General features: G+C 42.2%; 1 protein-coding gene across 2 annotated transcripts; it reads right to left on the minus strand.

The window, feature by feature from the left end:
• Positions 1–263: 263 nt before the first annotated feature.
• On the minus strand, positions 264–53,331 carry Klhdc10 (kelch domain containing 10). 2 transcript variants are annotated; one of them, XM_057773739.1, is made up of 10 exons: positions 53,084–53,331; positions 27,148–27,234; positions 16,374–16,595; positions 14,481–14,635; positions 11,943–12,091; positions 9,401–9,485; positions 8,609–8,675; positions 7,981–8,028; positions 6,127–6,266; positions 264–5,088 (listed from the first exon to the last, which is right to left on the minus strand). In XM_057773739.1, exons 1-10 carry the CDS (start codon positions 53,229–53,231, stop codon positions 4,879–4,881), a joined length of 1,311 nt encoding a protein of 436 aa, XP_057629722.1. In that variant the 5' UTR covers positions 53,232–53,331; the 3' UTR covers positions 264–4,878. The 2 variants fall into 2 exon arrangements, with proteins under 2 accessions (XP_057629722.1, XP_057629732.1); XM_057773749.1 differs by lacking the exon at positions 27,148–27,234.
• Between the last annotated feature and the right edge of the window lie 11,750 nt (positions 53,332–65,081).

The following is a 65,081-nucleotide window of genomic DNA, read 5'->3' on the forward strand; positions in this document are numbered from 1 at the left end:
CTGTGGGGTCTAGGAAAGGCCAAGGGGAGGGGGCTTGCCCCACAGGTGCTCCCTTGCAGAGAGCGAGCTCTACTGAGAGGGTTCCCGTGGGTGCAGGAGTTCTGGAAAGGGAGCAGACAGAACCCACCACAGGTGGGGTGGCAGTGGAGGCGCACAGATGTGACAGAGCAATGCTGACTCTGGTGGGGACCGCTATGTATGTCAACAGGGGAGCTCACACATGCACAAATTACTACAGACAATCCATGGCGACTTGGACCACATATGTTTAGAGATTTATTGATCAGATTGTTTTAGAAAACCGACAGCAAACACTGACAAGGTACATAAGTACAGACTGGACATTTCAGGGGAGATTTACTTGCTTGTAGGAAACCAGGGGAGGTGGAAAAGCTGTCCTGATCACATGGCATGCACACCAGACTGCAAAAGGACATCCACACTATTTAACAGGACTGTGGCAAATAGCTTTAAAATAAGGCAAGCACTGTGTATGGCCTCGCAGCCTGCATCAAGAGCCAAGCCTGGCCCAGTCTCAGAGCAGCTGCAACGGAAGGCCGTCCTCTCTCCAGCCTGTCCCTCCAGTCTCTCCAGGGAGATGCCTGCACTCTCCCTGAGCCCTCTGCATGGTCAGCGTGCTTTCTGCTGCCTCTGTCTATTCCTGACGTGTAAATAGTACGACAGTGACTACTACTATGTAATGAAATTGGCCTTTTCTCTGAAAACTGCCTGACTCGGCCTGTGCAGACTAAGTGGGGCCTTTAAAAAACTTCTCAAAAGTTTAAACAAATTAACAACATGGGAAGTACACCAAGAAGATGGCACTACCTTTGAAGCACAGCTCAGACTTCTGCTTATGACACTAGACAGGGGGAGATTTTTCTTCCAAATCTCACCAAGTTTGAAGGGTGACTACACATGGAGATTCCAAAACCCCACCGAGCCTGCTTTGGGCCTTGCCAATGCTTCCAGAGTTCTAAGGGACCTGGGAACCAATGGAATTTACACCTATGGCAACCAGTTCTTGAAATGCAGGGCTATGACAATAAACCCTCATTCCCCCTGAAGTCAATACCAGAACACAAGAAAGAACAAGAAGGGAAAATGGATTTTTGTGCTACATCAGAGTGTTGGTGGGAGGGCCTCTGTAAGCATCACTAAGATCACAGAAAACCAGGCTGATTCTAGAAGAGACAAAACCCAACACAGTCCAAGAGGACAGTGCACCCTTCCTGCACACCAGGCTATCAGACTGGAGAAGGCGACTCCAAAGGAAGAAACGGAAAAGCAAACTTTGTCAAGTTAAAGAGATGTGTTCAAATGATGGGGTTTCCTGTTTCTGTGAGACGCAGCCTTTTCTTCCCACAGGATCGAAGAGTTCTCTGGTCAGGAGGCAGTAGAGAACTCAGCAGCAGACCTTGCTCAAGGGCACCATCTCACCTTGGGTGACCACTGAGACAACAACTCTAAAGCTAATGGGACCACTGGTGTGGTGGCTGGCTGCTAGCCCCTCTCTGAACTTCTTTTCCTTTCCTAACTACTAGTCCCTTGAAAAGGAGATGTCTGTGGGAGAGGAACAGGAAGGGGAAAGATATGTAAGGAAATCAATTGTTTAGCTGGGCAGTGGTGGCACACGCCTTTAATCCCAGCACTCAGGAGGCAGAGTTCAAGATCAGCCTGGTCTACAGAGCAAGTTCCAGGACAGGTTCCAAAGCTACAGAGAAACCCTGTCTCGAAAAAAAAAATTGTTAACAGGAAAGTTGAAACACTGATTATCCATGGGTTTCACTGTCTGTGCTTTCATCCTGCTACTGTGGGTAACCAAAGGTCACTGCCATACTTTTTAATCTAGAAATGTTAATATTTTCATTATATATATATAGTTTTTAAATCTAGCTCTGTGCTAGACATGAATGCTATAAAGCAAGCTTTTATATCAAGTCATTAGGCCCTGAAAGAGGACTTCTGCCAGTGGAAAGGGTTTGTCTGCCCCGAAAAGCAGGGAAAGTTTAATCTATTACATACTGGTTTGCAGCTTTTCTGTGAAGTGGAAAATACCTTACAGTGATGGAAGCATCATTTAATAAGGTATTACATTCTCAGATAAATTAGTGTATATGTAGGAGAAGTGGACTAGTGTTATGTTTTAATTCTTCACTTGGACAACCCTCTCAAGTTAACTTCCTTATTCCTGGGCAAGATGTGCAAATAGGAGAGAGTACAAACAGGAATGGAAAAAACTCAACTCTTACAAACCTAGGAACAGGAATTTTTTTTATGAACTAGAATAAGAAAGCATGGACTTGGAAAAAGTCCAGCTTTACCAAGAAGTTGGCTTATGATCACACTGAAAATCCTTGGTATAATTTTACTCTAAAGGAATAAACTGACGTGCCCAGGACAGGTACAGAAAGTAGTGTAGCTACTTCAGAGTCATCGCATCTGCACAATCCGTGCAGACCGTGTTTCTACATATTGCACTTCCGTTTCCGGGTCTGCAGGAAGATGGCGGGGCATACCTCAAAAGAGGCAGAGGAGCAGCAGGCATCGTTCCCTTTCCCACCCAGGTGTAAGTGCTGGTTACAGAGAAACTAAAATGCTGGTGACCGTCAGAGGACACCCAGTCCTTACCTACAGTTTGGCACCCAGAACATGTGCGCATGAGCAGCTGCTTCCAGCACTCGCGGCTGCGCCGCACTTTCACTAGTGTTCTATTCCCAGACACTCTAGACCAGACGTGTACCTAGAAGGTACACACGGTCACTCATGGGCCTCTAACATCTACCTCTAAGAAGACTGCCTACAAACGGCTTAAAAAGGATGCCAGCAAGTGTGGCTTGAATCGGACCCCTCTTTATAACTTTCTGGTGTAACAGAACCAGAGGCCTTCTTGTATTCCAAGGACCATGGGAGTCAAAGCACAGAGGCTGAACACTCAGTCTTTGGTCCCTATATAAACCAATGACAAAAACCCTTCTGTCACCCTAGAAAACAGGGTTTATTAGCTTGGGATGTAGTTCTGCCATGGTCCGGAGACCTGGCCTGGAGTCACACAGTTTCGAACTCACCAAATGGCTCAGGCTGACTTCCTCTGGAGAGGGCTCCTCTGGTGGTTAAGAAGCCAAAGCCACAACAACAGGGAATGGCGAGATTGGGGGATGGGAACCCTAGAAGAGCAGCTCCATTTCCTTACTCCTTAGAAATGACTCAAACTCACAGATAAGTGCTTCTTACAGATGGTGGGCAAAAGCTCCAATAACAACCCCCACGGATGGAGCGTAAGGCCTGTGGCAAGGAGAGGTCAAAAGACCCACCTAGAACTGCACACTGGGCAGAACTTTTTAATTGTAACTCAAAGGTGACTTTAAATTCACACAAACTACAGAGATCTCTTCTGGGCGAAAAGAAAAAGAATAATGTTAAAGCTAGGTGAAAAAGAGGCACTTAAAGGAAAAATGTGTTCAAAATCTCCTGCAGGTGTCTCCTCCTTAAGGGGCCTGCAGGAGGGTCTGGTTCGCCCTCCTGCAGGCCTCCAGCATTGCCTACACCTATGGTACCCACAGGCTCACACACAAGTGACTCCCTCAACTCTTCTAGCAGTCCGAGGATGAAATGAGTAAAACTTAAGTCTCCTTTCTTCTTAGATTTAAGAAAACAAAACAGACCAGAACTAAAACCTCTTAGACACACACAAAAGCAAATGACCCTGTCTCACTCCTTCCTCCTGATGGTTTTCAATGGCACTTGCTTCTCAAGGAAGGGTAAGCTGTGCCTCTTCCTTAAGACCTTTTATCCAGTTGCTAGGCAATTACGGCATCCTGTATACTGAAGCAGACAGCAAAAGAGGCATCCAAGCTCAGGAGGGAATCCAGAACCAACTGCCTGAGAAAATGCAGGAATAAGGTCCAGAGACTACAAAGAAACGAGTTCTGAAAAGGAAATAGCTGCTATGATAGTCAAAGCCCATCGCACCAAGCAGAAGCTAAGCTAAAAGTCTCAAGGGTGCGGGTGCTATGCTCTACTCTACTGTCCTTTGATATCTACACCACGCACTTAGAATCTACAATTCCCCATGAAGGGGCTAAAGACACACTTAAAGCCATTAATAAGTGCAGGGGAAGTTCAAAACTGCCTGGAAAGAACTTGAGGCCATACATTTAATTTGAAAGACAACAACAGAACACGACAATGACAGCGCTAAACCCCAGCAGGCCGCCGCTAACCACTGGGGCGTCACAAGGTTGAGGGGCTCACTAATCAATACTGCTGAACTGTCTCCTTTCGTCAAGGTTAGATATCTTTGTGCCAAGTCATCAACCACTGCTGCCTGAGTCCAGTCACTCAGACACATCTCAGAAACACTAATTCAACATCCAAATTTAAGAACAACCTGCAAGATGGTTCCAGGTCAGTCTTCTTGTTCTATCTCCCAGACCACTGTTGGTTGCTGGCTTTTTAAACTTGGTGTTTGTTGATGATAATGCTTTAATCTGTGGTATTAGCTGACACGGTCAATATGTTTAGAATTTCTTTAAAATAAAATAAAATTGAAAAAAAAACAGCAACAAAAAACAATTTCTCTCTCTTGATTCCTAACCTCGTTAAGGTACTTTAGATATTCCCTTGGCTCCATCAAGAAAGAGGGATGCATGTATGGGGTGCATACTGGGGCAGGAGGGAGGGGAGCAAAAAAGAAAGCACAGGAGAGTGAGATGTCCATTAACTTAAACCCATTCACAGAAAGGCATCTGATGTATTTTCTGAATAAGGCCTTGATCAGGGTAACCAATCCTCTTTGTAGCACACTCTACACTGCCCATAAATAAAGGAGTCTCTTTAAATTAACATTTCCAGTATCAATGAACAGGCCAGAAATCCTCATTTCAAGCGCTCGATGAGTTCCTGTGTTAGTCCAAGGTGCAGAAGCTGTGTTCGGGAGAGGTTTGCTAGGTTGGGGAAGGCCGCGAGCAGCTTCTCCCATGCCAGTTCCAGCAGGCTAGGTACCACCAGCCAGATCTTAAACAATGACCCAGTCCGCTTGTTTTCATGGATGTTCACGACTCCTCCGTGAATGTACATGCAACCAGCCTATGAACAAACGGCAGTTAGAAGAAGACAAATTCAAATGGAAGAGAAAGAGCTACCAAGGTGGAGATTTCAGCAAAGTGAGGGAGCAGCATACACTGAATTAAGGTAGGATGAAACAACACAATCCCTCGGGCTAGACGTGCAGTCAGGTACAGCACCTGTGTAACTGCCAGGCCCTGGGCTCAACAGCCAGCATCACAGACACAGAATCTCTCACTGATCTGACCCCAAGCAGAAGTGCTTCTGTAGTGAGTGGGTTGTTAAAGAAAACAGTTGGAATCAAACTCTTTAAGCTCAAATGATCTGCTTCCTGCATGGTGGGATTACCACATCCAGTTCTATGGTTTTTTGTTTTTTTTTTAATTCGTATATATTGTGTTTTGGTTTTCTTTTCCTTTCTTTTTTTTTTTTTTTTTTTGAGACAGGGTTTCTCTGTGCAGCCCTAACTGTCCTGAAACTCGTTTTGTAGATCAGGCTAGCCTCAAACTCACAGAGATTCGCCTGTCTCTGCCTACTGAGTGCTGGGATTAAAAGCATGCGCCATCACCCCCTGGCTTTGTGTGTGTGTGTGTGTGTGTTAATTTAAACTACAAACAACTTTTTATTAACAACTAAATTTAGACTACAAGAGCTAGTTCCAGGACAGGAACCAAAAGCTACGGAGAAACCCTGTCTCGAAAAATCAAAAAACAAAACAAAACAAAAACAAAAACAATTAAATTTAGAGTATTTGAGTATCCAGACTATCAAATTCTGGTAATACAAAGATGAAAATAAAGGTTCTTACAGTATCTTCAATAATATGGTACTAAATAATCACATTATTCTGCCTTCTTAGGAAACACCTAAGAATTGACAGTCAGGACCTCAAATACCACATACTAAATTTCCTTTACATTTTCAGTGCTCTTTTAAACTTGCTTGTGAGAGTATTTTTCTCTCCTTTTCTTAGCCTAAAGTTTGTAAGCATCAGCGTCTTTTCTCCTTGCTAGTACTCCTTACCATCTACCATGTACGATGACTGAGAACAAAACTCACGGGCGTGACGGCCGCACAGTGGAAGTAGACAGGCTCTGGCATGGTAGCAGGGAGCTTCACCCACTGAAAAGTCTGCAGATTCAGCTTCCAGATGTCTCCCAGGATCACTTCCCCGTTATAGCCCCCACAAATGAAAACATCTGTTGAGAAAGGAGAAAGCAATAGCACACAAAGGGAATGAACTACAGCTACGGCATGTCTTACGGGAGAACATATGCTTAGCTGACAGGTGGGCCATTCCTCAACAGAACTGGGACTAAGGATGCCAGCCTCTAAGGAGGCTCACGTCAGGGTTCTCAAATTTAAATATTTCTAGGTGCCAGGCACAGAAAGTGAATGAACAAGAGGCCGGAAATAAACTGAGTTCTAGAGAAAGTTCACACTCTGAAGGAGAGTGGCTATGCAGCCTCAGGAGGATGCGTCGGGAGGGCAGGCTAGCTGCTGCTCCCCATCTCCTAGAGAGGCAAACTCCCACTAGGCAAGACACACTAATCAAAAGTAAGACACAGCTACAACCCAGGTTTGCAAACTCTTCTTTTTAATGACATCTTGGAAAACGTGTGCTTTTTTAAAATTCGTAGCGACAAATATCCTCCCCACAGAAACCTCACCTAGGAAGAATGCTCACTGCAATATGCAGTCTGGGGCCACAGAAAAAGCTCATTTGATCTGCATAGCTCTGGGTGGGTTAGTTTTAACTATTGATCTACCTGTAGCGAGGGCCATGTTACCTTTTAAAGGCCCAGAAGTTCCAACTGCATGATGCATGGCTCCCAGGAAGCAAATGAATAAATGGCTAATTCAAGTCTGGGCCAAGTTTAGGCCAATACTTAATTAAACTATAAAATATGTCAGAAACTTTTTTGGCTAGGAGTCAAGAGAAACGTTAAAGCACAGCTTCATTCTCAGAGGCAAAACAGAACAGTGTCACTACCTATAAATCTTACCCAAAAAGCAGAAGCCTAATTTTTAACAAGTCCCTGCATATACATAAAATGGCAGGTAAGTGCTACTTAAATCTGACCTGGGACGCAAAAGGATACAGGCTATCAATTTCTGCATATCCCCTTCCCAGAGGTGGGGGAGAGTAAGGGTGCTCAAGGAGGTACATCAACTATAAAAACTATAAAGTGTCTTGTACATTAAAAGCCAGGAATATTTGCCAAAGAAGAGTTGTTACCATGTTTAAAGTAGCTGCTACTTTCTGAAATCATACAAGGACTTTGCTATAGGAGGACAAAGGAATGAACTCTGAGTTCACATTAGATAGAGAACAGAATAAACTTTATGCTATAATAGTCTGGAAAGTTATTACAGTCCTAGCCCAATGTGCACCGAGGTCTTACTCTGCAAGCATTCACAGTGCTAGAACCATAAATCACACTGAAAGAGCCAGTGCTACAACAAAAGCTTATTTACCATCTACTTCAGAGTTCTTTTTTTTTTAAATATTTATTTATTTATTTATTTATTATGTATGCAATATTCTGTCTGTGTGTATGTCTGCAGGCCAGAAGAGGGCGCCAGACATCATTACAGATGGCTGTGAGCCACCATGTGGTTGCCGGGAATTGAACTCAGGACCTTTGGAAGAGCAGGCAATGCTCTTACCCACTGAGCCATCTCTCCAGCCCTTCAGAGTTCTTTTAACAGAGAGAGCCCAGACACAGAACTAGTTTACATTTTGAAAACCGCCAAGAGACACAACTCTCTAGAGTTCCCTATAAGTTTAAATTACAAGAAATCAGTGTGGTCCAAAATTATGCATCCCTTTAGAGGAGCTAACCAGGAAATCAGTCATTCTCAGCAGGTAAGATTAAAGAAATGAATCAAAATTTTATTTAGACTCCGTACCATTTTTTATTTGAACACAACTGTGACATCTTCGGGCTGCAGGAAAACCTGTTGAACACATAAATACAGGAATTCCATTATTGAAGAGAACAACAACTAGCCCTCCAACCCTTCCTGATGAGAAGTCAGAGAAAGTCAGAAAGGAGAAGGGACGTGACAATGACTCAGACGGGCAGGTGTGAGGTTCCGATGATCTATTCTTTTTATCATTCTTGTATGAGTATGTGTATATACCACATATGTGTGCCTCAAAGACCCACAGAGAAACTCACAATGCGAGCTGGAGTTAAACGAGGTTGTGAATTCCTGATGTTGGAAACAGAACTCAGGTCTTCTGGAAGAGCAGTGTGAGCTCTAACCACTGAGCATCTCTCCAGCCCCTAAGCCCCATTTCTTATTTCTTGTGTGTGTTTTTCCACTTGTGCCACACAACTCAGTTATCCATGTTAAAAACTCTCTGCTCAGTTGCTAAGGGAGAATAACAACTGAGAGCTGAAGAATAATAACTTCTAAGACCATTTTTATAACTATTTTATGTGCTATATCACTTAAGAAAATTATCTTTACCTCCCCCCAAAGCAAGTATAAAATACATTAGCTAAAAACATGAATTGATACTTTTAATTACCTATTTTTTCATGAGGTTTTGTTGCGATCTCCTCCCATGCATTTGTTTCAAGGTTGTATGCGTGGATCTTGGAAAAAAAAAATATATATGTACAAGTAAATAACTGTAATCTTACTTACCATGACATCAGATTTTTAAAATAAACATTTTTTGAGCAGTTTTAGAAAGAGTGAAAAGAAGAAGCTGGAATGAGGAGAGAAGCATGCCTGCCTCTCAGTGCTGGGTGCTGTCTACCTCCTTTTGTATCTCTACAGTGTGCATGAAGCATTCTTGTGGCCAGAAAGAAAAGCAACACTGGTAAGAGAATAAGACAAAATCAACAAACCCCTTAAAGGTCCAAGGCAAGCCAAGAGCTCTGTCACCTGACCTAGATCGCCTCTGGGATTTCTAACTATGACATTTTCGAAATGCCATGGGGATGGACGACTAAAAGCCCTAAGGAGGAGCTGGGATCTCTGGAGTCAGTGGTGTCAGCCCTAAGCGTGCATCCTTTGTGGATGCCGTGCACTGACAAGGGGGATGTGACATTCTGAGAAGCCTGGCGAACTACACATTCTCTAGTCCTCGTCCTCCCCCCACATGCTCACAAAGACTTCCAGCAGTGATGAAGGTGACTATCAGCTGCAATGCGTATCAGGAGCACTGAGTTCAACCTTCTGTCACAGAACTACTGTTGATGAAGCTGCTTGAAAATTCAAATAACTAACAAAATCATCCTGATTAGTAAGATACAGGCTTCAGTCCATTGTCTCCCACTATTTTTTACTTCTTTAAGAAGAAAAAAAAAAGTACCTTGTTTAAGGAATAGGCTGTCCAGGAAGTCCCTCCTCCCAAGATGTAAATCCTCTGCCCATCATGAGCAATTTCATGTCTGTACCTGAAAATACCGAAAAATATAACTGGGTGAAAATGACCTCTGTAAGGTTTAGCTGTGAGGTTTCTCTTAACTAAATATTACCATCATTTATGATGATAAATTATTAGCAATGAGCTGAGTATTAACTAGTAGTGAACTAGGTAAATGAATTATCTACTACGCATAAAATACATTAGTATACAATCAATAAGAAATAAAGACAGTCAACCCATCCCAAAGTCCTATTCACACCACTAACTGGAAAGGAAATGAGCTCCACGTTAAACAGACTGCAGACAGGTTTAGAACTTTCAGTACACACACACACACACAAACACAAGGGTGTCCCCATCTCAGAGGGCAACCACAGCTACCTCCAAATTTACTTTTATCTTTCCTTTCTTCATTTTGCTGATTTGTATTCTTTTTTGCTAATTTGTTTTTGTTTTTTTTTATTTAATTTTTTAATTCATTTTATGTACCAAGCATGGTTCCCACTCCCTCCCTTCTTCATCCTCCTCTGCCCACAATCCCCCAACCTAGCCCCATCCACTCCTCAAAAAGGGTAAGACCTCCCATGGGGAGTTAACAAAGCCTGGCACATTCAGCTGGGACAGGACCAAGCTTCACCCCACCCCCAATTTGTATTTTCTAGATTATTTATAATCTTTCTGTGATAACTCTGTAAATGGAGAAACTATCACCCAATAAATGACCTACCTGTATTTAATTAGAAGCCCACACTATGAGTTCTTAAGTTAAGATACTTATTATTTTGCAGGAAATTGCATGTACACCCTCTAGAACTTCCATCTAGGCAATTGAGCTACAAGTGAAAACTTCTTCCCCTCCAAGAAAAATGCTCTGTGATGGCCATTCTTGTTAGTCACTTACTACATCTGGACTTAACTAAAACCAAGTGGCTTGGTAAACTGTTTTTTCCCTTTCGTTTTATTTCCCGAGATAGGGCTTCTCTGTGTAGCCCTGGCAGTCCTGGAACTGGCTTTATCGACCAGGCTGGTCTCAAACTCCCAGAGATCCACCTGCCTCTGCTTAGGTGCTGGGATTAAAGGTGTGTGCCACCACTGCCCAGCAGGGGATTTTCTTCTTCTTCTTCTTCTTCTTTTTTTTTTTTTTAAGATGTTTTTATTTATTAAGTATACAATGTTCTGCTGGCATGTACACACCAGAACCAGAAGAGGGCGCCAGATCTCATTACAGATGGTTGTGAGCCACCATGTGGGTGCTGGGAATTGAACTCAGGACCTTTGGAAGAGGCTGAGCCATCTCTCCAGCAGGGATTTTTTTTTTCTTAAATAAAGCATTTGAAGTGGGAAGACACAACTTTAATCCAGATCTTTTGAGATGGGAAGATAGATCTACCTTTAATCTGAGCCTCACCTTCTGCTGGCAGCCACATGACATGGAAGAAGGAAGCTTGCTCTCTTTGCCTGCTTGCTCTTACTGGAAAGCCCATTCTTTCACTGGCATGAGAATCTGCTTCTTCAGGATTCTGGTGTGTATTGACCAGCTAAGACATCCAGCCTTGTGGCCTGAACAACTACTGGATTCGTGGACTTGGCATTGGCAGAAAGCTATTGTTGGACTAGCTGGACCATAGCTTGTAAGCCATTCCAATAATCCTTTATTATTCTATTATTTCTGTTCCTCTAAAGAATTGTGAATAATACAGGCTCTCTTAGAATTGGAATTTTTAAAAAAAGGTTTATGTATTTTTGTATTTCATATATATGGGTGTTTTGTCTGCATGTACTCTGCACACCAGAAGAGAGAAATGAATCCTGTTGCAGAATATTAATTAAAGATGTGTTATATTTGTTTAATGATGCAAAGATATGTTGTATTCGGTTTTTTTTTTTTTTTTCAAGACAGGGTTTCTCTGTAGCTTTGGAGCCTGTCCTGGAACTCACTCTATAGATCAGGCTGGCCTTGAACTCTGGCCTGCCTCTCCCTCCCAAGTGCTGGGATTAAAGGCAGGCGCCACTACTGCCCAGCCATTAAGTTTAATTCTAAGAGGTAACTATTCCTATGGAAAGAACCATGAAAGATCTAGGGCCTTTGGTAGAAAACAGGAGAGCGATATGATGCTGCTGGGATGTTTCAGAGACAATGGAATGAACGACCATCCCACCCAGCCTCCATCTGTCCTTCCTTCTCATCAACAGTCACTGACCCTCACCGACTTTTATTGGTAACTGCTACCATTGGTTCCTTTCAACACATTATTAGCTTCTTACTACTGAAAGATTAAGAATTACAAGAGAAAAAAAAAATTTTAAATTCCACAACTAGAGGAAAACACTATATTCTCACCAATAGCCCCTTCTTTATCACTGATCTGGATCCATGTGCCAGTTAGCTACCTTATCAAGGGAGTTGTTTCTTCATGTTGTCAAGGTGCTGAAAGAGCTCAAATCTGAGCGGGAAAGACCAGAGCGCTCAGCCCCCGCACCTCACCTTTCCTCTGGCAGATCACAGGACAGGTTGTTTGGTTTGAGTTGTGTCCACACCATGGTATTGAGATCTAACTTGTGCAGGTCTGTGCTGTAGATGTAGCCAGTTGTTCCCCCAAAGACATAAAGGGAACCATTGATGAGGGCCATGGCCTGTAGAAAGATGGCGAATAAGAATGACTCCTTAACACTTCATTACACGACACAAACTTAGCAATGCCCCCATATCATGTTTATCAAATTCTCTCTCATTTTTTCTTCTGGTTTTGTTTGTTTGTACTGCTTTGTTTTTGTTTTTTTTTGTATAGTGCTGTTGTCCTGGAACTTGCTCTGAAGACGCGAGTGGCCACGAACCACAGAGATCCGCCTGCCTCTGCCTCCCGGGTACTGGATTAAAGGCATATACCACTATTGCCCAGTTTCTCTTCTTTTTAACCCTTTTTGTTCTCCTAAGAACTGGAGTCAGTTCCCTGCACCCTTGTTGGGCAGCTCCCAACCACCTGTAATGTCAGCTCTCCAGGCACCTGTGCACCACACCACATAAATAAAACTAAAATATCAGAGCTGGAGCAATGGCTCAGCAGTTAAGAGCACTTGAGTTCTGTTCCCAGTACCTACATGGTCGTTCAAACCATCCCGTAATTCCAGTTCCAGGAGATCCAACATCCTCTTCTGACCTTCATGGGCACTAAGCATAGACATAGCACACACACATGCAGGCAGAACATGCATACACACAAACTAAATCTAAAAATAAAATAAAGTATCAGACTTTGTCTCAGGTATGAAGGTACTTGCTTATATTCCTAGTACTCAGGAGCCTGAGGCAAGATCAGAAAAAAGTCTGAGGCTGAGCTACAAAATGAGACCTTAAAAACAAAACAAAAAAACTCAAAACCAAAAGACCCCACCAAAAAAATCTCAAAAATTAAAAGTTAAAGAGCTGGCAAGATGACCCAGTGGGTAAAAGTGCTAGCCATGCAAGCCTGACTCTAATTCATACCCAGAACCTAGTTCTCTGACCTGGAGCTGTGGCACGTCTGTATATGCACACTCTTACACATACACACACTACTACTAATAATAATAATAAATTTAAAGATAAAAAAATCATCCCTACAGCAGGTAATCTGACATTTGCCTGTAACCCCAGCTATGCATGAGGCCAAGGAAAGGCCATGCTGCACGTGAATGTGGAACCTTGTCTGTGAATGGATGACTATACCTTTTCCTAGAACCTAGGGGCTATTTTACTTTTGCCTTTACAAAGTAAAGCTTTGCTGGTTCTACCTAGAAAGGTATCTGTTAGGTGGTTATCTTAGAGTCAAGAATGTAGGGACAGTGGACAGGAGCATTTCCACTAAAAGCCATCTATCTTCCTAAGCAGTCTGAAGAAAAGCACTCCCAAGAAGCAACAACAATCGGAAACTGCCATAGAAGCCTGGCGCCTAGAGCTGGCATTTCCATCAGACCCCTCTCCGGTCACTGCCACAGTGACTTCGTGGGGCTTGAGTGACCCGCAGTTTGATAGAGTGGGCTGGAAAGAGTTCCTCCAAAGTTTGAGCTCAGAAGTGTTTAATCACGCCTGTGTGCAAGACAGTTGAGCCTGATATCAAATGGTGGTTATTCCAAGTTCAGCCAATGGTCTCAGAAGTCTGTTTGGGTGGGTAACCCACTATCTTTCTGGATATAACTTTACAAATCAAAGATTAAGCCAGGCGGTGGTGGCACACACCTTTTGTCCCAGCACTCGGAAGGCAGAGGGAGGTGAATCTCTGAGTTGAGGCCAGCTTCGTCTACAGATGAATTCCAGGCCAGCCACAGCTACACCGAGAAATCGGTCTCAAAAAACGAAACCAAGCAAACAATACAAACCAACAGCAAAGGTTAAACTGACTATGAAGTCTCTACATGTTTTAGTTCAGCTCTGTGTTGAGTCTCTTGATGAGCTACATACACTTCTTAGGAAATAAAATTCTTGGTAGAATCAGAGCAGACTCAGACCATGCTAAAGCTCAGTCTTGCACTAGGGGTTGGTGTAGTTAAAGGCGTTTCTACATAGATTTATCTCCTAACCTTAAGATTGAATTAGAAGCAAATAAGGGCACTGGGAAGATGGCTTGGTGGAAAATTCCCACACCATGTAAAACAACAAACAAAACTCATAAAAGCAGCGCTGGGAAGGCAAGGTCAGGCCAATCCCTGGAGCTCACTGGCCAGGCAGTCCAGCCTCATCAGCAAGTTCCAGATCCCAGAGACTGTCTCAAAAAAGAAAGGAGAGATAAAAGGTGAACACAGTTCCTAAGGAACAATACCTGGGGCTGTCCCCTAGCAAACACATAAAACATTTTCTCTCTCTCTCATCCTTCTCTCACCTCTCTCTCAGCACAGAATGGTGAAATCGAGAGAGGGGAATGGTAACATTTATGAATTGACTTTCAATCTCCATTAAAACAAATGTAGCGCTGCATTCTGACACCGCCGCTAGACTAGAAGATAGGAAAACAAGCACATTCACCATTAATCAGCCACAGATCAGTACCTGTCCATATATACGACTGGGTCTCTTCCCCCGACAGCTGAGTAAAGCCCATCTCTTGTACTTCACGTTACAGACATGGACGTCATTGCCGTTGCTCTCACCAAATGGGATGCCTGTACCTCCAAACACTAACAGGTTGTTTCCGTGCAGCACAACTGGGGAAGAAGACACACACATTCCACTTACGCAACTGCTTCCTACAGTGTGCTGCCCACGAACCCAGACCATCTGAAAAGCTCAAACATGTTTACTTTAATGATTTTAAGGATTCTTCAGAAAATGGCTTAATTCATACTGTACTGAAGGATTATCTCACATGGTCACTGGTAGATGTATGATGCATAGCCAAAATGCACTAGAGCATTTCATGAAATACAACAGTGTATAGCAATGTCAAGCCTATGAACTACAGAATACCATTGCTGTTCAAGACAAATACATAGCCAGCCAGAGGAAAACAATCTTTGCCCTGGAAAAGAACCTGTAAGACTCAGATGAAGGAATCAAAAGGTCATTTTCTGTCAGAGGAATAATCTTTATATTTTAAACTATGGTTTCTGTCAGTTTAATCCTCCACCAGATAAAAAGAAATACCAATATCCTGCAGACAAGTTAGGTATTCTATCTTTATCTATTTTGTTTGCCATAATTTACACAATCTTCCCTTTTTTCTTCCCTCCTTCCTTCAGTAGTTCCCCAACTTCACACACCATAGCAGTCAACAGTCTACACCGCAGTGGGTAACAGTCTGCACCTAGTGGTCAACAGTCTGCACCTAGCAGTCAACAGTCTACACCACAGTGGGTAACAGTCTGCACCTAGCAGTCAACAGTCTACACCACAGTGGGTAACAGTCTGCACCTAGTGGTCAACAGTCTGCACCTAGCGGTCAACAGTCTACACCACAGTGGGTAACAGTCTGCACCTAGAGATCAACAGTCTGCACCTAGTGGTTAACAGTCTGCACTGTAGTGCTGTTAAGAATTGGACTTAATTTTAGTGTGACTTCAGGAAATCTGGTTAACCTCCCTAACTTAATTTTCACAACAACCCTATTAGGTAGGAACTGTAAATGTTATTTTCTTCTCTCTTTCCTTTGTCTCCCTCTCTGTGCTGTTTGAATCCAGAGCTTGGTACACTCTACCACTAAGCAATGAGCCCAACCTCCACTTTTAGAGATGATAAACACAAACAGAAATAGCAAATATTTGTGTCTTAATTCCTCTGTTTATTTGTCTTCAGGAAATAAGGTCTTGCTACTTAACCCAGGCTAGCCTTGAACTCACTGTAATCCTTCTGTCTCAGTGTCTCAAGTGTTAGGATTATCGGCATGAACTAGCATCCCTGTAAGAACAGTTTAAATGACTTCCTGATGGTTTCCTAAAAAGAGCTGGGATTCAATCCCAGTCACTCTGGCTTCAGAGCATGCACTCTTAGCCATTATTCTCGGGGCCTCTATAAAACCTTGGGTTCTTCATTAGTACAGTGGAAATCACTGTAGAAACTTACCATAGTGATGCTGTAAGGAAGTGAAGTCCCTCACTTAACAGCTATTAACTATCATAGTTACAACTCCATTGTTTCATTTTGACTACATTTTTCCTAACATATATAATACTTTATACTGAACCCTCTGAGACATTGCTAATCTTACTTTATAGGCAAATAAAGTTAAAACTCATCTGGCAATCCAGTACTTACAGTTAGATTCAAACCCAGGAACTCAGGGATTCAAAGGCACCACACTATATTATCATCACAGTGAAATGCCTATTCGGTGACAACACTTACTCATGCTACAATAGTGTAAATTACTAACAGGGAACAAGTAACACTAAACCTGATATTTCAGTTGGTTCACAGAGTTAAAATATCACAACTGCTGGCACTTACGTGACATAGATGCCAGTTCCCGGGGCATGTAGCCATCTGTGCCCATCTGGTGCCACACGCCTGTGGCAAAATGATACCTCCAAAGCTCCCTGAAGAGAGGATAGTCTTCATTATCCGGCCCTCCCGACTCATCATAGTCTGGGTTATACCCTCCAAACACATAGAGATTGGTATTATCTGCCACACAACGATGTCCACTGCGTGCTGGGGGAGGTCTGTGGCCTATGGAAGAAGAGGATGGTGTTCCAAAAATGGCCCACAGATGAAGAGCATAAACAAAATTAGTAACAACCATTTGAACTTTAAAAGGGAGTCAGGAGGGATTCTTAACACAAAATGTCATTTACTTAAGTTATTTTATACACTCATACAGTCTACTTAGGATTTAAGGAGCTAGTCTCTGCTTTTATTTCATGATTTCTAAATTTCAAAGACTAAAAGAGATTTTTCCCCAAGAGAGGTGACACAGCATGGTAAACTCAAGGAAATGGCTGACAATGTGGAATTCAAGAAAAGGAAGGGGAGAGGCCTACTCCTTCAGAGGCTAAGAGGGCAGAGGACAGATTTCCTTACTATTTAGGGGAGAGCACAGGCAATCTGGATTAAACTGTAGCTACTGGAGAAAGCAACCACAAACATGAATGAGTCATGCCTAAATAAACACAAACATGTAAGCATACATTTAAAAAGAAAACTGGTCCTTATGTGATCAGAGCAAAATTAATTCTCTGAATACCATTCCAAAACTTTTCAAAGAAAACCTTGCATTTATCCCCAAAATCTTATATTTTGTTTAAAGTTATTACTAAGAAAAGCTATTTATGAAAAAAACGTTTAATTCAAAATGGTCAAAAATTTCAAAATGGAACTAAACCCTGACCTCTGAGACTCCAAGGCTTGGTAAAGATCCTGGATAGGACCCCAGGACCACAAAAAAAAGCAAAGCTTGGCAAACAGGAAAGAGGCAAGTTCTAGATTTAAAGATTTCTGTTCTTTATGATACCAGAAATGAAAGCTGCCTTGTTCACGACTGGCAAGCATTCCACCACTGAGATACAGCCACAGAATCTTTCTAAAGTTTCAATTGCATTAACTAGCCAGGCCTTGAGGCATAAGCCTGTTTTAATTGTGATCTAAGCTACTCAGGGGGCTGAATCAGGAAAACCATAATTTCAGTGTCTGCCTGGGCTCAGCACATAAGTTAAGGACCAGCCTAGGCAATTTAGAGATAACCTGGTCTGCTCAAAATTGAAAAAAAAAAAAAAAAAAAAAAAAGCCGGGCCATGGTGGCGCACGCCTTTAATCCCAGCACTCGAGAGGCAGAGACAGGCAGATCTCTGTGAGTTCAAGGCCAGCCTGGTCTACAAGAGCTAGTTCCAGGACAGGAACCAAAAAGCTATGGAGAAACCCTGTCTCGAAAAATCAAAAAAAAAAAAAAATTAAAAAAAAAAGAAGATAGAGAGAGAGGGAGGGAGAGAGGGAGGGAGGGGAGGGAGGGAGGGAGGGGAGGGAGGGAGGTAGGGGAGGGAGGGAGGGGAGGGAGGGAGGGAGGGGGGGGAGGGAGGGAGGGGAGGGAGGGAGGGAGGGAGGGAGGGAGGGAGGGAGGAAGGAAGGAAAGATTGGTGGTGCAGCTCAAGTGGGTAGAGTACTTGCCTAGCATAGTCAAGGCCCTTGAATTAATCCCCAGTATATAATAAATAAATGATTAAATTATATACACATATAGTGGTTCATTTAAAATTATTTTGAGATCATTTTAAAGGATGGAAAAAAAGCCCACTACTTTATATTTCTATTATCCTCATGACTTCTTATACCAGTCTACAGAAATCCTTGAATAGTTACAGAACCAAACAAGATAAAATATGATATGGACTAAGACGAAACTATATTTGCTATAACCCTAAAAACATCTCTATTCTCATGCGCTACTGACACTAGTTCATTATCCTTAGGACACTGCTAGACCCCAATAAATACGCTTTACTAATAAGTAGCTATTACCAACCTAATAAGGCCTTTCATGTTTTTTTAAGCAAAAATCCCACCTTCTAGGGTATACTTTAGAACAAGACTTGAAACAATATGCACAGAACTAGAGCAACCGAAAAACAAAGCAACACTGGATCTCTTAGTTACTCTGGCCCATGTCAGTCTGTGTGCAAGGCACTGCCACCTGGTTTCTTAAGGGCCTGGGTCAAGCACCTCAGAGCCCTCCACTTACTCTCTAGGCTGAGTCAGTCTCGCGGTCAGCAGGCCTAGAGTTCTTCCTTTGACCTTGGCCTAGTCCACCTACCCTTTAAGTGTCCAGCGGAAGAAACGCTTCTAAGTCTACTCCATGCAGCCTTTTTTAGGGCTCTTCGGGTTCAGCAGCCTCCTGCTCGAATGTTAGGGCAGACTGAACAGTTATCAGATGGAAGCAGTGTAATTTCATAAATATGATATAACATAAGGCACCTAGAATCAGCTAGCAAATTTACAAATGAGCTGTGATCTAACGTGAGTGAAGAACTGAGTTTCCTTCTGGCACACTGGAAACACAGGAGAGTGAGTGTACAAGAGTGAGCAAGGGCTCCCTTGACATCTAGGTTGAATCTAGGTTCTTTCAACCAGTACCTTGTGCAAGCCACTGACCTTCACTGAATCCTCACATCGAGCTGGGGATAGTATCACTGTACCCCACAGATTTGCTGTTTTTAAATGTTCACTGGTTTATGTGTGTATCTTTCCAGGTGGCGGTGAGCTATCTGAGGGAAGAGAAATGTATGTGCACTCACTTTTCTATAACCAAGCCTAAGTAAGGCTAACAGAAAACACTGACCAATGTTGAGAACGAACTAGTTAACTCTTCTCGGCTCATCTCATGTTTGTTTTTCTAATGCAAACAGGGTAAAAGTGCCTCAAAGGCAAACAGCGCACACTTATCCTGCATCACCCACAACACCTGACACCGCTGGGAAAACACACCCCGTCCTAAAGCTTCCCTGAGTTTAACTTTAGGCCAGAGTAAACAGTGGCAAGGACAATCAAAACCATGTGCAGCTCTGTGGACTCTGACACGGTTTTTCCAAGATACATGGCATGGAGCTCAATAAAAGAGCAGGCGCTTAGCATGTGCATGGCCCTGGCTTCAATTCCCAACAGCGAAGGAAGAAAGGGGAAGAGGGGGAGGGTGTGATCTAGGTGACAGGTGTTGGGCTGTGGAATGATCTTTGCAAGTTATAAATACATCTAGGAATTAGCAAGATAAACTTAAACAGTTGCTACACTCAATAGACGGGAACTAAGAATCTCTAGAATGCTATGATTTTTTCATTTCCAGAAGCCATTAGATAACTTTTAGGTTTTTACGTTTTAGGCAAATGTGAAAAGAATACAGTAACATTCTAGGACTCTCTCTCAGGGGACACGAAGCACAGAATGTGTTCCAAGTTTACCAAAAATATCATTGTGATAAACAACTCATTTGGAGTAAACACTGAGGCAAAATGAAAAGATGATTTGACATAAAATGTATCCATTCATCCACTCTAAGTCCAAATATTACTGGACAACAGCTGTGAAGTGTTCTCGTGACAGGTGCTGGGCCAGAGACACTGTCTCTGGGGCTTACAGTCCACTCTGCCCTGCACAGCACAATAGTTCCTGGCCACACCTGAAATGTGGCTGGGCCAAACTGGGATCCCTAAAAAGAATGTAAAATTACTAGTTCTATTAACATAGATGGTAATGTTAAGATGATATGGATTAAATAAAAATATTAACATCATGCCTTGTTTTTCATGTGGCTGCTATAAAACTTAAGTTCATAGCTCATATTTCTATCAGACAGTGCTGGGCTAATCTAACAGCTAACTTCTACGTACCTCATGATCTATTCAAATAAAATGACCGCATCAAGAGCATCTGATCAGAGCTTGATAAATGCTAGACATTCTGTCAAGGAGCCTTTGCAGCTGTACTGAGTAACTCACTCCTTCCCACAGATTTAACTCACATATCAGAAACCCGTTTCGTTTTTAATCACAGGAATTTGTCAGCGCAATGCCATAGGAACCAAGCATTAATTTTTATCAGATAGCATACAGCACAGGCTCCTCGACTTGGACAAAATGAGATTGGGTTTTAGTCTAAAGTCTCTGAATCTTCTCTCTCTCTCTTTTTTTTTTTTTTTTTTTTTTTTTTGGTTTTTCGAGACAGGGTTTCTCTGTGGCTTTGGAGCCTGTCCTGGAACTAGCTCTTGTAGACCAGGCTGGCCTCAAACTCACAGAGATCCGCCTGCCTCTGCCTCCCGAGTGCTGGGATTAAAGGCGTGCGCCACCACCGCCCGGCAAGTCTCTGAATCTTCAATGAAGTTTTCAGCTAATCACCCCTAAGTTTGGGTTACCCGGTTCCAGAATTCTCACTAGAAATCATGGGAGCAGGATTTCAGTGAGCTCAGCAGTAAAGGTGCTCGCCCCCAAGCCTGAAGACTCCTCGGATGGACATGGAGGAGAGAACTCACTCCTGAAAGCTGAACTCTCATCTCACACACGCATGCATGCATGCATACACTCACAAAATGTAAAAACTTTTAATACAAAGGCAAATGTAGAAGTAAAAAATGGAAAATGAACCTACATGCTAAGGTGATCTAACAACCAGAAGAGACACATGCCTGTAAGACCATGGACCTGGATTTCCCGGATCAACCATTTACTCTAACTCAGAGTCAACAGGAGCCATGGTGACTAGGGAAGTGTTTGAATTTGTAGCAGAAACCAAGTACCTGTCGGAGATTATACAACTGATGATTAGGTCATTCCCAATGCTCTGATTATAACAAAAAATATTGGAATAAAGTTTCTTCTACATGTTCATATGAAAATATATGAATATTTCTAGAAATAGAACTTTTGGGTCATGGGAACACATGTTTGAATGTTCATAGAGAAAACTACTGTAGAGCCATGTTGTTCCTCCAATACTCGGCAGTCACTGCTGTCGTTTGAACAATTCCTTTCAGTCCACAAACCCATCTCATGCTGTACTCACATTTCTCATTGCTTATCAAGCTGAGTGTCTTCCTTCCTTCCTTTTTTTTTTTTTTTTTTTTTTTTTTTTGAAGATAGGGTTTCTCTGTGTAGCTGTCCTGGATGTCCTGGAACTAGCTCTGTAGAAAAAGCATGTCTCGAACTCACAGAGATCTCTGCATCTGCCTCCCAAGTGCTGAAATTAAAGGCATGTGCCCCCATGCCCAAACAAGTTGAGTGTTCTTTATGTAAACTGGCCATTTGGAATTTTCTTTTCAGTAAATGCCTATTCCAGACTTTTACACATTCAGGGTCAGTCTTGAGTCTTGCTGAGCAAACAATTCGCTATCACTCTGTGAGGGTACTGCTCATGATGAGAGCTTCCTAACGCTCCACAGGGTTTCCTCAAGACCAGATATAATTGTACACATTTTTAATCTAGCAATCTCTGTGAGTTGATGCCATGAAGTCTCAGTCAAGCCAGGGCCACTTAGTAAGAACCCTGTCTTAAATATAAAAAATAAACACTAGTTAAAAAAAAAAGGCAAACCAGGCATAGTGGCTCATGCCTTTAATTACAGCACCCAGAAGGCAGAGACAGATGATCTATGAATTCAGAGCTAGCCTGGTCTGTAGAGTGACTTCCAGGCCAGCAAGGGATTAGATAGAAGGTAGGTAGGTAGGTAGGTAGATAGATAGATAGGTAAGTAGATAGATAGATAGATAGATAGATAGATAGATAGATAGATAGATAGATAGATAGATAGATTATAGACAGATAGATAGATTGTGTCTTTAAAAAAAACACTAAATGCTGAAAATGGCCATGAGCCAGTGATGGGGGTGCACATCTTTAATCCTAGTACTCAAGAGGCAGAGGCAGAGGCAGGCAGATCTCTGTGAGTTCAAGGCCAGGCTGGTCTAGACAGTAAATTACAAGTGAGCTAGTACTGCATAGTGAGACCTTGCCCCCCCCAAATTAAAATAAATAAAATTAGTCTCTAATATCTATCATATATCAAGAACGCTTGGTTTTGGACTACATTATATTCAGTGTTGGTTTCTCATTCGACATAATTCCATTTTTTAAGGCAGCCTCACGTAGCCCAGGCCATTCTGGAACTTACTACATAGCTGATGTTGACCTGAACTCCAGATCCTCCTGCCTTTACCTTCCACATTCTAAGATACCAGTGTGTGATACCATACCTAGTTTTCTTTTTCCCCAAGACAGGGTTCCTCTATGTAACAGTCCTAGCTGGCCGGAACTCACAGATATCCGCCTGCCTCTGCCTCCATGCCTCGTTTTTAGTTAGTTTTGCAGTATTGAGAACTGAATTCATGTAGGCAAGTGCTCTACCATTAGACTTCACCCCCCACCATCCGCTTGTTTTTAATTACCCTGAAATTCCTCAAAATTCATAAAAATTAGCAGCTAACATTAACTAAACATTCCTAGACATAATTAGAAACTTTGCAAACATTCTCGATATTTCTATTATCACCATTCTAACTTTACAAATTAAGGAAACTGAGGCAAATAAAGAAATAAATAAGCAATGATTTGCCCAGGGTCACACAGTTGGCAAATGGCAGAGCCTGGATTCAGAAACAGATATCTGACTCCAAACTTCCTTTTTCTTTTATTTTCAATACAATTATGACATAACATCATCTATCAATTTTTTTTCATCTTCAATGGTATTGGAGAACTGAAGACGGTAAGTGGATGCTTTCAGTTTACTACTTCATGATGGAAACAGTGTTTATTATATCAGAACTATTTTTACCACATCACACTGTTAATTGGCAGAAATCTCTTTTAAGAAGATGTAGAATCTAGCTACAGAAAAGAGACCCATGAAACTGTTTTCAGTCAAGGTAAAGGGTTTCCAAAATGAAGGCTTGAAAGTGTTTCAAAAGGCAATTACTAAAGTATAAATAAAGTTGTGGTTTTTTTTAAGAAAACACCTAATGAACCACTGAACAAGTATGTTCACGTTCTCAACAATTCATTAACTTACCACCATGACTGAGAACAGCTGAGGACATACTAAGATCTACGCCCATGCTCTTCCCTGACAGCAGCTTATAATTAGATCTCACAATCTACCCGCTCACACGCACTGTGCCACCACATGGAGATGAAGCAGTCAGAGCAGCTGTCCTACTGCCCCGTTTTCAGAGCGTACAGCCTGAGCTCAGGGAGCACACACAGTGAACAGATGATGATCCGTGTGAGCCGTGCTGATACAGGCAGCACCCGGAAGGTGACTTCAGAACAGAGAGGCGACAGGCCTTCCAAGTTTTCCGGGAAATAAATTTAGTGTTAAAGAATCAGAGACTTAGCCAGGTGGTGGTCCACACCTTTAATCCCAGCACTAGGGAGGCAGAGGCAGGAGTATCTCGATCAGTTTGAGACCAGCCTGATCTACAAAGCTAGTTCCAGAATAGCCATTACTACACAAGACAAACTGTCTCAAAATTAAATAAATAAGAAAGAATAGAGGTTTTTCTGTAAATACTTCTTAGTTAAGGGATAATCTACTACTGGATTGCAGATTAATGAATGGGAGTGTATCACCTATTCCTAAAACCTGCCCTGTGATTATCCATGCCATGCCCCTAGAGAATAGCAGTACAAGTCACAAAGAAAATCTGAAAGCCATGTTTTAAAAGATTTATTTTTATTCTGTGTGTATGAGTATTTTCCCTTCACTATGTATATGCCTTGGGTGTGTGTCTGATGCCCACAGAGGCCAAAGGAGGGCATCCTCTGCAAGAGCAGCCAGTGAGCCATCTCTCCAGTCCATGGAAGCCACTGCTTGTTTTTCCCTCCTAGTTTTCTTTTTTTTTTAAGATTTATTTATTTATTATGCATACAATGTTCTGTTAACATATATACACCAGAAGAGGCACCAGATCTCATAACAGATGGTTGTGAGCCACCATGTGGTTGCTGGGAATTGAACTCAAGACCTCTGGAAGAGCAGCCAGTGCTCTTAACCTCTGGCATCTCTCCAGCCCTCTATTTTTCAATTAGAGATCAGGTGTCATAATTTAGCACGGTTCGGATCACTGCCCTCTAATTCCTACCACAGCTGCCCTCATTTCACACTTCGGCGTTCTTCATCTTGTGATCACGATCCCTTTACTAGCTACAAAACCAAGTCTGATCCTGAAAATTATCCCTCAACAGCGCTCCTATTTGGCCCTTTCCAGCTTCTTACTGCCAGTATGCAAAACTCGCTATAAATCTCTGAGAGTACCATGCCTGGGTCTGCATAAACACCATATTCAAGCTACCTGCGGCTTGCAGTTCTACCCTTCCCTTGCAAAATCCCACTCAGATTTAAGCAACTTTTCTAAAAAAAAAAAAAAAAAAATCAAATGACACTATTCTGTCGTCCTCTTCTCCATTTGCTGGTAAGAAACCTCTTTGGCGTGCCCCATGCATACCACCTTATTAGGACACTTCTCACAAATAATTTCATCCCAATTCCTCTGCAATTGTCTGTCTACCTGGTTCTCTAAGATCTGTATTATCAGTCTAGGAAGTACAGTAACTGCTACATAGGAAATAATCCAGAAATACCAAATGAAGGGATGAATGATGAACAGAGAGTTAAACCTAAGAAAGCTGATGGAACACTCAGAGATCATGGAAAAGGACAGAACACCGAATTCCCACCTTTAATGGGTGGAAATCAGAAACTAGGGAAGGGGACAAAACGGACAAAGAGTAAGAAGGAAACATCTAGGGTCATCTAGTACTATGACCCAAAGGAAGAGAAAATGCAGGTGGCCAATGGCATCAAACACTCAAACTGGTCAAAGGGGAGAAGACAGACAAGGCCACTGCTTCAAGGAGGTTTGTGGTGATCTTTATACCCCCAATGCTAAGCCTGCCCCTCTTTTCAGAATTAACTATCACCAACTTTCTCAGCCATTTTGAATTTAGGACTTACAAACATCCAGTGGTATAAAACTTACCTGTGCAGTGTTTTTCCCCAGGATTAATTTTTCTTTTTAATGGAGGCTATGTAAAAAACAAAAATCCTACCATGCAGAAATAACCAAGGGCTTTTCTGGTCATTTTACATTTTTATAAAATTTTAGACAATTTTTAAAGATGTTTTAAGTGTGCTTGAGTGTCTGCCTGCAAGCGTGTGCAGCACACGAGGACCTGACGCTGGCTGAGCCAAAGGGGAGCATGAGATCCTCTGCAATGGTGCGTATGCTCAGGAGCCACCACGAGGGTGCTGGCAACCGACCGCATCTTCTGCGGGAGCACAAGTGCTCTGAGCTCTGAGCCATCTCCCCAGCCTCACACAACTGGTTTTCATTAAACTCTATATCCTAATTATTTTTCTTTTGGGATGGTGAAAGGTGGCTATCACTGAACTTCTTATCTTGATCTATTTAGTACTGGTTTTAGTTTTTTTCATGCTCTAGGGTTTGGCTGCTAAAAATATGGTACACACTAGATAAACATCTATAGCGGCTGTAGAATTTTCCCTTACGTAATTTTTTGTTGTCGTTTATTATTTGAGAAAGGGTCTCCCTGTGTAATCCTGGCTGGTCTGGAATTTGCTATGTAGACCAAGCTGGCTTGGAACTCACTAATCTGTCTGCCTTAAAGGTGTATTGCAACTACACTACACCCAGCTTAGGTTTTTAACTGAATCTCTTCAATTAAAATGAGATGAAATGAATTGCAAGTAATTTAATAAGGTTTAAATTACAACATCAAGCATACTTGTCTGATAATTTGCTATAGATAAAAGAAAAAAAAAACAGTAAACTAGAGTTTTCAATCCTCTTCTGAGCAATTTCTCACTCAGTACCGTCTAGAGCTGATGGGAAAGTGGGAAGTAGAAACAATGTGATCTTTCTAACAGAAGAGCTGCCAGTCAAAGCACCACAGCTTTAAAGTTGATACATTTTGTCAGTTACATACAAAAGGTCTGCATAAAAGGTCAACATTTAAACTTTCTTTTCCCACACCCTTGCCAACATGGGTAGTTTTATTTTAATCTTTTAATTATTATGTTTATTTCACAGTAGTGAACTAAATGAGGTTTATATTTACTGGCATATATTTTTAAATACTTTATGTATTATTTATTTATAATTGTATGTGTTGTGTGTGTATGCATATACATTGTGCCACAGCACGTGTGCGGAAGTCAGAGCACAACTAATGGGAGTAATTTCTTCCTTCTACTATGTGGGGCTTGGCAGCAAGCACTTTTACCCCCTGAGCCTTTTGGGCTCCTCAATTAGCATTTCTTTATGTATTGACTATTTATATGCATTTACTTATTTTTCTAGTAAATACAGATTGTTTCTAGGATCTCTTTATATTCATATTAAAGACCTGTTACAAATTCTTTCCACAGCTTTTTATTTACGATATTTAACACAAAGGTTTTTTTTCATTTAGACTATCACATCATATTTTATTTCTTCCTTAGAATCACATCCTACACTTGAAGACTATATGGATTGCTAGTGGTATTCATAAAGTAATCTGCTCTAACAACAAGGACACATTAAGAGAGTCTAACTTTCCCCAAACTTGTCATTACAAATCCAACAGTGGTCAGTATAAAATATAAGTTTAAAACTGAGGCCTATACTCTTTTATTTCAATGTTGACTGTTAGACAACTTAAAGAAAACAGTTTTAAATTTAGAAAATCCATTCAAAATTCCCTTTAGCCCACAGGAAGCACAGACCTCTTGCTAGTTATCACCCACCTCTCAAGAACCTGTTAGGGATCCTTATGATGGGACAGGACTGAATGAAGCGTCTCCTAACTGGGTCCCATCGTATTTTCTTCTTACCTGTCACCACAATTATCAGCAGTAAGTCAGACACATACAACACATGGCAAATAATACATAGTTACTGTATTATAAAGACAGAAAAACAGGAAACAAAACAATACTTGAATACAGAAGGAAAGTGACTTAAGTATCATTTAACTCTGGAGTTAAAATGCAACAGTACATAAGCAGCGGTGAAAGTCATCCGCTCTTATTCCCCACACAATGCAATCATGCACACCTCCTTAGAGCTGCTTCAATAGCATGGACACTCAAATAATCACCAATGCCATCTTGTGGCAAAAATTTACCAGGAGTTTTAGAAACGATTAGAAAGAAGTCTTTTAAAGCCAATGAAGCCAAAAGGAGCTCTACCCAAAGGCATCAGGCACAACACAGGCTTCTCTGCTCAAGACTTGGTACCTTTCTTTACTGGTTAGGAAGCAATGGATACTGGCTTTTATTAAGAAAGCCGCTATTCTCATTAAAATTAAAATTAGATGACAACCAAGTCAAACAAATATTTGCTATCTGGGACCTCCATGCAACACAGGCAGGAGGAGTACATGTGCCTTCCTAGGAAGGAAATTAGCTCCACACTAGCCCCAATTACAACTTGTTTTCTTGCATAAATAGAAGAAAAACATAATGCACTTATAAAACTGTTCACAGGGCAATTTTCTCTCTTCACAAAGTTTTGAGACTTGTCAAAAACAAAATTACCATTGTTTGTATAACACACAAAGTTTCTGTGTGCTTCCACATACATTATGTCACACAGTTCCCTCAACATCCAGAACTGGCTCAGCACCCGCGTCATCAGGCACCTGCTATGCCTGAATCCCTGTGTTAGCACCTTGAGCTGCAAAAGAAGGATATGACTCATTCTACCTGGAAGAACTCGTGTCAGGTAAGCAAAGAATTTGTAGAAACAACAGTCACATCACAGTGAAGTAAGTGGAGCAAGGGCTAGAAAATCCCTCACAGATCTGATCACCATCGCCATGTCAGGAAGGAAGCGGAAGGAAGAGTGACTGATGGAAAGTGAGGAGCCGGCCTAAACATCCCGTCTTTCCACTACATCACACCTACCCTGGCTCCAATCCCCTAGAAAGAAAAATGGGTGTTGTTTTAAGTGATTGGAAATATATTCAGGTGCTCATCAGCAGGTCTAGCTTGATAATTCAAACACTGACATGGAGAAACACAAATTCTGTTTAATGCACGACCTTCACAATACTGTGGAGAAAGAGACATGGGGAAATTATATTATTGCAAAGGGGTTTTACTTTTAATACTCTAAAATCTTTTAAGTCTGTGTTAACCAAATGATGGTCTCTAGTTCACTTCTAGGTTAAGGTGAAAATTCCAGCCCAATATAAAATGATAAACATATGAACAAAAAGCTAAAATGTTCTCTTCAGAGCTCTATCCTTTTTTATTGCTAAATAATCTTTATTCCTAAGAGGATGATGATAGAAATTTTTATTTGGTCTTATTTCTAAAATGTCTCTGCCTAAAAAATAGAAAATTTGCAGGCCTACATTTACTCTAATATATAAATGTGTGTGTGTGTATACGCACACATACACACACACACACACACACATATATATACACACACATATTTTTAAATATACAGACCATGACATCAAAACCCTGGAGAACCACCGCTTTGAATCAACAATGATATACATTGATGATCATGAGTCCAACACAGGAAGCCATATTGCCAAAGGTAACAACATATTAAGTAACTTCCCTTACTCTCATGTATGTTCCAATTAGAAAGACAAGACAGATACACAAAACAATTGAATAGCAATACAAAACAGAATATAACAGTGGTTAGCTTAAATTTGACATTTCATGTATCAAAAGCGTTAAAGTGTACATACCCTTTGACCCAGCTATTCCACTTCTAGGACTATTCCTAAAGAAACAATTATAGATGCGTGGAAAGATGTATGGACAAAGATATTAACTATGGCAATACTGATAACAGTAAAAAAATTAGAAACACTTTCAATGTCCAACAATAGCGATATGGTTAAGTATGTTAGCTAAACATACTTAAATATGCTCATATGGTACATAACACTTAAAAGCTTATATAAGACTATTAACATTAACATTCACATTATATTGTAAACAATCCAGTTACAAAGTGTAGTATAGTATATAATTTTAGTAAATAAAGAATATGTTCATGAAAAATATAAAAAATATATAAAACAAGATTTAATCATGATTATCTTTGGATGGAATTTATGAGTGATTTTTGGTTTTTCCCCTTTGTACTCTTTATTTTCCAAGCTTTCTCACTGAGTACACATTACTTTTAGACTGGAAAAAAATATATTACTTTAATTTTTGAAAATATAACTTAAAAAATATTGGAAAGAAACATACCAAACTGTTAACAGTGTAGCTATGAAAATTATATGGCATATTATTTATATGAAATAATATAGTCATATGAAAATTTTTTTTAGATTTTTTAAATAGGTCTCACTGTACAGCCGTGGCTGGTCTGAAACTCACTCACAGAGATCCGCTGCCTCTTTCTTACTTGTGTTAAAGGTGTGCTCCACCATACCTGCTGCCACGTGAAATATAAAACTACTTTAGAATAATACTGAAATGAAACTAAAAATGAGTGACTCGGAGCTGTAACCAAAGACATTTGGAGGGCTGGGAGTGTAGCTCAGCACAGAGTACACTTGACCAGCATGCACAAGACCCTGGGCTTGACCCTAGGCCCCACCCCTTTTTGTTTTATTAGAACCTCTGTTAAACATCTTTGGCATGTTTCTCTCACAGCAACCAACATAGTGTTTCTGTTTCAGGAGAAGCTAGTGCTAACTCCATGAAAGTCATTCAATCGAAGTGGGTGCTGACTTCAGGACTCATGTGCTCTCTCAGTCACTCAAGGAGCAGACAGGGTGTGCACAGTAGCATAGCAACAGTAACGCGCACATGCACTTTTGTTATTTTAAGAAAACATGCACTTTTAAAATTTCATATAAATTCCTGACCTATACCTCTATTCATTAAAGTTTACACAAACATCAAGCTGTTTATGGTGAAAATTAAACTCCTGATCTCCATTAGTGTTTATTTTAAAAGAAATCTTCACAAAGAAAAACATAATGTCCTCAATGATTAAATCAATATTTTTTCATCTGCTAGCTTAAATGTTTTTTTATAATATTTACTTCACCATAGACACTGACTAAAAATAAAGGCTTAGAAAGACACAGCTAACTCACTGTCTACCCAAATCATAAATAATGCCATCTTTTTATAAATCTACAATAGAAGTTGGATGTGGTGGCGCATGCCTTTAATCCTAGCACTTGGGAGACAGAGGCAGGAGTGAGTTCAAGGCCAGCCTGGTCCATAGAGTGAGTTCCAGGATAGCCAGGGCCACATGGAGAAATCCTGTCTTGAAAAACAAAACAAACAAAAACACTACAATAGAAAGAAATTTTTAAAAATGCCCTAAGAGATTGAAACTATGAGGAATCAATGAGAGATGAAAAGAAGAAAGAAAAAACTTAGGGAACAGACCAAGAAACCAGTCCCAGACACCCAAGAGAAGGAGTGGCTGAGTGGTGGCTTTATTGGTTCAAACAAGTGAACTAAGGCCACAGGGGAGACAGCAGAAAGAGCAGACGGTCTGTAAACGGACCACATAGCTGGTTGGTGATGCACAGAAAGAGCAGACGGTCTGTAAACTGGCCACATAGCTGGTTGGTGATGCACAGAAGTTAAATTACAGACCAACCCCTCCCAGCTATGTCTCCCAGACAGAAATGGAGGCAATGAGTAAGAATGTGCTCCCCAGGTAGCACAAATGAGCAGTTGGATGGAGACAGCAGCTGTGTGGATCCCGGCATCCTGGCAGACGAGGAGGCAGCTGCACTAGAGAACGGCAGACAGCAGGTATACCCGGCCTCATCGTTCAGCCTCTCTCATCCCTACCACAATCAATACACTGACAGTCACAGGAAGGCTAGCAAAGACTCTCAAAGCAGGATGAACCAGCACAAAACCAAGGCCCAAACATGAGAAAAGTCAGAGGATTAAAGTTAAGATACCAAAGAGAAGTAAATTATCTCTACCAAAATTTGAAGTACTGGGTTTTTTGTTGTTGTTGTTGTTGCTTAAAGAAATGAACCAATGAATCTTAGGCTTCATATGGAAATGGAAGGAGCTCAGAACACAACAATCTGGAAAAGAAACTGGAAGACTAACACATTCTATTCCCAAACTTACTACATCAGTACAGCATTGAAAGTAGCAGGTACTGGCATAAGGAAGAACACTTATAAATAAAGGTTTTCCAGTGAGAACTCAGAGTAGGTATGTATGGTGGGACAGGACATGCCTGTTATCCCAGCACTCAAGGGCAGAACCAGAAGGCTGACCAGGGCTTTGAGGCTAGCCTGGTCTACATGAAAGTTGTAGAGCAGCCAGGACTACATAGTCAGACACTGTCTCAACAAACTAAAAATAATTTAAGTAAATAAATGTGAGAATTTAAAGATAAACCCAAACATCTATGATCCATTAATTTTTGTGTTTTGTTTTTTTTGGGTTTTTTTTTTTTGTTTGTTTGTTTTCGAGACAGGGTTTCTCTGTGGTTTTAGAGCCTGTCCTGGAACTAGCTCTTGTAGACCAGGCTGGTCTCGAACTCACAGAGATCCGCCTGCCTCTGCCTCCCAAGTGCTGGGATTAAAGGCGTGCGCCACCACCGCCCGGCTGTTCCATTAATTTTTGAAAAGTCACAAGGAAATTGATTAAGCCTTAAGAGTAACAATAATTATCTTTTAGACACATGTTCCCAGGACAAACGTATATACTTTTGTCAAGAATTATTTGGGGGGGCGGGTGTAGTTTTATATTTTGAGATGGGATTATTACTCTGTGACCAGGTAGACTTTAAGTTGTTTAGGATTCTTCTTTCTCTGCTTCCTGAGGGCTGGGATCATAGCCATGCACCCCAGTTCTACCTTTAAACCTAGAATTCTATACTTGTCTCTTATTCATGTATGAAGAGGGCATTTTTGGAAGTGTAAGTATGCACACAAAACATTGCTCCCTTAGAAGTCTGGTAATAGAATTACTCAAAATTATACATATAAACAGAAAATAATAATGGGCATAAGAAAAAAGTAAGCCACTCGGGAGGCAGAGGCAGGCGGATCTCTGTGAGTTCGAGGCCAGACTGGTCTACAAAGGGAGTTCCAGGACAGGCTCCAAAGCTACAGAGAAACCCTGTCTCAAAAAAAAAAAAAAAAAAAAAAAAAAAGTAAGCAACAAAGTCTCAAGTGTCAATGAGTACGGGCTGGCGGGGAAATAACACACAACCCAAGCCTTACTAACATTTAGAACTACAATCAGCTTGAGCTAGAGTAAGACTGTCTCAAAAATACACACATAAAAAGTCAGGCATGGTGAAGCATGCCTTAAATTCCAGCCCTCAACAGGCAGATCTCTGAGTTTGAGGCTAGCCTGGTCCACTTAGTGAGTACTAGGCCAGCCAAGGCTACATTGTCACCCCTCATCTCAACAAAAGAAACAAAGAAAGAAAACACACACACACACACACACACACACGACTAGGTATATCTTTTGCCAAGTCCTTGATTTTGGTTTCTCTCCAAACTGATGGGGGGTAGGGGTGGGGAGGATTGCTCAATGTTTAAGCACCCTTCATGTTACCTTCAGTTACCAGCACCCACATGATAGAACCTCAACTGAAAAAACGCTTTTATAAGATCCAGCTGTAGACAAGCCTGTAAGGCATTTGTAATTATTGATGTGGCAATGGTCCATTTTGTGTGTGTGTGTGTGTGTGTGTGTGTGTGAGAGAGAGAGAGAGAGAGAGAGAGAGAGAGAGAGAGAGGCTGAAAGAGAGAGATGGAGAGAGAGAGAGAGAGAGAGAGAGAGAGAGAGAGAGAGAGAGAGAGAGAGAGAGAGAGAGAGAGAGAGAGAGAGAGATGCCTCTAATCCCAGCACTCAGGAGGCAGAGGCAAGCAGATCTCAGTGAGGCTAGCCTAGTCTACAGAGTGAATTCCAGGACTGCTGAGGCTACACAGAGAAACCATATCTCAAAACAAACAAAAAAGCAAGAAAGCAGACTGAGCAAGCTCTGTATCAGCTCCTTCTCCAGGTTCCTTCTCTTTCTGAGCTCCTGCCAAGACTGCACTTGATGATGGACTGTGCTGTGGAAATGTGAATAACCCTTTCTCCCCAAGTTGCTTTTGGTCATAGTGTTTCATCACAGCAACAGAAAATCTAACAAAGACAGCAGATAAACAACCATACACATAAAAATAAATAAATCTTTAAAAAATATTTTTTTATAAACTATGTATCTCTGGGCAGTGGTGGCCCATGTGTTTAAGCTCCAGCACTTGGAAGGCAGAAGCAGGGGAATCTCTGAGTTTAAGGCCAGTCTGGTCTACAGAGTAAGTTCCAGGACAGCCAGGAATAAGTGCAAACTCTGTCTCAAAAAACAAAACAAAATAGAAACTGCATATCATACATCTATCAGAACAGAGACAATTTAAAAAGTAGTAGCACTGAATACTGGTGAGCATACATAGAAACTAGGTCATGTAAACACTCCCAGGTGTAGTAATGCACGCCTTAAATCCCAGCACTTTGGGCAGAGGCAGTCTGATCTCTGTGAGTTCGAGGCCAGCCTGGCCTACAGAGTTGTGGTGAACAGGCTGTGGTGGTATGAACAATGGCCCCCATAGCACGCCTGGTTCCCAGTTGAAGAACTGTTAGGGAGGATTAGGAGGTGTGGGGGGAGATGTGTCACTGGCTTTGAGGTTTCAAAAGCTAACACCAGGCCCATCCAGCTCCATCATCTTTTTCTCACCCCCTGCTGCCTGTGGAGCAGGACGTAACCAGAGCCATTCCTCCCTGCATGCTGCCATGCTCCCCAGCATGATAATAATGGACTAACCTCTGAAACTGTAAGAGAGCCCTCAGTTAAATGCTTTCTTTTACAAGAACTGCCTAGGTCTTGATCATGGTCGTTTCACAGTAACAGAACAGTGACTAAGACACTGGCATTCTCCCTTATTGCCTCCAGCCTACCATGAGTAAACAGCCAACCCCAAATGCTTCCACAACAATATCCACCTTAGTATGGCCCCAGAAACCCTGGAACCAAGAAGTGCAAACAGAAACCTCTCAAGTCCTAAGTTATCTCAAGATAACCTTTCTCCTTTAAGTTGTTTCTCTTGGGTGTTCATCACAGCAATGAAAAATTAACACACACCAAGAAAGCTGCTTCCAGAAAAGTAGGGCTATTGCCATGATTGAACCTGACCATTTGGTTCCAAAGCCTTTGTATCTGGTTTGCTGTAAGCTGGCTAAATGGGTGTTCCGGTGGGGGGCAGAAGATGAGGGGTCAAGAGTGGATAGCGTAGAGACTGTGCTCCAGGGGCTTCAAACCAGTAGAAATGAAGACTCTTGAAATTGGACTAGGGGCCATTTGTGTCTCGCTATGGCAAAGAATTTATCTATATTTTGTCCATGGCTTAAGGGTAGTAGACTAGATCTAGTAGAAGAATTTTCAGGACAGCCCAGCCTTCAGACAGACTATGATAGCATGGACATTGCTGACTGGTTTTAACTGGGTTTGCAGTGAGCACTGGGGATAAAAGTTGAGCAAAATAGAAAAAAAAAATCGCCTTTAATCCCAGCACTCGGGAGGCAGAGGCAGGCGGATCTCTGTGAGTTTGAGGCCAGCCTGGTCTCAGCATTGGCTGGGGCCACACTCGGGACCCACCTGTGACTGGCTCGATAGTATACTTAAAGAGCTCTAGAGCTCTCTGCCCCACACCAGAGTGCCTAGGCAAGGGTTTCTCTGGGGTCAGCAGCCCAGGACAGTGAAGACTGACTGACTACTCCTCAAAGTACTGGCAGACCTTGGAGTCATCGCAGGACACTATATATATTTTTTAATTTTTAGAAGGACAGGCAAAGATCGATGTCTGGGTGACAGCAAGATTCCTGGCATGCAGTTAGTTCCACAACTGCTGTTCCTCCAAATGCCTCGACAAGACATTCACGCACCACTTTCCTCTTGTTTTTGTTTTTTTAAGATTTTATTGTTTCAAATTACGTGTAGGTGTGTGTGGATATGTGCATGTCAGTATAGGTGTGCCTGCAGAGGCCAGAGACATTGCAACCCTTGGGGCTGGCATTATAGGTAGATGTGAGTTGTCACCTGATATAGGTGCTGGGTCCTCTGGATGTGCTCGTAACTACTGAGTCATCTCTTTAGGCCCTCACATAAGATTTTGAACTTGGGTTTGTTAGCAATGCTGAAAACAGTAGGACTATGGGGACTCCTGGAGATGTGCTAAATGCATTTTGCATTATGAAATAGGCATGAACCTGGGAGTAGGGGGCCAGCGGTTGAAATGACAAGTTTAAAATGTATTTGATGACAAGCTGACATGGGGGGTGGTGCTTGGATTTGTGATGCTTAATCTTTTTTTGTTTGTTTGTTTTTTGGTTTTTCGAGACAGAGTTTCTCTGTAGCTTTGGAGCCTGTCCTGGAACTAGCTCTTGTAGACCAGGCTGGTCTCGAACTCACAGATATCCCCTGCCTCTGCCTCCTGAGTGCAAAATACTCATATATACAAAATAATAAATCTAAAAAAGCAATGGAGAGAGAAAAGCACTAGACAGTAAGGCACACCTCTGAGGGTTTCTGTGAACACACTCCCAGAGACAACTAAGCAGGTAGGAAGACCGCCCTGAATGGGGGTGGCAAAAGGAGTGCCTAAAATTTGATACCAATGTATTATCCTAGCCATGGCAAAAGTAGAGAAACAAAAGACAAATTAATAATCACCAGTATTTTGTCAAGGGAAGAATCTATATCTAGAGGATACCCTTGGGGAGCACTGTAGTAAATTGCTTTTATCTGGGCTGTAATAATCACATAAATCTACACATATAACAACACTATCAGAACTCAACACACACAATGAAACTGATGAAATCTGAGGACAATGGACTGGGGAAAACAATAATAACACAGTATCCTCGTTCTAGGAAAATGGGTAGAGGATATGTGGATCTTTACATATTATTGGTTTATTTGGCTTGGTTTTGAGACAAGGCCTCACTGTGCAGCCCTGGGTCAGACCGGCTATGAACCCACAGAAACCCAGATGTCTATTTCCCAAGTGCTGGCAGTCACCACCCCCCACTGCTGCATGTTTTCTTTCTTTCTTTTTTTTTTTTTTTTTTTTTTTTTTTTGAGACAGGGCTTCTCTAACAGCCTTGGCTGTCCTGGAACTCACTCTGTTGACCAGGCTGGCCTCAAACTCACAGAGGTCTGCCTGCCTCTTGAGTACTGGCATTAAAGGTGTGTGCCACAAATGCCCAGCTGCATGTTATTTCTTAAAATTTCATGTGAACAAGCATTATCTCTAAGTAAAAATTATAAAAAACAAACTAAAAAATTATAATGTAGGGCATACTTTTTAAATGATACATCTAAAATGTAAATAGAACCAGGCTAAAGAATCCTGATGCTTTCTGGGTGTCCAAGATGTTGAAGAAGAGTGTGAAATTCCTCGTTTCCCTGGATTTCCCCAAAGAGCTGTGATCAACTGTAAAGACAACAGAGGAATCAAAAAATCTGTACATTGTCTCTATGAAGGGACTCAAGGGACACTTTGTAATTTGACAAGAGTCATACAGAAATGATGGCTGCTGCTTCACTGAAGATAACGCAGAGGTCATAGTAGACAAAGGGACGATGAAAGGTTTCACCCTCACAGCTCAGCCACAAAAGTGTACAGACTTGTGGCCCAGGGCTTCGACCAATGCAGGCAGCACTGCGTGGGTCTCCAGTATATTTGTAAAATAGAATAGCCATTAAAGAGTCTTTGATGGGCCAGGCGGTGGTGGCACATACCTTTAATCCCAGCACTTGGGAGGCAGAGGCGGATCTCTGTGAGTTCGAGACCAGCCTGGTCTACATAGTAAGCTCCAACCCAGCTAAGGCTACACAATGAGACAACATGTACATTGTGTGTGTGTGTGTGTGTGTGTGTGTGTGTGTGAGAGAGAGAGAGAGAGAGAGAGAAGAGATCTGACCCATGTCTTAGCTCTTCTTTCATGAAGTACTCCTTAGGGAGGAGCTTCAGTCCCATTTCAAAAACTTTTTGAAAGAAAGCGTAAATAAACAGCAAACTAAAATATAACTTATAATGTCATGTCGTACTATGTTCTAGTTTGCCTGGCCACAGCATTGTACATACATACATACATACATGGAAACAACTGCACACATTACTAGCACTACTAAAAGAACTCAGTAAGCCTCTCCATAACTCTATGAGATTGATACTACCATGATTCCCAATTTACAGATGAGGACATTAAGAATAGTGAGACTAAGCAATTTGTACAGAGCACTTAAGCTTCAGATAAAAAGTCTAGAATTTAAAATCATGTTTTTGCTTGTTTCTTTGTTTGTCGAGACAGGTCTCTGCATGAAGCTATAGTTTACCTGGAATCTGCTATTATACAGTCCAAGCTGGCCTTAAACTCTTTCTGCCTCAGCCTCACAAGAGTACAAGTTCTGGGATTACAGGCATTATTCATCACCAAACACAGCTAAACCAATGCATTTGAATCTAAATCTTTCTTAACTACTATACAATCATGCTCTTGATCATAATTCAATTTAGCACTTAAGCAAGTATGTCTAACAAAGGCATTTAATTAATATGTGTTGAATGAAGACTAGGAAGGACACTGATTCTCAATAAAAAGAAAAAAAGTCTTCTAATCCCCCAAAGGAGTTACTGTTCCAAGACTCAGATAATATCTTCATTATACTGCCACATTGCCAAATCTCATTAAAAAACAAAACCAGAGTAGGTCATTGTGACTAACAGAATATGGTAATGTTAAGCCAGGCAGTAGTTGTGCATGCCTTAAACCCAGCACTCAGGAGGCAGAGGCAGGCGGATCTCTGAGTTTGAGGCCAGCCTGATCTACGGAGTGAATTTCGGAACAGCCAGGGCTACACAGAAAAACCCTGTCTTGAAAACTCAAAACTGGGGCTGGAGAGATGGCTCAGCGGTTAAGAGCACTGTGTGCTCTTCCAGAGGTCCTGAGTTCAATTCCCAGCAACCACATGGTGGCTCACAACCATCTGTAATGGGGTCTGGTGCCCTCTTCTGGCCTGCAGGCATACATACAGACAGAATATTGTATACATAATAAATAAATAAAATTTAAAAAAAAAAAACTCAAAACTGAAGCCAAAAAAAAAAAAAGAATATGGTAATGTTTTATATCACACCAAAGTCATAGGAGTTAAACGAAACACAAACTCTTAATCAGGAACAAATGTGAGATGAGAGCTGGAAGACAGTCCCCAACGCATTTTGAGTTTGAGGCCACCTAGGCTGCCTAAGTCCTTGTTCAAAGCAGACAAACTGCTGCTAGCCTGCACATGCACTCTGACACTCCTCTTACAGACTTTCTAGCCAGGGTATGAAGAGCTGCTGGCTACTTCTCTGCTGTACTTCCATAATACCAACAGCAGACAGATCGTAAAGAGTATACCAAAGCAAAGCAACTATCTGCCCTGAGACATCAGACATGCTACCTCTCCCAAGCTTAACTGTACCTTAAGCATTTATACTAAGCACTGTATTTTCATACATGTTCACTTATAAACCATCTCAACTTTTGGGGACTAGGAGGAGACCAAACAGCTAAGTGGGCAGAGATGGCTAGTTCTGGCCGTCCCTTCTGGAGAGGCTGGTGGGCCTTGCTTTCTCTTGTCATGCTGCAGTGACGTTCCTTCATTTCTTCCTCCTCCTCCGTTATTCTTAGTTTTTAGAGAACAGGGCAGGCTATCATAGAACTTTCTTCTATAAATATAAAGGAACTGCCGGGCGGTGGTGGCACACGCCTTTAATCCCAGCACTCGGGAGGCAGAGGCAGGCAGATTTCTGTGAGTTTGAGGCCAGACTGGTCTAAAAGAGCTAGTTCCAGGACAGGCTCCAAAACTACACAGAGAAACCCTGTCTCAAAAAACAAACAAACAAACAAAAATATGAAGTAACTACAGCATACTGAAGAACAGCTTCTAATCTTGAGCTGGTCTTTGTCATTTTGGTTTTGTTATTCAAGTATCCCTTTTCTGAAAGAAGTAGGCTCATTAGATGAGGGGTTTTGTCTTTGGGGGAGAGAAAGGGCACAAATAGATGTGACACTGAATTCACTCATCTACAGAAATGACTGATTCTTAGAGATTAGCTAAAATTTACATATTTACATATATTAATCAAAAAGTATTATAATTCATAAATCTGCTAGATTGAAATATTACATCTGAATCTAGTGAACATAAAATTCCTAGGAACACTCTGGTTTAAAATAATATCATCATATTCTTAATGTTTATGAATGTCTGCCAAGACTTCAACATAAAAACTCTACCCAGAGCTAGAGACATGGCTCAGTGACTAAGACTACTTTCTGCTCTTCCAGAAGACCTGGGTCCTATTTTAACTCCAGTTCAAGGGGATCTGAGGCCCTCTTCTGGCTTCATCGGGCACCAAGTAGACATGTAAGCAAACATGTAAGCAAAACACACATCAAACACACAAATTAAAAAAACAAAAACAACAAAAAAAAAACCTCCACCCTTTGGGCCCAGTTTAATATTTTGATAGGAAGAATTAGCTTTAAATACTTCATATAATATGCATACTGGATAGTCTCTCAAGCCCCCAAATCATACAATTCTTAGAAGAATTGCAAATATTTCAAGATCCTTATAACCACCCATTGCAACAGTTACCACGACACTAGACTAGAAAAAACAAAACAATAAAGCAGATTGCCAGCCTTCCCGCAGTAAGGCTGGAAGGATGGTTCAGTGGTGAGAGCACTGGCTGTTCTTGCAGAGGACCTGGGTTCAATTCTCAGCACCCACATGATGGCTCACAACCACCTGTAACTCCAGCTCCGGGGGGGGGGGTCCATTGTCCAATTTTGGCCTTTGTGGGCACTGCATGCACACGGTGCACAGACATGCAGGCAGATAAACATTCATATACACAAAATAAAAATAAGTAATTCTTAGCTGGGCAGTGGTAGCATATGCCTTTAATCTCAGCACTTAGGAGGCAGAAGCAGGTGAATCTCTGTGAGTTTGAGGTCAACCTGGTCTATAGAGTGAGTTCTAGGACAGCCAGGACCTCACAGAGAAACACTCTCAAAATAACAACAACAAAGATTTCTAAGGTCTTTTCAACTTCATTTATGATTCAATGATGTTTCAAAGGAGAGAAAAAAATTTCATCCTAAAACCTTTGTTATGATTTCTGTGTTTCAAGATTTAAAAACAAAACCTCTGCCTTCATTTATAGTCTAAATGTGTCTACAATGTGCCTATAAAATGAAATATAAAAATAAATATATACAGCTACAAACTCCATTTTGCTTGCTTCTTTTTTGTTGGAGGTGGTGGTTTTGTTTGGCTGATTTTGTCACTCTGGCTCTAGGATCTCGTACACAATAAGCAAATGCTCTACTTTATAGTTATACCTCCAGCTCCTGATTCTTAATTCAGTATCACCTCCACTCTTTTCTTTCCATCTCCAGTAAAATCTGTTTAAAAAAAAATGGGTGGGGCTGGAGAGATGGCTCAGTAGTTAAGAACAATTGATGCTCTTGCAGAGGACCCAGGTTCAGTTCCCAGAACCCATATGGCTCAACCATCCATAACTCAAATTCTCAGGGATCTGACAGTTTCTTCTGACTTCCATGGGCTCCAGGAACAACAACAGAAAAGTTACTAACACAACCAAGGAGAATCAGAAGTTCAAGGTCATTCTCAGCTACACAGTGAAATATATGAGATTCTGTCAAAAAAAAAAAAATATGAACCATGAATATGGCCAAAGTAGGCATAATACCTAGCATGACTTCTGTATGAAGAACTACACCCAGAAATACCGACTTTTAAGAATAGCACAGTATGCACAACCCTAATCCACGTTACATAGGACTCTGAGGCAGGAGGATCATGAGTTAGAGATCTGCCTAGACTATCAAATTGGAGGCCATCTCAGGAAAGTAAGCCTATTCTTTTCCCAGAAAGTAGAATATTAAAAGACATTCCATAACATTTCACATGCAGTCAAGTATTTTTCCTATAAGGGCAGATAAGTTTCACTTAAAATCATAATTTAGGCCCCTATTTTTTTCCCATGACAGGGTCTCACTATGCGTCTCTCTGGCTGACATGGACCTCTCTATATAAACCAGGCTGACCTTGAACTCACAGAGATCCACTTGCCTGTACCTCCTAAGTGCTGGAATTAAAGGCATGTGCCACCATGGCTGTCTCAAATCCCTAAATTTCTAAATATAGCTTTAAGAAGTTATTTTCCTGAGTAGTTTAAATATGTATATGTATTTACTGCTGGGCAGTGGTGGCGCACATCTTTAATCCCAGCACTCGGGAGACAGAGGCAGGCGGATCTCCGTGAGTTTGAGGCCAGCCTGGTCTACAAGAGCTAGTTCCAGAACAGGAACCAAAGCCACAGAGAAACTCTGTCTCAAAAAACAAACAAACAAGCCGGGTGGTGGTGGCGCACGCCTTTAATCCCAGCACTCGGGAGGCAGAGGCAGGCGGATCTCTGTGAGTTCGAGTCCAGCCTGGTCTAGAAGAGCTAGTTCCAGGACAGGCTCCAAAGCCACAGAGAAACCCTGTCTCGAGAAACCAAAAAAAAAAAAAACAAACAAACAAACAAAAAAGTATATGTATTTAAAACTAAATATATTTTGCTTCTTTTGAAATTACCAAATTCAGAGTGCACACTAGAAACTCCATAGCCCTGCATGAGGTATGTGTGCCTATTTTTAAAGGAATTTGTTTCATGTGATACCAAGATATGTATAGTTAGTATTTAATCAATTATACATCTGATCCAAACTAACGGAGTTGACAGTTGATAATGAAACCATATGGCAAGAAGCTAACGTGGATAAAAAAGGAAGCAACTCAAAGAAAAGGCATCATTCAACTCCAAATTATTTGATCATCTCATTTCCTTACTGCTCATCACACTTTTCACTTCACTACCCAGGTTTTCATTCAGTGATCACATCTTAGACAGCAGAAGTCCAGGCTGGATTCTACATGTGGCAGGAAGTCAATGAAGAACTATGATCTAGGAAGCAATAAAAACACAGTTGTGCTTTAGCAAGATTAATCCTACTTCAATACGTAAGGTAGATTAGAAAAAAGACTGAGCAAGGCGGTGGTGGCGCATGCCTTAATCCCAGCACTTGGGAGGCAGAGGAAAGCAGATCTCTGTGAGTTTGAGGCCAGCCTGGTCTACAGAGCGAGTTTCAGGACAGACTCCAAAGCTACACAGATAAACCCTGTCTCGAAAAACAAAAACAAAATAATAATAATAATAATTTATTCAATGCAAAATAGCCTTGAGTTTCATCCTCCTGCAAAAATAACTATGAATACTGACAATCAATCCACATTTCATAAAAGCTGGGCATGGTGGAATGTGCTTGCAATGTCATCACTTGTGAAGCTGAGGCGAAAAATCAAAATCATCCTGCTACATGGGGAGATTTTAGCCTCGGTTACATGACACTCTATTATGAGCCGTGACGTATCTGGGTCTCTATAGAAGATGGCAGAGAATATAGCTTTTTTAAAATTACATGCATTTTATGTCTCTCTGTGTGTGTGTGTGTACATTTGTGTGTGTCATGATGAACATGTGCAGGTCAGAGATCAACCTGAGGCTCCCATTTCCTCAGTGGGCTAAAAAATTGGCAAAGCACAGAGCTTCTCCTTTCCTTCCTCAGAACAGAGATAAGGATGTGTGTAGGGGGCATGGTTCAGTATGTGGGTGTTGGGATCTAAACTCTGCTCTTCTTACATAGTGAGTATTCTTAACTACTACGCCATCTTAGCTGATTGCTTTGTGCTAAAAGACAAACTGATTCCCAAATGTCTGTGGAACTGGAAGGGACCCAGAATAGCCAAAATGAACCTTTGAAAGAAGACTAAAATAGGAAGACTCATAATTCTTTATTTCAAAGCACCAGGAAATGAAGTGGTATGGTGCTGGCATATGAACAGACAGGATGGAGAGATCAACTGACTCTTGACAAGGTGACAAGACCATTCAAAAGTGAAAGGAAAGTGCGGGAAACCAACGGCACTGGGATGAGCGGACAGGAGTCGGAAGACCTGACACCAAGCACTGAGACAAAGGCAAAACCACAGAGCACCAGAGGAAAGCATAAGGATCCTTGCAGAGCACACCAAAAACAAATAACAACAAAAGAAAAAGGGCAACTAATTAGACAATATCAAAATTAAAAAAAAAAAAACACTGTGCTTCAAGCAATACAACTAAGAAAACATAAATGGGAGGAAATGCACATATAATGTTAAATCCCACAAATAACAAAGGAATTATACCTAGAATATATAAGGAACTCTTATAAACAACAATAAAAAGACAACTCAATTAAAAAGAAGATGAAGCATGTGATATACAGCTCCCTACAGGGAAACAGACACAATGGTCACCAAGCACATAAAAAGGGGCTAGGCATTGTTAGGCATCAAGGAAAACAGATCAAAAACCACATGAAGGTATGCAGGTACAACGCCTACAACCCAGCTACTTAGTGAGGCTGCTGGAGCCCAGGAGTCTGAGACAAGCCAGAACAACATGAAGACCTAGTCTAAAAAACAGGAACATGAGCTTCTCCTTCGACATATTAAAACAGTGAGATGACAAGTGTTTGGGAAGATGTACACAGCGTTGGTGGGAATGTAAAATTCCAGTTGCTTTTGAAAACTGTCTGGCAATTCCTCAAATGGCTAAATATATTTCACAGAGTTACTATATGATTCAACAATTGTACTCCAGGCATTTACCTAAGGGAAAGGCATATCCACACATCTGCACACAGATATACATAGCAGCATTATGCTTAACAGTCAAAAGCTACAAACAACCTAAGTACCTATCAACAGATGGCTTGGTAAATTAATATGAGAAAAAATGAAAATAAAACATAGTGGGTGAGATGGCTCAGCTGGTAAAGTTGCTTATTTGCTGCCTAACATGACAACCTGAGTCTGATCCCTGGAACCCAGTAGTGGAACGAGAACTAACTCCCAAAAGAGTTGTCCTTTGACCTCTACATGTGCATGTCGGCATTTGTGTGCCTACACAAATAAATAAATAAGTGAAGTCAGAGTCAGAGAGGTGACTCAGTGGGTAAGAACACTTGCTTCATAAATCATAAAAGACCAAGCCAGAGGTGTGGTGGTGCACATCTTTAATCCTAGCACTCGGGGAGGCAGAGACAGGCAGTTCTCTGTGAGTTCCAGGCCAGAGAAACTCAGTCTTGGGAAGGGGGTGGTAGTACATGCCTTTAGGTCAATCTGATCAATGCAGAGAGTTTCAAAATAACCAGGTCTACACAATAATACCCTTAAAGGTGCATACCTTTAAAACATGCAGGGGGCAGAGGCAGATGCATCTCTGTGAGTTCAAGACCAGCCTGGTCTACATAGCAAGTTCCAGGGCAGCCAGAGCTACACATCAAGACAGACCTTGTCTCAACAACAACAATAACAACAACAAAAAAGTAAAAACAAACAGAAACCAAACCGAAACAAGGACTGAAGGGGCTGAGGAGATAGTTCAGCTGGCAAATGTCTGCAAGGCAAGCATGAGGACCTGAATTCAATCTGGAACTCTCACACACACACATACTGGAGTATTATTTAGCCCTAAAAAATAAAATTGTGTCATTACCAAGAAAATCAACAGAACTGAGATCACATAGGTAAAATAGACTACACTCAGGTAAGCAAAAACTATGTACATGTGTGTTTTATCTTCATGTATGCATATGTTCCACATGAATACAGTTAAGTACATCTTTTAAAAATAAGGAATATGGACTGGGGAGATGACTGCTCCTCCAGAGGTCCTGAGTTCAATCCCAGCAACCACAAGGTGGCTCACAACCATCTATAATGGGATGTGATGCCCTCTTCTGGCTTGCAAGCGTACATGCAGAGAGAACATTCATGTTTGTTTGTGTTTATTTTGGCCTTTGAGACAGGGTTTCTATTTAGCTTTGGAGCCTGTCCTGGAACTAGTTCCTTGTAGATCAGGCTGGCCTGGAACTCACAGAGACCCCGTGCCTCTGCCTCCCGAATGCTGGGACTAAAGGCGTGCGCCACCACCGCCCAGCTCAGAACACTCATAAGTTAAGAAAATAAATACAAAAATATTTTTTTAAAAAAGGAAAAAGAGGTTAAGCAATGGACTCAAATAAGACATGTTTTCTCCTGTATGTATATCTAACTTTTTTTAAAAAGACATAAAAGGTACTAGCAAGATGGCTTGGTGACTCAAGGCACTTGAAGCCTGATGACCTAAGTTCCATCCCCGGAATACACATGGTGGAAGGAAAGCACCAAGTCTGAAAGTCGTCTTCTCCCCTTGGCTGTGTGCCATGGCACACTCGTGATCAAACACATATAAAACTGGGCAAATGTGAAGAGTGGTGGAGTGTGACAGAAAATGTGAACACGAGAAATGAATGTAACATCCCTCTAATCCTAGCACTTGGGAGGCAGAGGCAGGCAAACCTGAATTCAAGGCCAGCCTGGTCGGTCTACAGAGTGAGTTCCAAGACAACAACAACAAAGGTCGGCCTACCCTCAAAAGAAAGCAGCCATTTCTTTTTTATTTATTTTAAATATTTAATTTTTAAAATGTATTTACTTTATATATGTGTGTGTGTTTTGTCTGTATATATGTCTTCATACCAGAAAAGGGCATCAGAGCCCATGGGACTATAGTTACAGACAGTTGCAAGCTGACCTGTGGGTGGTGGGAATTGAACCCAGGACCCTGTCTCTTCATCCCCATATTTTTTTAAGGATTTGCTTGATGTGTGTGTGTGTTGTGTATATAGGCACGCACGTGCAGGAGCTTGTGTGCATAAGTCTATACACACACCTGCCAGATCCCCTGGAGCTGGAGTTGCGGGCAGCTGTGCACCACTGTGTGATGTTGGGAACTGAACACCAGTCCTCTACAAAAGTAGTGTCCATGGGGCTGGAGAGATGGCTCAGAGGTTAAGAGCACTGCCTCCTCTTCCAAAGGTCCTGAGTTCAATTCCCAGCAACCACATGGTGGCTCACAACCATCTGTAATGGGGTCTGGTGCCCTCTTCTGGCCTGCAGACATACACACATATTTATTATTGTATCCATAATAAATAAATAAATATTTAAAAAAAAAAAAAAAAGTAGTGCCCACTCTGAAGCACCAAGGCAGCTCTCGAGCCCACCTGAGCACAAGAATAGACAACAAGATCACCCTAGGAAACACAGTAAGACTCTCATATCAAAAAAAAAAAAAAAAAAAGGAAATAAATCAGGCATGGTAGTGCACATCTGTAATCCTAGTACTCAGGAAGAAGGCAGAAAAAGCATGAGTTCAAAGCCAGCCTCAGCTTCATAGTAAAGTTAAAGTCAACCGGTTACACGTGAGAGCCTGACTCATGAATTAGTTGATTCCCTAGTTTATGGAAAAATAAGGAGCCGGGCGGTGGTGGTGCACGCCTTTAATCCCAGCACTTGGAAGGCAGAGGCAGGTGGATCTCTGTGAGTTTGAGGCCAAACTCTGTCATGAACCCCCCCCCCAAAAAAAAGGGGACTGGAGAGATGGCTCAGTGGTTAAGAGCACTGGCTGCTCTTCTAGAGGTCCTGAATTCAATTCGCAGCAACCACATGGTGGCTCACAACTATCTATAATGAGATCTGGTGCCCTCTTCTGGTGTTCAGGCATACACAGAGGCAGAATGTTGTATACATAATAAACAAATAAATAAATCTTTAAAAAAAGAAACAAAAAGAAAAATGAACAAAATCTATACAGAGACTGTAAGTAAATAAAACAAATATGCTTATTTCATATGCTGAAAAGAAGCTTAAGAAAATATTCCTATTAAACTGGCAATATGTGGTTTAGGGCTAAAGACAGATGGCTCAGTAGTTAAGGGCATCATCCATTGTTCTTCCTGAGGACCCAGATTCAATTTTCAGCACCCACATGGTAGCTCCCAAACATCTGTAATACCAATTCCAGGGTATCTGATGTCGTCTTCTGACCTCTGAGGGCACCCGGCACACACATGGTACACAAGACATACATGCAAGCAAAACATTCATAAAATAAGAATAATAAAATATTATTTGAACAATAAGAATAATAAAGGTTGAGCCAGGCATAACGGTACATGCCTGTAATCCTAGCATTTGAAAGGCAGAAGCAGGATGATTTCTACACACTCCAGGCCAACCTGGGCTACATAGTAAAACCCTTTTTCAAAAAACAGGAGGCTTGCAGGGCATGGTAGCACAAGGTTTTAAACCCAGCACTCAGGAAGCAGAAGCAGGAAGGTCTCTGAGTTTGAGGTTATACTGGTCCTACATAGGGAGTTCCAGGTCAGCCAGTGCTGAGTGAGAGAGACCCAATCTCAAAAACAAACAAAAACCCCAATCTCTGGCCTAGGGAAACTGCCCACAAACCGTGGGTCCCATCCCTAGCATTAGAAAAATGAGGGGTGTGTCCTAATAAAGCACTTCATTACGAAGGCATCAAGAAGTCACCAGCACTCCAACACTCTCAGCAGGCCACCAAGTGACGCTTCCTCTGTTAGGGCGATTTGACAGTTTATCAAGGTTTAAATAATGCTCCTAGGAATTAACCTGCAAGATAAATATCCTCATACAACAGGGAATCTCACTGTGTCACTGTGGTAGGAGACTGCACTGTCTAGCATATCTAAGCATACAACACACCCAGACCAGGCAAATGGTACACACCCCGAGAAAACGCATCATTGTTTGTTACTAGGGAGAGAAGCCAATAGGCAGGGTCAAAGATAGAAAACTTGCCTTCTGATATATGTTGTTTTGTTTGGCTTTCTTGCTTTTGAGACAGGTTTTATGTTGCTTAAGATGGCCTCCAACTAAAATGCAGCTCTGTAGTGGAGGAGACCAGGACTTCCTGCCTCTTCTTCCTGAGGCTGGGATCACAGGCATGTGCTACCATGTGTGGCTATCATATGCTATTTCTACTATTTGAATTTTACATATTTCTGTTTGTTTGTTTGTTTGTCTGTTTGAGACAGGGTTTCTTTGTGTAGGTTTGCCTGTCCTGGAACTTGCTATCTCAGAGAGCTGACCTCGAATCACAGAGATCAGCCTGCCTCTGCCTCCCAAATCGTAGGATTAAAAGTATGCACCACTACCCAGCCACATTTCTTATTTAAGACCTTTAAATTAAGATTTCCAGACTATTTTTGACCCAGCACTAGCAACTGTTAAGTGTTTCTTTCTCTCTCAGTCCCCACGTTAGCAATGCTGTTTGACTGCTTTCTCTACTAACAGACACTTCATTAAATTCATGCTAAAACATAACACTGACTTGTGTTCTGTTTCACAGTCCCCTTGCTGTATCTCTAATTGCTTCATCTACAAAATAGCAGCATCGTTTCCTATTTTTCCCTAGGTATATAAATACTAATCCCAGCACTTGGAAGGCAGACAGGATCTCTGTGAGCTCAAGACTAGCCTGGTCTACAGAGCTAGTTCCAGGACAGGCTCCAAAGCTACAGATAAACCCTTTCTTGAAAAATCAAAGATTAAAACCTATGAATGTCTTAGCCTGTGGGGTAAACACATCATCACTGCTATATCTTAGAAAATAGTAGAAAGGGGTTAGCAAGATGGCACAGAAGGTAAATGAACTTGCTGCCAAGTCTGACAACCTGAGTTCTAGTCCTAAAATTGTCCTCTGACTTCCAAATGCACATTGTGGCGTGCTCATAAGTGTGTGAGTGCACACACACAATAAGCAATTCTGCTTTTAAATATTTTAAGAATAAAAAAGATAGCAGAAAGACAATATTCAAAATTACAAAACACTATGCCAACACTAGGTCCGATACTCTAAGAACTCACTATTACCTGTTTGTCTGGAGCCACTGGGGCTATGAAGAGTTAAACCACAATCATCAAACCATTGCACATTAATATCTTACACATGATGTCAGTGCATTAATTTATTTTATAATTTAAAAAATATTTTAATTTTATGTGCACAGGTGTTTTACCTGCATGTATGTCTGTGGAACACTTGTATGCCTGGTGTCTTTGGAGGCCGCCTGGTGCCTATGGAGACCACAGAGGACATCAGATTCCCTAGAACTGTGGTTAAAGATGGTTGGTTTTAAGTCACTATGTGGATGCTGGGAATTGAGCCCTGAATCTCTGAAAGAGCAACCAATACTCTTAACATCAAAGCTCTCTCTACAGCTCTTAGTTAAAAAAATGTTAAGACTGGGGGCTGGAGAGATGGCTCAGAGGTTAAGAACACTGGCTGTTCTTCCAGAGGTCCTAAGTTCAATTCCCAGCAACCACATTTGTAATGAGATCTGGTGCCCTCGTCTGGCATGGAAGTGTACAGGCAGGAGGAACATTGCATACATAATAAATAAATAAATAAATCTTAAAAATAAAGAAGTTGAGTTTCATTTAAAAAAATGTTAAGACATTACATTGTGGTATATGTATATGTGTGCATGAGTGTGTACGTGTGTATACAAACAGGAATATGGTATGCTATGTACTGTATACCTAAGGAGGGTCCAGAAAGAAGGTAAGAGAAGACCTCTATGGGAAAAAATACAACTGAGATTCAATGAAACAGAAACTAACTGAGAGACTGAGGCACAAGAGGCTACTGCGGGAGAGAAGAACACACGCAGTGGCTTCCGGTGCTGAGAGAAAAAGAGCAGAGGGCAGAGAACAAAATGGAGGGCTAGGACACGTTCAGGATGTTTACCCTACTCGAAAACAATGAAATAGAAGACTGGGTACTAGCCGGGCGGTGGTGGCGCACGCCTTTAATCCCAGCACTTGGGAGGCAGAGGTAGGCGGATCTCTGTGAGTTCGAGGCCAGCCTGGTCTACAAGAGCTAGTTCCAGGACAGGCTCCAAAACCACAGAGAAACCCTGTCTCGAAAAACCAAAAAAAAAAAAAAAAAAAAAAAAAAAGAAGAAGATTGGGTACAGTGGCACATGCCTGCATCCCGCTACTCCAGAAGCTGAAGCAGGAGGACGGACAGTTCAAGGCCAGTCTGGACAAAGAACTAGAAAAAGGCTATAAGCAGAGGTGATGAAAGACCAGCACCATAAGAATGGATGGTACTAGCAGAAGGAGGAAGACTACTCAGGAGCTGCTGCAATAAACCTGACATCAAGAATTAGTTACCACAGAAGCAAAAGAAACAAGACTAGGTAGCTGATTACAACTGAAGTTGGTGGGGAGCTTAAGGAGATCACCCTGATTTCAGGTTCCCATAAGATGGGTAAAAATGCTAGCACCAAGCCAGGCATAGTAGTGGATGCGTTTAATGCCAGCACACAGGAGGTAGAGGTTGGAGGATCTCTGTGGGTCCAAACCACCCTGGTCTACACAGGAAGTTCCAGAATAGCTGGGATATATAGTGAGACCTTGTCTTTAAATTGTTTTCAAACGATACTATCCCTGAAAGACAGTGGAAGCGTTCTACAAAGAGTACCAAGTCATGCGGCTTTGTTTCAAAGGGACTGGGAACAAGGCAGAGATGCTAAAAGGAAGAAAGGTTCTTCCAGTGTGTGGAAACTAGCAGAGGTCAAAAGAGATGGGAAATCAATACATCGAATGGGGAAAAGAAGTAGCTATCCCTGCAGGGTCAGCCATAAAACTGACCTATACATTCCTATTCCTCCTACCACTTACAACCTTTAGGATTATTTCAAAATAGAGTTAAAAGATTTAATATGTAATACCTGGGAGAACAAAAGATCAGTATGAAAGAATTTCAAAATATATCATCGAGAGATCAGAAAATTTCCAATGTTGACAACGAGGAAAAGATGGAGAATGCCTGTGGAGGAAGGAGGAACGAGTGCCGGCCGGGAAGAAAGGAAGGAGGGCGAAGGCTGATGACTCCTTCTCCAGTTCTCACAGTTTAAGCACGTTTTATCTTCACCTCGGGACAAATGGCTGTTCTTGTCCTCGTGTGCTAAGGGAATGCAGAAATACTGCCATACTTGCCATACTTCAGGCCCTTATTTGAAATCATGGCTTCCACCACCCTCATGTGGTAGCAGTGAGGAACTACACCAACAGGTTACAGAACCCTGAGAATGCCCACATGAAATTCATGGTATAATAATTAATCCATGACCAAAGACTTAAGATTTCAGTGGCACAGTGGGAATAGTGCTTGCTAAGGGATTTATCTTCTAGGCTAGCAATACACGAAAATCTATGGTTCTGCTGTTGACTGAAGATAACAAAAAAGATGTCTCGGTTTTTTTTCTTTTTTTAATTTTAAAAAGCACATATTTAGTAATTCCAGGATACCCAGTCTGATACTGTCATTTCAAATCCAATTAATTGCATATTTGGCTATTTACGAATGTCTCAGTCTTATTTTAGTGGCACATACAAACAGATTCATGAACATTTTTGGCACACGTTAAAACCACATCACAAATGTTAGTAAATATCTCATGAGCAAGAAAAATTCCCTTTGTTATCTTCAAATTAATCAACTGATTTTTCACTACCTAAAAGAACACAGTAGTAAACACAATTCAAAAACTATCAGGTTCTCAGAACTGATCTAAACAAATATATCACTGATACAATCAACTTAACACCAGTCACACATAACACAAAAAAACATGGCGAAGGTCTAATACATCATTCCTGACAGTTCTCTTCATGGTAAGAAAACACGATTGCCCAATAGAATGATTGGCATTCTGTGCAGGATTTAATTCTCTACCTTCCTTTTAACAAGTTGAAATTTCATTTATAAATGTATTCGTTTAAAACTGTTGACACACATATCATTTTGACTTTGGGCTTTTCCTTTTTCTTTTTAAGGCATGGGAACTCAAAGACCAAAACATGAAATTATAGCAATAGGTATATTTTTCCAATTTCCAGTTCTGACACCGGAGTCACAGCATCATTTTTCTTTATATTCTTGATCTTCATTTCCCCCTTCGGAAATCTAGACACCATTATCCATTCTGTCTCTGAACATCCCCAAATATTAATGATTCAACCGTTTCCCTCAATCTTTTTGGTTTTCTTTCCCATACACTCCCCAGTCAACATTTACATTCACATACATACACGCACGCGCTCGCACACACACACACACACACACACGCGGGCACGCGCGCGCACACATACACATACACACACACACACTTTCACACGCTCATTCCTTTTCAAAATACCCGACTCTTACACAGTTAGGTGGCTTTTTTTTTTTTTATTTTAAACAAAATCACTCCAGCATTCCTCTTGTCTCCTCTCCTTAATTTGGCACTCTTTTCCAAATAATTTTCCACCAATGTCTTTCTTTCACAACATCAAACTGCGGAAGGGGAAAAGATTAGGAACCGGGCAAGCAAAACATTTGGGAATGTCAAAGAGACAGTGGCCTCTCCTTCGAGTGGAAAACACAACTCTCATCACCGAGCTGTCCACACAGCAGAGACTTTTCTTCAGGCGTGCTCCGGTCCACCTCCTGACCTCAACGCCACCTTCCCGGCGCTCTGCCTCCCTGTCCTCGGCTGTGTGTTCGAGGAGCAGAGCCCGGCGGCCGCCACCTTCACGCCGGCAGCCGCACCAACTCACCTGGCAGGTGCGGCCGTCCGGAGAGCTGCACGAATCGGTTGAGCTGGCCGGTGCCCCGACCCCCGCCGGCCGCGCCGGCCCCGCTAGCCCCGCCGGCCGCGCCTCCTCCCCGCCGGCGGTTTCGGTCCCAGCCCTGGGCAGCCGACATGGCCCGTTAACGACTGCCGCAGCCCGGTCCAGGCAACGCGAGCCGAGCCTCCTTCCCGGGGCTCCCCAAGAGACCGGGGAGACAGGGGCCGGGGGAGCGCCGGACTCGCCAGCAACCAATGGCTGGCCACCTTAGTGACGGAGAACCAATGAGCACTCTCTTTCTTGGCAGGTGAAGGGAGGCGGGGAGAGACGTGGTAACCATAGCTATAGCTAAAAGAGGGCGGGGGAGGGGAGGCAAAAGCAGCCGATGATAGAGCGCATCGACCTCCCGGAGTTTGCCCGCTTCTCCGGGGTCCTCAGACCAGCCAGTCGAAAACCGAGCGGGAAGGCTACGCCTGAAGAGACTCCCAGACAGGGCGGCTACCAGGGCATAGTCGCTACTCCAGAACTCTGTCCCATAAGCACTGTATTCAGAAGTATCATATGTACACAATGCGTGTCTTTGGTGTCAGTAAATCTCTCTGCAGTCCTGCAGACAGAGAACCCGTCTGCGAATCGTTGGCACACACAAAGGGCTCACCGGGGTGGGGGTGGGAGGCGGAGTCAGAGATGAAGTCTAAAAATGAGATATTCCTGGGTTTCATCATTTGTTTTGTCTCTTAGTGGCATTGTCAGGACCCTTCCCCGGTATAAGCCACGGCCCGAGCAAATAGCTTTAAACCTTGTTAGCAAATACCGATGGCCATTCAATCTTAAGAGTAATCATAGAAACACAAATGAAAACTCCAGTGAGAAAACCTTTTTCAAGCGCCTCCACATACATCAGTGAAGATCTTTAAATAACACACGGCTTGTGTGTGCTGTGCCAAGAAAAAGATACTCTCATAGATGACCGATGGCCTTGTGAACGTTTTTTGCTGGGAGGGAGGGGCCACACAAACTCTATCCCTTTACAATATACACAACGAAAGACATGTAAAATTAAATGACAGCAAATGGAACGGATGATATGATTTAAAAAAATCAAATGTATAATCTCAGAAATTCCACTGTTCCAAAAGTAAACAGAAAATGTGGCTTGAACTTCTGGGGGAGGGGGTTGCAGTGCGAAGTGGGAAAATGAAGACACACACTGCTGTTTCCAAATTAGGAAAAAGGAAATAAAACGTTTCAAGGTTCTGAGATCTGCTCTGATGGACTGCTGCACCTCCTTGATGTTTCACACAGGAGAACCTCACACGTTGGATTTTGTTTTTAAGGATTGGGAGTAGGGGAGGAGAAAGTGAAGGAATGAGAAGCATCCTTTGATCCCAGGGAGCAAATCTCATGTAACCACGAGCCTTGTGCTATGCATTGTTTCCCCACACCCAGTTTCTGTAGGAAAGGAAGTATTTTATCCACTATGCATTAAAAAGCAGTGTATATAAACGTTTGACATCTTAAGAAAAGGGAAGCCTGCAGTGCTAGGGTATGTAGACAGCTCAGTTGCTTAAAGTGCTTGTCTAGCATACACCAAGCCCTGGATGCTGTCCTTACCATGGTCTAAAACAGCATGGTGGCACCCTTGTAATCTCAGCACTAAGGAAACAGTAGCAGGAAGATCAGGTGTTCAAGTCCAGCCTCAGAGACATAGCAAGTTCAAGGCCAACCTTAGCTGAATAAACTCCTGTCTCAAAAAAAAAAAAAAAAAAAAAAACAGGACCAGGGCTAGAAGAATAAGTGCATAGCACTGGCTTGTCTTCCAAAGGACATGGGTTCGATTCCTAGTACCCAAATAGTAGTTCACATCCTTTTGTAATTCCAAATCCAGAACCAAACACTCTCTTCAGACCTCCTCCAGGTGCAGGACAGGCAAGTGATGCACAGACCGACAGACGTGAGGCAAAACACCCGGACACCCGCACACATAGAATTTCAGTAAATAAGAAAAGAAAAAAGAAAAAAAAGGACAAGACCAAACAGAACTCCAATGTGATGGTGCTTGCCTGTAACTCTAGCCCAGCACTTCACTGATCAAAGCAAAAGGCTCATAAATTCAAGTTCCTTGGCTGTGTAGTGAGTTTAAAGCCAGACTGCGATACATGAGACTCCCTCAACCAACCCCCCAAAACAAAGTCTGTGGTTCCAAACTATGAAAACAAAATTAAGGAGTGTTAAGTTGTCGGCCTCCTTTTTCGAGACAGGGTGTAACAGTCCTGGCTGTCCTGACTCCCTCTGTAGACCAAGCTAGTCTTGAACTCACAGAGATCTGCCTGTTTCTGCCTTCCAAGCGCTGGGATTAAAGACGTGCTGCGCTACCACCACCTGGCATCTTTCCTTTAAAAAAAAAATTTTTTTTTTGTTTATTTATTATGTTTACAGTGTTCTCTCTGCACGTATCCCTGCCTGCCAGAAGAGGGCACCAGATCTCACTACAGATGGTTGTAAACCTTCATGTGGCTGTCAAGAACTGAACTCAGAACCTCTGGAAAAGTAGCCAGTGCTCTTAACCTCTGAGCCATCTCGCTAGCTCCGGTGTTAATTTCTGTAAAGAACTGTACCACCACACTGGAGAGACAACTCAGCGGTAAAAGAGCGCTGATTGCTCTTCCAGAGGAGTTGGATTTAATTCCCAGTACCTACATGGCAGCTTACAAACATCTGTAACTCCAGTCCCATTGAATGTAATTTCCTCTTCTGGCCTCCATGACCCAATGCACACATACATGCACACAAAAGACCCATACACATGGGTTTTTTTTTTATAAAAAAAAGATTTGTACCAACTGAATAAACCAATGCTACTGTAAAGAAATTTTCTTTCTTCTTTCTTTCTTTCTTTCTTTCTTTCTTTTTTTCTTTTTTTTGGGGGGGGTGGGTTTTTTGAGACAGGGTTTCTCAGCCTTGGTGTCCTGGAACTCACTGTGTAGACCAGGCTGTCCTTGAATTCACAGAGATCCAATTAAAGGTATGCACCACCACCACCCAGCTGAAAAATTTTCTCTTTACAAGAGGAGTATTCTATATAAACAAGATATGGTAGAATACCACCATTTTGCCACCTTTAATAATTAAGAGGTCGTCCCCTCGAATGCCAGCCCCCGCTAGCATCACATGACAGAATGCACCTTCAGAACACAACACGATTATGTTATAGGTTTAAGGGAAGAAGAACAAACAACAAAGAGTAAGAGCCAGTGAGGGCAGTAACGGCTCAGTGGGTAAAGGCAGAGGGGATGTAGGAGCTGAAAGATAGGAAGAGGTGCTGTGAAATGCTGCTCGCTGTGCTTGGAACTAACAGTGGTCATGGTTGCCTGCACAGGAGCAAGCTGATCAGCATTCCAGCGTGGGTACGTGGAGGAGGGGAGTGGTCGGTCACAAGCTCTCCGTCCAGCTGAGGAACTAGGGACGACTGACCGCTACTGGAAGACTATCGTGTTTCTTCAAGGGTGTGGCTACTGTTAGTCGCCCGTGCTCCAGTGTAGGGCCCCACACCCACACACTTGCAGGGTATACTAACTGGACTAAGTGTTTATTTTTAAAAAATAGTTTTCTAGAGCTTTAGTTCGGCAGTTAAGAGTAGTTATTGCACCTACATCAGGTAGTTCACAACTGCCTGTCGTTTGGTTCCTCCTGCACATCTATAGCACATGTACCTTTCTACAGGCACACATACATACACATAAATAAAGATAAATAAACCTTTAAAAAGCTGCTGGACATGGCGATACACACCTTTAATTTCGGCCACTCAAGGGGTGGATCTCTATGAATTGGAGGCTAACCTGGTCTACATAGTTCCAGACCGGCCAGCGCTACATAGTGAGATACTGTCTCCGAAAGAGGGAGAAGCTGGAGAGATGGCTTAGCAGTTAAGAGCACTGGCTGTTCTTCCAGAGGAACTATTCGCAGCACCCACATGGTGGCTCACAACCAGTTCCAGGAAATACAACACCCTCTTCTGACCTCTGTGGCTAGCAGACAAGAACATGGTTCACAGTCATATCTGCAAACACTGACACACATACATTAAGAAAACAAATCTTGGGATAGGTGGTGGTGGTGCACACCTTTAATCCAAGCAGTCAAGAGGCAGAGGCAGACGGATCTCTGTGAGTTCCAGGCCAGCCTGGTTTATGAAGTGAGTTTCAGGACAGCCAGGACTGTTACACAGAGAAATCCTGTCTTGAAAAGCAGAAACAAACAAACAAATTTAATAAAAAAAGAAAACTAGAAGCCGGGTGATGGTGGCGCACGCCTTTAATCCCAGCACTTGGGAGGCAGAGGCAGGCGGATCTCTGTGAGTTCAAGACCAGCCTGGTCTACAGAGCTAGGACAGGCTCCAAAGCCACAGAGAAACCCTGTCTCGAAAAACAAAAACAAAAAACAAAAACAAAAAAAACTAGGCAGAAATATTTATGTTTATAGCTAAGCCCCTATGATAGAGATAAAATGACTCAGTGGTTAAGAGTACTGGCTGCTCTTTCAGAAGACTCAGGTTTAATTCTCAGAGCACACATGCTAATTCATAACCCTTTGTAACCCCAGTTCCAGATCTGAAGGCCTCTTTTGGTCTCCCCAGGCGCACAGACAAACATGCAGGCAAAACACCTACACACACAAGCATAAATAAATAAATAAATAAATAAATAAATAAATAAATAAAATTAAAGCCCTATGATATTAATATTTAGTGTGCCATTTAGAATAACGAAAGATGTGAGTAGGGCAAGGATGTGGCAGGGTGGGATGGAGGGCACCGGAGAAAGATGATAATTCAGATTAGGATGGCTAAGAATTGATGCCAGCTGTACCTCGATGACGCATCCTCGACGACGCATCCTCAGAGTTCACTGTATTCTCACTCTAGTTTTTAAAAAGTAGATTTGATTTTTTTCTTCCCCTTGCCTAGAAAGGCTTTTAAAAATAGTTCCTGAAGGAACACTTCTAGATTACACTCATGCAGACTCTGAACTTTGGCTGATAATGATGTGTCAACACTGGTTCATCGATTCTAACAAATGAGCCACACGCCCGCGCAGTGTGTTGATGGATGGGGAGAGTGCACAGCAGGGACAGGGCGGCTGTGAACTCTCTGTGCTTTCTCTTTAATTTGCTGTGAACTGAAAATCACTCTGGGGGGAAAAAGCCATTTGATTAAAAGTAAGATTTGTGGAAAACCCTGCCCAGGGAATAGAAAATACTAGAAAAATCTTCCCTGGAGATAGCCAAATAGACAGCTCTCCTGTGAAGGATAGGATGAACCACAGAACCCTTTGTTTATTTAAGAGAGAGAGAGGCAATCCGGCAGTGGTGGTGCACACCTTTAATCCCAGCACTCAGGAGGCAGAGGTAGGCAGATCTCTGTGGGTTCAAGGCCAGCCTGGTCTATAAGAGCTAATTCCAGGGCAGCAAGAGGTGTTACACAAAGAAACCCTGTCTTGAAAAACCAAAGAGAGAAAGAGAGAGAGAAAGAAAGACAGACAGACAGACAGACTGATGTAGTTCAGGCTAACCTTGAGCAAAGGATGTAGCAAAGAATAGAAAATCTTGAACTTCTTATCCTCCACTTCCCAAGGACCATTATGCCCAGTTTATATGGCGTATGTTAGACAAGCACAATCCCACCTGAACTACATCCCCCTCCCTCAGAGCCTTTAAACCTCTCTTCATGCTCAGACAGGCATTTGATCACTATTAGAGCACAAAAGGGTATGTTCAGCAAAACTAGATTTCCAAAAGCCCAGTAATTCGAGTTGTATCCAAGATATAGATCTAGAATTTGTTTACTTGTTTATTTATTTATTTTTAATTTTGACTTTGAAAAAAATTTTCTCTGGGCCCTGGTGGCAAATGCCTTTAATTTCAGCACCATGTGCATGCAGCGCCCGTGGAGGTAAGATGGCCTCAGATTTCCTTAGAACTGGAGTTCCAGGCACTATAAACCTCCATGTGGGTGCTGGGAACCAAACCCAGGTCTTCTGCAAGAGTAGCAAGCATTGATCTTAACCATGAGTCATAGTCGGGTTATGGTGGTGCACGCCTTTAATTCCAGCACTCAGGAGGTTCTTTGTGAATTCCAGGCCAGCCCAGTCTTCAGAGTGAGTTGCAGGACAGTCAGGGATACACAGAAAAACCTTGTCTCAAAATGCATAGGTTTGGGAGGCAGAGGCAGGCAGTTCTCTGTGAGTTCGAGGCCAGCCTGGTCTGATGGGGAGAGTCTTCTGTTTTGTGTTAATTTCATTGGTTAAATAAAGAGACTGCCTTGGCCCTTTAATAGGACAGAAAATTAGGTAGGCAGAGTAGACAGAACAGAATGCTGGGAAAAAGAAGCCGAGTCAGGCAGTTGCCATGATTCTCCCACCCAACACAGATGCAGGTTAAGATCTTCCCTGGTAAGCCACCTCGTGGTGCTATACACATTATTAGAAATGGGTTAGATCAATATGTAAGAGCTAGCCAATAAGAGATTATAACTAGCCGGGCAGTGGTGGCGCACGCCTTTAATCCCAGCACTCGGGAGGCAGAGGCAGGCGGATCTCTGTGAGTTCGAGACCAGACTGGTCTACAAAAGCTAGTTCCAGGACAGGCTCCAAAACCACAGAGAATCCCTGTCTCGAAAAACCAAAAAAAAAAAAAAAAAAAAAAAAAAAAAAAAAAAAAAAAGAGAGATTATAACTAATGGGCCAGGCAGTGTTTAAAAGAATACAGTTTCTGTGTAATTATTTCAGGTAAAGCTAGCCGGGCGGCGGGAGGTGGCCCACCGCTCTTACTACACTGGTCTACAAGAGCTAGTTCTAGGACAGGCTCCAAAGCTACAGAAAAACCCTGACTCGAAAAAAAAAGCATAGGTAAATAAAACAAAACAAAGAAACAAAAAATGAAGGTAGATATTCAAGGTTAACCTCTGGCCTTCATACACTTTTTTTTTTTTAAAGATGTATTTATTTATTATGTATACAATGTTCTATACGCTTACAGGCCAGAAGAGGGCACCAGATCTCATTACAGATGGCTGTGAGCCACCATGTGGTTGCTGGGAATTGAACTCAGGACCTCTGGAAGAGCAGCCAGCGCTCTTAACCTCTGAGCCATCTCTCCAGCCCCCATACACATGTTTATACATTTGCACACACACAAAACTTCTAGAAATGAGCCATGTGGGTTCAAGAGATTGAACTTAAGTTGTCAAGCTTGACTGTTCTCTCTAGGCCCATCCATTGTTCCGGCGGGTGTGTGTGTGTGTGTGTGTGTATGAGTGTATGTTGTGTTGAAGACAAATCAGTGAAGTGAGAGACCTTGCCTCAAACAAATAAGGTGGAGAGTAACTGAGAAAGAAGCTGACATCAAACTCTGACCTACATACATTGCCATATGCACATGAGTGCATATATATATATATGTGTGTATATATATATATATATACACAACATATACACACATACATCACACACATAAAAGAAAAAATAATAGGAATAGATATGTGTAGGAGCCAGGCATGATAAGCTAAAAAGAAACAGACCACCCAAAGGAAGTTCTTTATTTTTTTAAGCTTTATTATATATTTATTATGTACACAGTGTTCTGTCTGCATGTATGCTTGGATGCCAGAAAAGGGTGCCAGATTTCATGGTTGTGATGCCACCATGTGGTTGCTGGAAATTGAATTTAGGACCACAGGAAGAACATCCAGTGCTCTTAATCTCTGAGCCATCTCTCCAGCCCCAAAGGAAGTTCTTTACTTCCAATCATTACCACCTGTCAGTGTAGGACTCAGCCATCAATAAGTTTAATGGAGGCCTGAGTCTCAGTAGTTTACCCTAAAGTAATACCTGGTTGCAGGAAGAACCACAAACTGAGATTACCCGAGCACCACCCAAGAACAGACCAATCAAAGGAAATGCCTAACGTTTCAACCGCTGTAGATAAGATCACCTTCCAGTACACACTCACCAGGACACCCCTAGACAAATGTCAGCCAATCAGGGGTCCTGACCTTTAGAAATCCCTCACCCCAACTTTACTACTATAAAAACCCAACTCTAACTGAGCTCGGGGCTCTCCGATTATTCCAATACATTGAGCACATGTAGAGACTGAGTTTGCGAACTTGTATAAACTAAAGGCTCTTTGCTTTTACATACAGGACTCAGTCTCCTTGTTGGTTTTCTGGGCTGCTTCATAGATCTGGGCATAACAGTATGTAGCAAAAGAAAAGATTCAGTTTGGCAGTGGTAGTGCATATATTTAATCCCAGCAGTCGAGAGACTAAGGCAGGTAGATCTCCATGAGTTCAAGCCCAACCTGTTACGGTTTAGGCAAAATGCTGTAGGTCCCCTAATGACTGCAGTGGGCAGTGAGTCCCTAGATCATGCAGCAGATCCCCGAAGTGATGGCAGGCAGTGGGCAGTGGGTCCCGATACCACACGAGACCACACACAGCGGGCGCAGGTTCGAGAGCAGCCAGTCCCAGATAGGGATGGCACAGTCCCCTGAGTGGCTGCAGTGGGCCATGAGTCCCAGGCAGGGAGCTGTGTGGTGGGTGAGAGACCTCGATGGGGCAGCCAGTCCCACAAGGAGAGACAGACGAAGGAAACACCACAAGACCACACTGCAGGTCTCCGAAGGCACTGGTCATGGGCAGGGAGCCATGCTAGGGGTGAGAGACAGAGACATGGATAGGCATGCCATGCAGAGTGACATTGGATATTTATTTAGTGGGCTATGGAGGGGAAAGAGGAGAAAGGGAGAAGATCAGAGAGAGGGGCAGAGAGGCAGAGAGAGAAACAGAGAGGGGGAAGGGGAGAAGTGGAGAGAAGGGAGAGACAGAAACTGCTTCTCGAGAGAGACTGAAAAGGAGGGGCTCAGGCTGGACGCTGAAGATCAACTTGCCTCAGCAGACAAGGGAGGGAGTGTGGCTTGTGTGGCTTGTCCCTTTTTTTTTTCTTTTTTGGTTTTTTTGGTTTTTCAACACAGGGTTTCTCTGTGGCTTTGGAGCCTGTCATGGAACTAGCTCTTGTAGACCAGGCTGTCCTCGAACTCACAGAGGATCTGCCTGCCTCTGCCTCCCGAGTGCTGGGATTAAAGGCGTGTGCCACCACCACCTGGCATGGCTTGTCTCTTAAAGGGACAGAGCAGACCATTACACAACCTGTTCTATAAAGTGAGTTCCAGGACAGTTGTGGCTACATAGTGAGACCCTGTCTGGAAAGGAAGGAAGGAGTTAAAAATAAAGATTAAGCAAAGCTTAAGTATTAAAGATTTAAAATTAAGTAAAAAATACAATTTTTTTTTTTTTATTTTTCTCAAAGGATCTCCTTTTGGGAATGGGATTTTTTTCCTCTTTTTTTTTTTTTTTTTTTTTTTTGGATTTTCGAGACAGGGTTTCTCCGTAGCTTTTGGTTCCTGTCCTGGAACTAGCTCTTCTAGACCAGGCTGGCCTCAAACTCACAGAGATCCACCTGCCTCTGCCTCCCGAGTGCTGGAATTAAAGGCGTGTGCCACCACCACCCGGCTCTCTTTTTTTCTTTATCTTTCTTTTGGTTTTGTTTTTTTGTTTTCAAGACAGGGTTTCTTTGTGTAGCCCTGGTTGTCCTGGAACTAGCTCTGTACGCCAGGCTGGCCTCAAGCTCACAGAGATTCTCCTGTCTCTGAGTGCTGTGATTAAAAGTGTGTGCCAGCACTGCCCCAATAAATGGCACTTTTAGGTGAGTTTTTGAGCTGCACTATTTAGGTTGGGATGGGAGAGGAGTGGTCACACATTTGATACAAAGGAAGCTCAAGCTCAAGGCTGCAGGCATTCCAGCTCCATATAAGTAGTTTATTTATTAAATCATTCTGTTACACAGGGAAATCTTGTCTCAAAAACAAAACAAAACAAATAATGCAAATATTCTTATTTGAGGAAAACAAGATGGATGTTTACAGAAAAATCAGCATTATCTCTGGAAGCTATCTTCAGTTTTGCTGAAATTTCTGGCTCTTGGCCAGAAGGGTTTATTTTATTTATTTATTTATTTATTTATTTATTTATTCATTCATTTTGGATTTTCGAGACAGGGTTTCTCCGTAGCTTTTGGTTCCTGTCCTGGAACTAGCTGGAACTAGACCAGGCTGGCCTCGAACTCACAGAGATCTGCCTACCTCTGCCTCCGGAGTGCTGGGATTAAAGGCGTGCGCCACCACCGCCCGGCATCCAGCAGGGTTTATAACCAAATTCTGGAGTAAGAATTCCTTTGTCCTCTCCTTTTTTGGAAACAAGGCCTCATTATGGGGCTCTGGCTGGCCTGGAACTATGCAGACCAGCTGGCCTCAAACTTGCAGAGATCTGCCTGCTTCTGCCTCCCAAGTGCTAGATCCATAGGTTTCAGGATCTGGTGTTTGAGAACAGTGATGAAGTCAGGAGCCCATCCCATTGTCCCGTTCTTTTCTTTCTTTTTCTTTTTTCTTTTTTTGGTTTTTCGAGACAGGGTTTCTCTGTAGCTTTGGAGTCTGTCCTGGAACTTGCTCTTGTAGACCAGGCTGGCCTCGAACTCACAAAGATCCGCCTGCCTCTGCCTCCTAAGTGCTGGGATTAAAGGCTCAGTGGTTAAGAGCACTGCCTCCTCTTCCAAAGGTCCTGAGTTCAATTCCCAGCAACCACATGGTGGCTCACAACCATCTGTAATGAGGTCTGGTGTCCTCTTCTGGCCAGCAGGCATACACACAGACAAAATATTGTATACATAATAAATAAATAAATAAATATTTTTTTAAAAAGTATTCTTTAAAAAAAAAGATTTGTCTATATTGTGTGTATATAAGTGTGTATGTACACCATGTTCATGCAGGTGCCTGGGAAGCCAAAGAGGGCATCGGATTCCCTGGAAATGGAATTATAGGAGGCTGTGGGCAGCCCACAATGGGTGCCAGGAAGGAAACCCAGGTCCTCTGCAAGAGCAGACAAACTGACAATGCTCTTACCACCAAGTCACCTGTCCAGCTGCCACCTTCCCATAACTAACTAACTAACTAACTAACTAAATAAATAAATAAATAAATAAATAAATAAATCTTTATGAACCACCATGGAGATACTGGTGACTGAATCCAGGTCCTCTGCAAGAACAACAAATGCCAACTGCTGAGTTGTCTCTCCAGACCCACTCCCTTTTAAAATGTAGCCTAGGCTGCCCTGAACTTTGTAGGTAAGCTTGGCCTAGAGTTTTTTTTTAATTTGAGGGGTTTTTGTTTGTTTGTTTTTTATTTTTTTGGGGGGTGGGGACAGGATTTCTCTGAAGCTTGTCCTGGAACTAGCTCTTGTAGACCAGGTTGGCCTAGAACTCACAGAGATCCACCTGCCTCTGCCTCCTGAGTGCTGGGATTAAAGGAGTATGCCACCACTGCCCGGCTCTCTTGTTCACTATTTTATCAACAGTTCCTACTATATCAAAGCAATAGTTAATAAATGTTTGCTAAACTGGGCAGTGGTGGCACACACCTTTAATCTCAGTACTTGGGAGGTGGATCTCTGTAAATCACCTGGTCTACAGAGCGAGTGCCAGAACAGGCTCCAAAGCTACAGAGAAACCCTGTCTTGAAAAACCAAAATAAATAGATAGATGCATAGATAGATAGATAGATAGATAGATAGATAGATAGATAGATAGATAGATAGATAGATAGATAGATAGATAGATGTTTCCTAAGCAAAAGAGGATGGTGTTAAAGCCACAGGCTTCTTCCATGCATAACAGTTCCTAAGAAGGGTTTCAAGTTATTTGTTCTCGACTAAGGATTGCCATTTCCTTACCTGGAAAGCAATGCAATTTAGAAGAGTCAGTATGATCTTTATTTGCTGGCTGCAACGGAGTCCTTCAGTCCCGCTGAATCTGGAGAGACGTTGCTTTTAAAATCCTTTATTGTGGTGGTACACGCCTTTAATTCCAGC

Source organism: Chionomys nivalis, chromosome 1 (assembly GCF_950005125.1).
Source record: "Chionomys nivalis chromosome 1, mChiNiv1.1, whole genome shotgun sequence".
NCBI lineage: Eukaryota > Metazoa > Chordata > Mammalia > Rodentia > Cricetidae > Chionomys > Chionomys nivalis.

Excerpts from the sequence above, each read along its gene's own strand:
- Klhdc10 (XM_057773739.1), bottom strand. The coding sequence starts at position 53,231 with ATGTCGGCTGCCCAGGGCTGGGACCGAAACCGCCGGCGGGGAGGAGGC. Across the intron at positions 27,235-53,083 it reads CGGACGGCCGCACCTGCCAG|GTAAGAAGAAAATACGATGG; the intron begins GTGAGTTGGTGC and ends TTGTGGTGACAG. Across the intron at positions 16,596-27,147 it reads CCCTAACAGGTTCTTGAGAG|GCCACAGACCTCCCCCAGCA; the intron begins GTGGGTGATAAC and ends CTTCTTCCATAG.